Raw genomic sequence first — 72089 nt, 5'->3', positions numbered from 1 at the left:
TCTCGGTGGGGGATCTCGGCACCTCCCAACTCATAACGGCCTCAATCTTGGCCAGATCGACCAGTATTCCAGTCTGATAAACGAGGTGTCCCAAGAACTGGACCTCCCGTAACCAGAAATCACACTTGGAGAATTTGGCATAAAGCCTCTTCGATCTCAACACTCCAAGGATCTCTCTCAGATGCTCCTCATGTTGCTCTCTAGATCTCGAATACACGAGAATGTCATTGATGAACACAATCACCGAACGATCCAACATTGGCCTGCACACCCGGTTCATGAGATCCATGAACGATGCGGGTGCAGAGGTGAGCCCAAAATGCATCACCACGAACTCGTAATACCCATAACAAGTCCTAAATGTAGTCTTCGGGATATCCTCATCCCACACCCTCATTTGATGATAACTCGACCTCAAGTCAGTCTTGGAGAACCAAGATGCACCCTGCAAATGATCGAAATGATCGTCGATCCTCGGTAGTGGATAACGGTTCTTGACCGTCAACTTGTTCAACTCCTGTAATCAATACACATCTGGTGTGTACCATCCTTTTTCTTGACAAAAAGGATCGACGCTCCCCACGGTGAGCTACTCGGTCTAATGAATCTCTTCCCTAGCAACTCCTGAAGCTGCGAGGATAACTCCTGCATCTCTGGTGGCGCAAGGCGATAGGGTGCCTTGGCAATAGGCGCTGCTCCCGAAACCAAATCAATATGAAACTCCACCTGCCTCTCCGGAGGCAAACCCAGCAACTCCTCGAGGAAAACATCCGGAAACTCTCGCACTATCGGTACCTCACCGACAGAACTCGGCCTCTCTGTGGCAACTTGCGTATCCATCACCTAGGCTAGAAACCCTCTACAACCCTGTTGTAGACTCTGTCTAGCTCTAGCAGCCGAACAAAGTGCTGACCCATATCGGGTACCCTCGCCATCCACCGTAAGCATTCTCCACTAGGGTCTCGTATGGTCACTAACTGACGCTCGCAGTCGATAACAGCTCCGGATCGTCTCAACCAGTCCATGCCCACGATGACACAGACATCCCCCATCGCAATCGGTACCAGGTCTATCGAGAAATCAACACCGAAAATTTCGAGTACACATCCTCGAATTACATCAGTAGCATAAACCGCACGCTCGTCAGCTATAGAAACTCGTAGAGGTCGACTCAACGCCTCTCGTCGGATACTAATGTCTTGGCTAAATGCTAATGACACGAAGGATCGACTTGCATGTCGCACCCGAGTCAAACAACACCAAAGCAGATACATAACTCATAAGAAATGTACCTATGCATACCACAACATCGGGCGCTGCACGGACCTCCTCCGCTGTCAACTGGAAGGCTCTCCCACAAGCCTTAGGTGCCTCAGCCTTCGCTGACCGGACCTCGGTAGCTTAAGCAGCAGGTGCGGCTCCCTATGCTGAACCCTTAAGTAATTGCGGGTATTCAGACTTCCGATGACAGTTCTGGTTGCAGTGAAAGCAAACTGCAAACCCCTTGGGGCAATCCCTAGTGAAATACCCCTCCTTGCCACACTTGTAGCACACCCCTGCTCTACATACTCACTCATGGATCTTGCCGCACTTCCCACACGTGCAGAACTTTTGACCCCCAGATCTCGAATCTGCGGGCATTACCCGCTTGGCTGCCGGCTGTGACTGCAACGGTCCCCTGTCCCTCCTCTAAGACTCAGCCTCCTCCCTGGCCTAAGTCTCTGGCTCAATCTCCCTCTTCTGGGCATTCGCTTGGAGCTCGGTAAATGTCCAGTATGTCGAGTTCGCCACGAAATCACGAATGTCCCCCCTCATAATGCTCAGATATCGGCTCATGTGTGCCTACTTGGTAGACACGTGCTCAGGGAAAAACAACGCCCTTTCATGAAACATCCGTGTAATCACAGTCACAGACTCCGTCCCCTGCTTCAGGGACAAGAACTCTTGGGCTAAACGTTCCTTCTCCACAGGGGGAACATACTCATCTAAGAACATGGTGGTGAACCTTGTTGGATATAGTGTCTAAGTCCATAACTATATTTGGTATGTACATGACCCGACTCAGCATGGTCCATTTGGGTTGCACTTCACCCGAACAATTTATGGATAATCTTTTGAGAATAGTACAAGTTATGATTTATTAATATATTATAAGTTCTAATATATTAATATAAGATCATATTATTTAATTAGTATTGATCTATAATTAATCTAGGATTAATTTAGAGATCAAAAGTATTACTAATTAAATATGGGCTTCTATATTTATATATTGTGGGCTAATGCTTATTTGGAATGGGCTAGGCTTGCATGGAAAGTCCACGGATACTCCATGGAGCTTTAACGCATGGATCTCATGGAAATGAAGAGACATGGGTATTTTTGTTTACATGGATGTAACCCTAATCCACCACACTACATAAAGGAGGCTTTGGTTCTTGAAATCACACTAGTTGAGGTGAGTAAAGTAAGAGGGCCGATTTCAAGATAGTAGTGACTATTCTCTCAAAGTTCCAAGTTTGTGGTGATTTGTGATTTCCATTTGAGGCATCCACACTATTGGTGCTAGGCTCTAAAACTCCAAGCAATCAAATACAACTACAAGGTAAGTATTTCTACTAGCTTTATTTGATTCATGTTCCCCATGCCATGCTAGTTAGGATATGAACCTTGGAAAAATAATTATTTGCATGTATCTTAGAAAAACATAGATCCAAGTTTTATTAGGGTTGCATGTACACTTAGGAAGTGTTAGAATGCTCAAAACCCATCAGTGGTATCAGAGCCTAGGGTTGTTTGTTTGATACTTGGTGCAAAATATTGGAAAAAGTCGAAAAACTTGTTGTGTGCCTGATGAACTCGCCGAGTCCATGGGGGGACTTGACGAGTTCATGTGTATCTTCATCCTACTCGGCGAGTAGGTTCGTGCACTCGACGAGTAGGAGTCTCAAAATGCATATTTTCAACTTTTGCTGCTGGAAATGGACTATAAACATTATCCTAAACTGTTTTGGTGTTATAAAACTTGTTTTAGATGGTGTAATGTTTGTTCTAATCCATTTTCAATGGCTAATATGAATTTTTCATGATTATATGTGTTGATATGGTCTTGAAACTTTGATATGGATATTCATGTTCTTGATCTTATGAATTTAGATGATCATAGGAATTACTTGTAACCTACTTGGTAGTTTAATTCTTAATCATAATGTATTTTAATGGAGTCCATAACTTGTCCTCAAGTTATGGAAAACCAAAAGTCACACTTGAATTAAAACCATCAAAAAGAACACAAGAGTTAGAAAATGCAAAGGTATGTGGACCGTTTACTGAAGCTGAATGTGAACTTCCCCGAGGAGTTAGCAATAAATATCATTTTTCACTCCTTACCATCATGTTATGATCAATTCCGCATGACATATCACATGAACAAGGAAGAAGTCACCGTCAGTAAACTTCAAGGACTCTTGAAGACCGTGGAAAGTGGTCTAAAGGGTAAGTTGGTTGTTACTACTCCTACTCCTAGTCCAACTGCGGCCAATGTCTTGGCAATCGGGCATGGCAAAGGGAAGAAGAGAAAGAACCCTTCTAAGGGTACCAAGGGTAAGACCCTTGAAGGCTCCTCTTCAAGCAAAACCAAGAAAGTTTTTGTCACTCCTTCTTCTAACCCTAATGAGGCTGAATGCTTCTATTGTCATGAAAAGTCGCACTGGAAGCGAAACTGCCCAAAGTACCAGCCAAATGTGAAGGATGGGAAAGTAAAACCCAACCATGCAGGTATATACTCTACATTGTCTAATAACTCACCTCATTCTAAGTCTTGGGTCCTTGATACTGGTTGTGGTATTCACATATGTTGTGATTTGCAGGGACTAAGAAGAAGTGAGAATGTGGAGCAAGGAAAGATACAATTGATCATGGGAAAAAGGAAAGCTCCACATGTCACCAAGATAGGAGTTTATTCCTTAGTGCTAAATAGTGGGATTACATTAAATTTGAATAAGTGTTATTATTCGCCAGAAATGGCAAGAAATGTTATTTTCTTTCGTGCATTGTATAAACAAGGTTTTACCTTTTATTTTGATAATAATAATGGTAGTATTGATTCTTTCTTTAATAATGTTCATTATTTTAAAGCATTACCTTGTGATGGCGTGTATGAAACTGCATCTGGTGTAGATAATCTAGGAAATAATGTATTGTATATTGACTCTTCCACTAGCTTAGATAAAGCATCTTTATGGCATTGTCGTCTTGGACATGTAAGCAAGAAACGCATAGGCCAACTCCAAAAGGATGGATTCTTGGAGTCATTTGACCTAAAGTCAGATGATAGTTGTGAATCTTGTTTGCTTGGTAAAATGACAAAGTCACCTTTTACGTGCACTTGTGCTAGGGGTGAAGGTTTGTTGGACCTCATACACACAGATGTGTGTGGACCCTTCAAAACCGCCACAAGAGAAGCTAATCGGTTTTATGTGACTTTCACTGATGATTTTAGTAGATATGGATATGTCTACTTAATCAAGCATAAGTCAGAAACCTTTGAGAAATTCAAAGAGTTTAAGCAAGAAGTGGAGAATCAGTTGGGCAGGAACATTAAGATGCTTCGATCCGATCGTGGTGGTGAGTATCTTAGTATTGAGTTCCTTGACTATCTTAAGGAATGTGGGATTATCTCACAATTGACACCTCCTAGGACAGCACAGTTGAATGGTGTAGCTGAGAGGCGCAATCGGACCTTGTTGGACATGGTTCGTTCCATGATGAGTCGAGCTTCGCTACCAATCTCATTTTAGGGGTATGCCTTAGAGACTGTCGCCCATATCCTTAATCTAGTCTCTACAAAGAAGATTACCAAAACACCTCATGAGATGTGGACTGGAAAAGTTCCCAATCTATACCACATCCAGATTTGGGGTTGTGAGGCTTTCATGAGACGCGAGACTCATGATAAGCTCGAACCCCGAAGCGAAAGGTGTATTTTCATCGGCTATCCATAGAAATCCTTTGGCTACATCTTCTACAGACCCAGTAACAATGTGGTCTTTGTAGCAAGAAGAGGATTCTTTCGAGAGAGAGAATTCTGTTGGATTAGTGTCTAAGTCCGTAACTATTTTGGTATGTACTTTACCCGATGGTGCATGGTCCTTTTGGGTTGCCTTCACCAAAGCAACTTGATAGGATGAATAATGGAGAGAGAGGATTAATTATGATTTATTAATATATTATGAGAATAATATATTAAAGGAGAAATCATAATGTTTAATTAATATTAGTCAATAATTAATAAGAATTAAGTTTGTGGCTAAAAGACATTAATTAAACTTAAGGGACTAGAACTGTCAATTGTGTGATAGTTGAATATTGGGCTAATAGACTCCATATTAGAGGGGTGGACGAGTTCTATGAGGAAACCCATTAGAAATCGTCCTAGGCCTCTAAAGAGGAAGTCCATGGGTTGCTTATGGCCTAAACATCCAAATTAGGGTTTCCTTGTTAGATAACCCTAATAGCCTCACTATTTAAAGAACCCTTGAGACTCAAAAACGTGGTGAACTTGTTCCTTAGGGTTTCCACACGTTTTGGGCAGCCTCCTCTCTCCTTATTTTTCATCCTCTTGCTCTTGGTGTTTGTGAACCATTAGAGGAGTGACACTTGTGACTCTATGCTTTCTAAAGTCATTACAAGGAGGATTTGAGACTGTTATTATTACATAACAATCAAGGTAAGATCTAAAAACCCTTTCACATGTTAATATGATTAATTGTATGATAGAACTAGGGTTTAAAGTCTTGGATGAATTGCATGTACAATAGAGACACCTAGATCCAAGCATTAGGGTTTGCATGAGCATATAGGATGTTCTTATGGCTAAAACCGATCAGTGGTATCAGAGACTTGATTGTTTTCTATTGTATTGATGTCTAGCATATTCATTCTTGTAAAAAAATCGTTTTTTGGTTCCCTGACTGATGAACTCGGCAAGTTCCAATGTTGACTCGGCGAGTTGCTCCAACTCGACGAGTCCATAGAGGAACTCGGCGAGTTCGAGCATCAGAAGGAGGCAGTTTCGGGATTTCTTGTTGTCTTGCTTAAGGATACTTGCCTTAATTGTTTTGGGTCTTTAATAGTCGAATTTTATCCTTAATTTGAGTATATCCTTAATTAAACAAAAGATATTTACCAATTGATTAGATAATAACTTCCTTATATGATTAAAGATTGATTATTTGTATTAATTGGGTAACTTATCTTGCAAGAAATTGAAATTAGATCAAATATAGATAATGAAAAAATTGATTGTTTAATTTCTATTATTTGTTAGTTGATCCTTGTGTTGTGAAAAAGTTTCAATTGTGCCCATGTATGTTTTATGGTGTAAATTTGAACTTAAAGGTTTCATTTTGAAATTTAAATAGTTGAAACCCTAATGTTTTGAAATGTTTCAAAACTTGCCCTCAAGTTTTGGAATTTAAAAGTTGATTAAATGTTTAATTTAGAAATGTTAAATTCTAAAACCCTAGTATTGTTTTGAAAAGTTCATATCACACCCTTATGGTTTTATTAATTAATTAAAGTGTATAATTATTAAATTAGACCACCTAGTATTTTAAAAGTGTAAAATACACCATATACTATATATATATATATATATATATATATATATATATATATATATATATATATATATATCATTAAAAGTCTAATATTATATATGTATGAGTAAAGTGTCAAGTCTTACCGTTAGTAGGCCTCATTCACAAAGCTGGTGTATAAGGGGTGTTTAAGGAAATTGCCTATAAAATGGCGATTCAATGGGTATCCACTCTTACCCACCGCACTCTTGACTAATGGAGGGTCGTTAGCCGAACGGGTAGGATAGGACAGAAACCTTCCATTATAAGTATAATGAAGTACAAAACTAACTAAATGCTTTCATAAAATTCCCAATCTTAGTTACTTTAGGCAAAAGTGAATTGATGTAATTCCATGAAGTTACACTTTGTACCCTTGCGAAGACGTTAGTGGAGCGTGTGTGGTTAACCAGCACACTAAATGGTTCTAAGCAAAGGTGGCAAAGAGTAACTCAATGTTTGTCATATTTTGGTGGAGCATGTATGGTTAACCGGCACATCGAATTGGTGACTATAACATATGGGGGCACTGTAACACCCAAAGTTTTGAGGGCCAAGAAATGAAAGAAAACCCTAACTTTAAGGGGAGACTCGGCGAGTCCAAGGAGGAACTCAGCGAGTCCGAGCGGGATCCGGGTCGAGGAGTCAGTGACTGACTCGGCGAGTCGGCCAAGGAGACTCGGCGAGTCAGGTCTGTTCGAGGAAAACCCTAAATTCGGGACTTGGAGCCTATTTAAGTGCCTAATTCTCTTCCCTAGCGTTCCTTTACTACCTCTTTAACCCAGAACGCCAAACCCTAGCCGCCATATCCATTGATTGAGCCAATTGTTGTCTTGAAGAGTGCATTAAAGCTTGGAGAAGGAACAAGGATCTTGAAGGTGCAAGGAGGGGGCTATAGATCTGGGATTGGGAAGATACTTCTAAACATTTGAAGGTATTAATTCATCTCCCTTCCTTTAGATCTATTTTGGTTGTGAGTTTTGGGGCTTTTTGTCATGATTAAGTTGTCCATTTGAGTTAGAAGCCGGATCTGGAGTTGCTACTTCAGATCTAAGAATATTTTGGTCTTGGAAAGCATAAAGTATCAGCACTTGAGTGGATTTTGGAGCCTCTTCGCCTTAAACCCTAGTTTATGGTGTATTTTGCCTAGATCTCCTTCCCTACACGTAAAGTTTGCAACTTTAGGTGAGGAATAGGCTTGGGAAGGGTAGATCTACAGTTTGGAGTCCATGCATGACTCAAAAGTCCTCTACATGTATGGAGATCTGAATGGACTTGACGAGTCCTTTGAGTGGACTCGGCGAGTAGCATAAAGGTTAGGAGGAACTCGACGAGTGGGATGAACAGCTCGTTGAGTCAGATTAAGTTGGGCAGGAACTCGGCGAGTTAGATGAACAACTCGGCGAGTCTGTTGAAGGTTGTCTTGGACTCGGCGAGTCAGGTCGCGAAACCCCAAACCCTTCGTGTTGAGACTCGAATCAGTCAGTCGAATAGAGACTCGGTGAGTTGCACAGGTTAGGACTCGAAAATCGGTAGACTCGGCGAGTCACGAAATGACTCGGCGAGTCGAGTCGCGAATGGAAGGACTCTGAGCTTATGAACTCGACGAGTCGGTAGGCAGACTCGGCGAGTAGGGTTGGCCTGGGAGGTTGACTTTGACCAGAGTTGACTTGGTTGACTGTTGGGGGTCAGCTAGACTAACTGTTACATTGATATTGGTAGCTTGGGGAGCTAGTGGAGCAGGAGTTCAGAGAGTTGCCGGACAGCATCTAGTGGGATCATCAGCAAGTTCAGCCAGTGCAGGTGAGTTTCCCTTTTGTGTGAATGGGTCTACGGCCACAATACCGGCCCATGTAGTTACGAGTAGAAGACCCGGGGCTTAGCCCTAGGCACAATATGCTGATATGATATTCAGGACGAGGTCCAATGATAGCGGGCGGGTTCCCAAGGAATGGTTTATGGGACAATTTATACTTGTTGTTTGTATGATACTTGTATGTGCCTGCTAGGGAGGTAAGTGTGGGTGAGGTCCCGTACCTTACTAATAGCAGAGTGTGGATGGTGTTCCACATCTCATTAATAGCAGATCAGGGGCGAGGCCCAAGTTAGGGGAAGGGTGAGTGTGGGTTGGGCCCATATCTCACTATCAGTAGGAGCATGGACGGGGTTCCATGACTCATCAGTAGAGTTCGGTAGTTAGGACCGGAGGGTAGTCAGACACCCCATATACGTCTGACAGTATGTGATGTTATGTTTATATGCTAGCATGATCTGTTATATGAGTTAGAGGTAGTAGGAGGGGAGTAGTCCCCGAGTTCGGTTGTTAGGACCGAAGGGTAGTTCAGACACCCCATATATGTCTGATAATCTGTTACGTTATGATATGTGCTAGTAGTAGTAGTATGGGGTGAAATAGTTCCCGAGGTTCGGTCGTTAGGACCAAAGGGTAGTCAGCACCCCAGAATGGCTCGACGTGGGTAGTCAGCACCCCATAATGGCTTGACACGGGTAGGTCGACACCCCAGAATGGTCGTACTGGGTAGGTGGGGCACCCCAGAATTGTCCGGCAGTATGTTACGATATGTGATTGTATGGTATGACGTATGATGGGGGAACTCACTAAGCTTCGTGCTTACGGTTTTCAGTTTTGGTTTCAGGTACTTCCGGTAGCGGAGGGAAGAGCTCGGGGTGATCGCATGGCACACACCATAGATTTGACAGTCTGGGAATGTTTTACTCTGATAATGAACATGTGTTTTGGAAATTAAACTCTGATTGTGTTTTGAAATGATGATTTTACTTTAAGTAATGTTTATTAAAAAGAACTTTTTATTCTTGAATTTTTGGGACGTTACAAGTTGGTATCAGAGCCTTGGTTTGAGGGATTCGGACATGCTCTCGGGTGTGTCTGAACTCAAACTGAGGAATTGGTATAGAAGATTTCAAAATGAAAAGACAGTTTTGTAAAAAGAGAGTTTTGGGAAAGAAAACTGTTTTAGAAAAGCAAAAATAATTCAGAAAAAAAAGAGCTTTGAAAAGAGAAAAAGGGTGTGGTGCATGCAATCAACCGAGCTCAAGTAAGTACCCCAAAATACCCATACAAGTTTATGTTATGATTATCAGTTGATAGAACAGCATGCTAGATTAGGACGAAGGATCTAGGAATGATGCCTTATGTGCCTGTTATATGTGCTTTGAGTTGCATGATAGTGTTGAATAGACAATAGTAGGATAGCCTGTTTAGGTTATGCCTGAGTTTATGAGTTTGTGTTGCATGCTAGTTCAGATTCTTGCTACGTAGATATGATTTCTTGAGTATGTTGTGGTTAGATTTTCCCCTGGTCTGAATGCTGCTTGCTTGGTCCAATATGGGATTCCGAGTGATGGGAGTTAGTCATTAGGTGGATACGTCACGTCACATGTGATCAGGGTTGAATAATCTCAGAGTGCCAGATTTGGCCCTATTTCGCAGCTCTTGTCTGAGTCCAACCGTTGTAGGGACGAGTCTTTTACTCGAAGGATTATTTGAGCCTCGTCACATGTGATGGTATCCAGGTGATGGCTAAATGACATCACAAGGAGGCCTTCAGCAGCTGAGGACTGGTTTGAGTTGAGTCAGAGGTATCTCTAGGGTGAGCCTAGGATGAGATAGTGCTGGGAGCAGTAGTAGTGGATAAGGGACCTAGTGGAGTCGAAACAATTCCTGAGGAAAGTACGGATAGATGTGGAAGGTAGTATGGGCCCGTACTACTGAAAGCAGAGGATCCGTACTCAATTCGTGAAAGGCCGAGACAAGACCGAGAACCTGGTAGGGTATGTGTTTGGTCTCGCAGCAGTGATAAGTATTCTGATAGAGGATGTATTATATTTTCAGTATGGTGACATTGCGAGAGAGGCCAGCGAGCGGATCAAGCGCCGGAGAGGGATCAGGCTCGGGTTCAGGAGCCGAGCAGCTCGAGGAGCGGATGAGGGAGTTGATATCAGTTGAGGTTACGCGTAGTATTCTAGATCAGACTCCTGTGATCTTTGGCACGGTCAAGGAGGGTATACTGGACAATTTGGATGAGAGGCTGGGAGCCTTCCGTACTGAGATGATGGCATTGATGGGAGCGCGTACCTTGACATTTAGAGAGTTCAGGGCTTGCAGGACACCAGATTATCATAGGGCTATGGACCCATCGCTAGCAGCAGATGGTTGGCTGATGTTGCCAACGCATTCCGTACGAGCCGGTGTCCTGAGTGGGGGACAAGGTCAGACTCGCTTCCTGTCTTTTGAAGGAACGAGCGAGGGATTGGTGGGTGGAGATTGGTCATGCTTTGGGGGATGATGCCATGTTGGACGCGATGACTTGGAGCGATTTCTCGGCCAGGTTCAGGGCAGAGTTTTCGCCGATTATTGAGGTGCAGCAGTTGGCACGGAAGTTTCAGGATTTGACGCAGACCACTAAGACTGTGGCGGAGATCACCGCCAAGTTCAGGGAAAGGGCTCTTCTTGTACCGCAGTATGTCACAGATGAGGAGATGAAGAAGGCCCGATACCATGAGATGTTGAGGGATGACATCAGGGAGTTCGTGAGCAGATCCAGCTGTAAGACGCTGGAAGATATGATTTCTCGGGCTATAGAGAGGGAAATTGATTTGCAGCAGATCCGGAAGAGGAAGCCGGATGAGGTCCAGGTAGCTACAGGTTCGGGCAAAGGCCCAAGGGATCGGATTCGAGGTCGAGGGATTATTAGGACCGCAGTTGGTGCGGGAAGTGTGGTAGGGCGAACGGGGGCGCGTGCAGGAATGGTAGCGGTGGTGAATCTGGCTGTTTCAAGTGCAGTCGGACTGGTCATTTCAGCAGGGATTGCATTGTTACCACCTCACAGGGGTCAGACTTGTTATGTTTTCACTGCAATCAGCGGGGCCACAAGAAGGCCCAGTGCCCCAGTTTGTTTTCAGCAGGACAGGTTATGGCACTTGCCCCTGCTACTTTGAGGATCACAGACGACTGTCAGGGCCGTGCAGAGGCGCCTGCGATAGGAGGCAGAGCTCTTCAGATGACTACCTTAGAGGCGCGATCAGCACCGGACGTTGCATGTGTGCGATTTCTGTTTTCAGTCCTTTTATTTGTGCATGATTATATTGTTATGGTTCTGCATCATTATCGGTATGAGTATTTTATTTTGAGCGGTTGATTGTGATCGAGTGATATGCCATCTGCATATCTTGGATATTCGAATGGTAGTGAGGAGATGTGCCCTATTGGAAAAGGTTACATAGGATGCAGTAACTGTAGCATGCTTGGGAGGGACTTGGTATGTATCGCTAGATCGGAGTTGTATAGTGTTGGAGATGGATTGGTTAGATCCCTAGCTATGGTAAGCTTGGGTTCCTCAGTAGATTGATTATGGAATGGTAGCAAGGATTAGGATTTCTTTCTGAGTTTTGAGCAACAAGGGGTAAGCAGGATCGAAGTGGGGGAGAATCCTCCGAGTGTGCAAGGTAGGAGCATGCAGACCCAGAATGAGTGTGCGACCTCCGAGAAGGAAAAGAAGTGGTTCGGCGTTTGATGGATTGAGGATTTCAGGGTTGGGAGTTTGAGAAAGTCCCCATCAGCTAGTGCGTTTGATGGTAAGGGTTAGTGCGTGGTTGGGAATTCGGGTTGTGTATCGCCTGTAAGACTTGAGGTAGTCGGAACGAGGATCTTGAGAGCTAATGGCACATGGGTGCCTTCGTTTTAGCAGTCAGTGGTAGGAAGTGATGTAAGACTACGGGGCAGTCGTAGCATTCATTAGCAGTCAGTGGTAGAAAGTGATGTAAGACTACGGGGCAGCCGTAGCATTCACTAGCAGTTACTGATGGAAGTGTTGTAAGACTACGGGGCAGCCGTAGCATTCACTAGCAGTCAGCAAGGGATGGTGATGCAAGACTACGGGTAAGCCGTAGCATTCCTTAGTAGCTTCGTTAGCGGAGTTGGGGCGAGGCCCGTATGAGATTAGCAGTGTAGATGAGACCTGAGAGCAGGGTTGCTCAGTAGTATGGTTGGGTTAGACCCGTGGGCGAGGCCCGAACGAGAGTGATTAGACTAGTCGGACTAGAAGGATAGAGGCGGGTGGGACCCGTGGGCGAGGCCCGTGAGTTTTAGCAGTGCAGGTGGGGCCTGGTAGGGACCTTAGTGTCAAGTTAGGGGATCGGGGATCCCAGGTTTGTGGTGCCTGAATGGCAGAATAGATTGAGCAGTTATAGGTGGTCGAAGTTTCTTCGGAAGTTGCTGGGAGCAACTAGTGGTGGTGTTGGGACTAGCTACCGGTGGTAGTCGGTAATCCAGACATTGAAAGGTTGGTAGGGACCAGGGTGGTCTCAGTTCATTCGAAAGGCAGATAAGGAATAGTAGAATTAGTCAGTAGTACTGCGGGTAAACAGCATATGGTGGAATTCAGTTAGTTGAATCGAGGGGTGCTCGGCACCAAGTTTTGACAGAGAGGAGTGTCAGTGGTTACTGGCGGTGATGACCCGTACTGGAAATAGCGGGGGTGATGGAGTTGGTGAAGGATAGGACCTTCATAGTGACAGAGGAAATAGTTGGTTATGGAGCCTTGCCTTGGGAAGGCAAGGAATTTGCGCAAGGAAAGAAGGCGTGGACCACTATAGGTTCAGTGCAGTACTTGGTGAGTACCAGAAGGATTGTCGGTGGGTAAGTTGTGTTTCCAGGATGTTCAGGGTCAGGGTGACCCGAGTCTATAATCTGCAAGGATTAGTGTTAGTCAGAATGACCGAGCGGAAGGCCAGCGAAGGTAGGCAGCTGGTGTTGGAATAATTGGTGGGATATTGGAGGCAGATCGCAGGCGGTGGGCCATAGCAAACTTCGAGGATGAAGTTTAGTTTAAGTGGGGGAGAGTTGTAACACCCAAAGTTTTGAAGGCCAAGAAAGGAAAGAAAACCCTAACTTTAAGGGGAGACTCGGCGAGTCCGAGCGGGATCCGGGTCGAGGAGTAAGTGTAAGCATATTTTGGTCTTGGAAAGCATAAAGTACCAGCCCTTGAGTGGATTTTGGAGCCTCTTTGCCTTAAACCCTAGTTTATGGTGTATTTTGCTAGATCTCCTTCCCTACACGTAGAGTTTGCAACTTTACGTGAGGAATAGGCTTGGGAAGGGTAGATCTACAGTTTGGAGTCCATGCATGACTCAAAAGTCCTCTGCATGTATGGAGATCTGAATGGACTCGGCGAGTCCTTTGAGTGGACTCGGCGAGTAGCATGAAGGTTAGGAGGAACTCGACGAGTGGGATGAACAGCTCGTTGAGTCAAATGAAGTTGGGCAGGAACTCAGCGAGTTGGATGAACAACTCGGCGAGTCTGTTGAAGGTTGTCTTGGACTCAGCGAGTCTGTTCTTGGACTCGGCGAGTCAGGTCGCGAAACCCCAAACCCTTCAAGTTGAGACTCGAATCAGTGAGTCGAATAGAGACTCGGTGAGTTGGACAGGTCAGGACTCGGAAATCGGTAGACTCGGCGAGTCATGGACTGACTCGGCGAGTCGAGTCGCGAATGGAAGGACTCTGGGCTTATGAACTCGACGAGTCGGTAGGCAGACTCGGCGAGTAGGGTTGGCCTGGGAGGTTGACTTTGACCAGGACTTTGACTTTGATCAGAGTTGACTTGGTTGACTGTCGGGGGTCAGCTAGACTAAGTGTTACATTGATATTGGTAGCTCGGGGAGCTAGTGGAGCAGGAGTTTAGAGAGTTGCTGGACAGCAGCTAGTTGGATCATCAGCAACTTCAGCCAGTGCAGGTGAGTTTCCCGTTTCTGTGAATGGGTCTACGGCCACAATGTCGGCTCATGTAGTTACGAGTGGAAGACTCGGGGTTAGCCCTAGGCACAGTATGCTGGTATGATATTCAGGACGAGGTCCAATGATAGCAGGCGGGTGCCCAAGGAATGGTTTATGGGACAGTTTATACTTGTTGTCTGTGTGATACTTGTATGTGCCTGGTAGGGAGGTGAGTGTGGGCGAGGTCCCGTACCTCACCAATAGCAGAGTGTGGATGGTGTTCCACATCTCATTAGCAGCAGATCAGGGGCGAGGCCCAAGTTAGGGGAAGGGTGAGTGTGGGCTAGGCCCGTATCTCACTATCAGTAGGAGCATGGACGGGGTTCGATGACTCATCAATAGAGTTCGGTTGTTAGGACCGGAGGGTAGTCAGACACCCCAGATACGCCTGACAGTATGTGATGTGATCTTTATATGCTAGCATGATCTGTTATATGAGTTAGAGGTAGTAGGAGGGGAGTAGTCCTCGAGTTCGGTTGTTAGGACCGAAGGGTAGTTCAGACACCCTAGATATGTCTGATAATATGTTACGTTATGATATGTGCTACTAGTATTAGTATGGGGTGAAATAGTCCCCGAGGTTCAGTCGTTAGGACCGAAGGGTATTCAGCACCCCAGAATGGCTTGACATGGGTAGTCAGCACCCCAGAATGGCTTGACACGGGTAGGTCGGCACCCCAGAATGGCCGTACCGGGTAGGTCGGGCACCCCAGAATTGCCCGACAGTATGTTACGATATGTGATTGTATGGTATGAGGTATGATGGGGGGACTCACTAAGCTTCGTGCTTACGTTTTTCAGTTTTGGTTTCAGGTACTTCCGGTAGCGGAGGGAAGTGCTCGGGGTGATCGCATGGCACACACCATAGATTTGACAGTCTGGGAATGTTTTATTCTGATAATGAACATGTGTTTTGGAAATTAAACTCTGATTATGTTTTGAAATTATGATTTTACTTTAAGTAATGTTTATTAAAAAGAAATTTTTAGTCTTGAAGTTTTGGGACGTTACAGGCACCATGTAAGTTTGCATGGTTATTCACACCCGCTTTGTGATCCTCGGTATCCCAGTCACAAACTAGAGGGGCATATCGAGATTTAAACATGCCATTGAAAAGTTCAATGAATCTCAAAGGATATAGGAGTTTTCAAAGCATTTAAAACTTAATCGGTTTTTCGTTTTTCATGGTGGAGAATTAGTGAATCGTCATTCACTTACCATCAAATATTTTGCAACTAGATTACGACATCCCTTTTCTAGGTTGTAGCGTATTGTGTTGGGTCCTAGCCTTAATATCTCATTTGGGTGATTTATTAAGGACTCACTCAATCAACTAACTTGAATTTGTTTTCTCCCGTTTTGTAGATGTCAAAGTATGACAACTATGGTATTCCCAAATCCCGTGGAACAAGCTTTCCACATGAAGATGATATTCCACGATTCGATCAAGGAACAAGAGATCATTCTTCACCTCCTCCAGTTATTCTCCCTAACCCACAAGTTCAAAGGCTTGAAAAGTTCAAGCTCACTCAAGCCCTTTTGGCAAGTAAACATGAAGAAGGAAAGTCGGTGTGTGCACACGTCCTAGAGATAAAGTCACACATTGATAGGTTAAGAATGTTGGGATCTGTTGTCTGTGAGGAGTTGGCTGTTGATTGGGTTCTTCAGTCACTTCCTAACTCATATAGTGAGTTCGTAAGAGAGTACTATATGATGAACCACGACGTAACCCTCATTGATCTCACCGATATGCTTATTGCTGCTGAATCAGCAATGATTTGGCGCACAGGAAAAGAAAAGTTAATTGGTGGATCTGCCTTCCAGACCTCTATGGATATAGGCAATGGCAACGAAAGGCATGCCATGTGATGGGTTTTGAGCATTCTAACACTTCCTAAGTGTACATGCAACCCTAATAACCTTGGATCTATGTTTGTCTAATTATCATGCAAAGTTGAATTCCAAGGTTATATTCCTATCTAGCATACACGGGGAACAATTTTAACTTGAATCATAGATAGAATAACTTACCTTGTTGTTGCTTCTGTTCCTTGAAACCTTGTGAGCCTAGCACCCCAAGTGTGATGCCTCAAATGCTTCACACAACACCAAATGCTCTTGGAAAGACTCTTGAGATAACACACACTTGTCAAAATCGGCCAAGCCCTCTAGTTTCTTTTGTCTAGCCGATTTTGGTGGAGAATATGATCCTTATATAGTGTTGACACATCTAGGGTTACACCATGTAAACCCTAATGTGTCATGACTCTTCATTTCCATGACCCATGGGTTTGTAACTCCCATGGAGCATCCATGGAGCATCCTATGGGTAGAACCCAACTTGATAATCCATGGAGCCTCTTAGCCCACTATACAAGATATGGATGATTTACATAATCAACCCATATATTTAATTAGTTATCCTTTGATCACTTAATTAATTCCAAATTAATTCTTGATCAAACTAATCAAATAATATTATTAATATATTAGAACTTATAATATATTAATAATCTCCAAGTGTTATTTCTCTCATTTAGTCTAACCAATTGCATGGTGCCATGCAACCCAAATGGACCATGCCGGGTCGGGTCAAGTACAAGCCCGAAATAGTTATGGACTTAGACACCTTATCCAACACCATGATCAAAAAGTTTGGTCATAAGAGAAAGGCAAAGTCAGAACTAGTTCCATGTGCTATTCCAAAGAAGTCAGTCTACTTTTATTTCCAAGAGAAGGGGCATTTGAGACGAAGCTGCCCTATTTACCTAAGAGATCTAAGAGATGGGAGAGTCAAAACGTATGGCTATGCTTTAGGTAAAATCCATTAACTAACTATTTTAAGTTCCTATTCTAGATTCTTAATACATGATGTGATAAGATTACATTTCGATGTCTTGTAGGATCGAAGAAAAGAGAGGAAGCTTAAGGGAAGAAGTGAGCGGAATCTAATCGTGAAGAAATGGATTTCGATCGCATTACTTGAAGATTAGAATGTTGAGCTACTACTTAGAGTTAGAATAGATTGCTAAGAAAGATATGTATTAGGATAGTTTTTCAATGAGTTGCATAATAAGGACAAATTTTTCCGCAATAAGATAAAATTTGATGTTGTTTATTTATTTATTCTTGTAATGGCGTGTATGAAAAATTGATGTTTGAATGTTTTCTATTATTAGCAATAATGGATTTTATTCTTAATTATGTTGTTTGTGGAAATGTCGAGAATTACCAAATAGGGAGAGTTTCTCATCACCCAAGGTTCAATTGGATAGAAACTTGGAATCATACAACAAGTATTGCATGATGAATCAGAAATTTCATATTTGGAAATTAGACTAATTCGTTGACAAAGTGTCAAGCGAAGGACTAGGACATCAAGTACATAAGGTTGTATGTTAATCAAGTCCACCACAATAGTGACAAAGATATTCGTCATGATTTACTAAAGGTTTAGTGGATATGATTATACTTATAAGATTGAGTGTAATTCTGAATTGATTGAAAGAGTTTCAATTACTAGCAGAACGAATAAGAAGAATCAAGTAGGCTGAAAGATAAAAGTTTCTCTATTCTAAGAAGAAGGGAGAGTACCTTTTATTATGTTAGGTCTTAATGATTAAAAACCATATCTCAATTGATCCTCTAGGTGAGTCTTAGTACAATTGTATGTCTGAGAAGAGGAATCAAAAATTGAAGAAATGGTTAAATCAAAAGGCCAATCATACTTCGTTCCAAAACAAGTCTTAAAGTTAATATTGTGACATTGAGTGACAAGTATTAGGAAGGTTTATAACATTCATCAAATGTGGAAAGTTGTGATGTCTTGGATAAGACAAAGACCAACTAGAACCAATTTTATGAAGTGTTTTGTTTTGATAAAAGCTACACTAACTCTTGAATATTTGTTTGTCAAGAAATGTCTATTGACAAGAGAATCTTATATGTCAAGGAGTCAGTGGGAGTCTTAATGGTCTTGAAAGGTTTCAAGAACAAATAAAAAAAACCTTATCAATCATCACTAGCACACGAATTGAGGTTTACGACCTATCGTGTTGACACTATCATGTTTATGTGTTGTTCCAATTGAGTTAATTATGCATGTGAGTTCTATGAGTTCTCATTTGAACGCATAAAAGGCAAGCACCTTGATCAATGAAAAGTACATTGATAAGAAAGGGTGAGCTGCTTAGCTACTTGGAAGACATGGTGGACAGTTGTGTTACCATAGGGCAAGAGATCAAGATTGAGAAGGTTCGGTCCATATAAGTTTGGATTTGTCGCAAACATTATTTTGAAAAATTCGCATGGATAGGAACACATACACCATTAAAATCTAAGTGGCATAAGATTCCCTCCTTCATGAAAATGAATCTGAGGAAATGCTTTCACTAAGAGAGATTTTAAGAAGATAGTAATTATGAAAATTGTATTCTCAAATCCGATTATGGTTACGGTATCCCTTTCCATGATTCGAATTGTGAGATTTGGCAATTAGTCTGAATTGTTTAGACACCCATATGAACTATCTAAGGCAAAGGTGTATAATTTTGAGAAGCTTAGATAAAGGATTATCAAAGCATTAGAAATATGAACTTAAGAAATTCAATAGGAATTGTTTTCTGGAAGTTAAACTATTTCTAAATACATGTCAAAGCTAGTGGGAGCATAAGAGTTATGCTTATGTGATAATAATCATCATATTAGGAGCATCAATGTTGTGCTTGTATGATTTTTATGGCAAGTATTGCAAGTTAGCAATATTAAATATAGAAAACAACAGTTACACTTTGAAAAGTTGTAATGGTTGAATAGTTGTTTTGCTATAATTAAGGGAGAGAATATTATGCTTCATTTCAAATCTAAAGGCTTAGGTTGTGGAATGTTAATAAATTTAGTAAAGGATACATAGTGCGTTCTCAAATTTTGATTATGATTATGGCATCCCTCTTCATAGTTCAAATTGTGAGAATGTGACGCATAAAATATTATGGCAGAAGATTGATAAAGTATCAGATCTTTATGAAAGACATTATGCATCGGGTCCTATACGCTTCAGGTAAAGGATCGATTGCAAATGATATAATACTTGACCATTCTAAAATTTTCCAAATGTCTAGCGCATTTAGAGGGAAAAAGGACAAGAATCGGTTTTGACTAAGATAATTAAACAACTATCAAAGGATGATCCAAAGCTTGCTGAGGATTGGTTGCTTGTGAGTAGTTGGAAGTATAGTATTGGATGGACCATATCGACATTATTATGAATAGAAAAGATTCTATTAAGAATGAGTTGTCATATGTAAAATATGGAAATGTTTCCATATTGGGAGTTGGATATTGAGAGTCTATGTCTAGATTAGAAATTTTATGCAAAAGGATGTTCAAAGGAATGTACTTTGAGTGAGAGACATCATGTCTATGGAATTGTATTGTAACAATCTCAAATAGAGGACTGTGTAATTTCATTGGCAATAGTCATTGTGACTTTTGTGCTATGACATTACGAAAGGATCATTGCATAAAATCTTAGAATCTAGCATATTCTATAAGTGGCAATAATTTGATATTCTTTCACTTGTGAAAAGGATTGGGAGTTGTGAAATGAGTATAATTGGAAATGTGTTCATTTGATCCATTTCACAAAGTAAGAACCATAGGTAAACATTGTGTGCATGCTAAGAGCATGGGACAAGTGTTGTAATAATTCAAGTAAGAAGTTGATTACCCGAAACAACAAATAATGAGTAATCGATATGGTGATAAATAAAAGGTGTTTTATTTATACTCAAAGGTTTAAGGCCATATGGGATTATTATTATTCTTGTGTTTCACTTTGCATGATTTGACTTCCTGAATAATTTAATTGGTTCAGAACAGTCAAATTATTCGAACGGGCCACAGCCGTTCATATGTTGGAAGTAGATATGAGTGAAGACTGTCGTGAATTGGTGTGTGGATTGTCTAAAGAGTATTAGACATAAGCAAATGTTTGCTGCAACGTTCATGAGTGCTTATGAATATGATTTGAGCATTGTATTAAACCCACGCTCACTTGGATCACTTCATGGATTTTATCACAAGTGATTAGTGAGATGATAATATCTTATATTCTTGAAACCGAGATGTGTGAGTTGTATCTTGTGAGTCAGTTGCACATTGATAATATGTAAACGCACCAGTAACTTGGTGTTATAAAACATATTGTTGTGTGTGATTCGATAAGTGAGTGCAAGCGAGCATTGAGTCAAATTTTATCCGTTCCTTTTATCCAAAGTAGGATAAAAGTGATATCTTTGGGCCCCTCGATGATTTAGTGATGGCACCTAAGCGCTTGGCCAAGCCGGGACTAATTTGATGTGATCAATTGTAGTCTGTTGATAGTCGCATAAATCGGAAGTCGGGAAATAGTATAGAGAGAATGATTAGGTTCATGTCTCATATCTATACGATATCTAGAATGGAGGAATATATGATCCCTTATCTAAAGGACACACGTATCTGATAAGATTAGAGTTGGCAATGGCTTTTGAAAGCTACGATTGCAGATCAGGATCTGAAGTCATCCGTGGAATAGTTATTAGACTTATCCAAGTGGGAGACTGTTGGATTAGTGTCTAAGTCCATAACTATTTTGGTATGTACTTGACCTGATGGTGCATGGTCCTTTTGGGTTGCCTTCACCAAAGCAACTTGATAGGATGAATTATGGAGAGAGAGGATTAATTATGATTTATTAATATATTATGAGAATAATATATTAAAGGAGAAATCATAATGTTTAATTGATATTAGTCAAGAATTAATAAGAATTAAGTTTGTGGCTAAAAGACATTAACTAAACTTAAGGGACTGGAACTGTCAATTGTGTGATAGTTGAATATTGGGCTAATAAACTCCATATTAGAGGGGTCGACGAATTCTATGGGGAAACCCATTAGAAATCGTCCTAGGCCTCCAAGGAGGAAGTCCATGGGTTGCTTAGGGCCTAAGCATCCAAATTAGGGTTTCCTTGTTAGATAACGCTAATAGCCTCACTATTTAAAGAACCCTTGAGACTCAAAAACGTGGTGAACTTGTTCCTTAGGGTTTCCACATGTTTTGGGCAGCCTCCTCTCTCCTTATTCTTCATCCTCTTGCTCTTGGTGTTTGTGAACCATTAGAGGAGTGACACTTGTGACTCTATGCTTTCTAAAGTCATTACAAGGAGGATTTGAGATTGTTATTACTACATAATGTAATATTCGGAATTTCAGGTATTATATTTATTCATTTTTATTTCGAGTTTTATGAGAGGACTCGGCGAGTTGGTGCGTAGACTCGCCGAGTAGAGAATCGATTTCTCACCCGGATTAATGAGTGGACTCGACGAGTCGCATTGGTGGACTCAGCGAGTCCGCGCTGTTTAATGAAACCCTAATTTCTCGGGTTTGGGGCCTATTTAAAGGGCCTTATGGCCGTCATTTGTGCTTACCAGCCCCCCAGAGCGAAACCCTAGTGAGCTTGAGCGTTTGGAGTGAGAGAAGGAGCCATTGTTGACCTTGGTGGTGTTGTCTAGCAAGGGAAAGGAAGCTATCGCCAAGAGGAAGAAAGAGGGTTAACCTCCTAAAGAGCAGAGGTCCAGAACATCACGCTTGAGGTACTGTTTTCGAACCATTTTCTGTTGAGGTCATGTTCATGCTGATTTAGGGCTTATTGAGCCCTTTTGTGACTAGATCTAGTGCTCCCCTGGTCCCTTTGTCCAGGCTTTATATGAGTCTATGGAGGTTTTGGTTTGGGATCATTATGTTTGAGGTTAAAACACCATTTATGAGTCAATAGGTGTGATATGAGCCCCAAGACACAGACTTTACGTGGTAAATAAGCTTGGAAAGACTAGATCTATGAGTTAGTGGAACAGATCTGACCTCAGAAGGTCGTTTGGGGTTGTGCATGGAATGCACTCATCGAGTCCATTGGCAGACTCGACGAGTTGGAGCGAGTGGTTCCGTGTTTTCGAACCAGGGGTTGAGGAACCGAGTTAAGTGAGTGACTCGGTGAGTCGGAAGGGGATTCAGAGGAATCGGGTCCCCGAAGGGACTTAGCGAGTCCACGCCAGACTCGGCGAGTCCACGCCAGACTCAGCGAGTTGGATTGACCGTTGACCGTTGACCAGAGTTGACCGATGTTGACATGATAGAGTTAGTCAACCCTAGTTTGGAAAGTGTTAATTAGGGATGTATTTATGTTATAGGAGGACTATAGCTCGGGTGATCGAGCACTAGTGATTTCAGGGATTTACGAGTTACTGAGATACGCGAGGTGAGTCTTCTCACTATACTTTACCTTGAGTAGGTAATTAGAGTTATGTGATACAGTGTTGTATGCTATATATGTGTTATGTGTTGCACTGCATTATTCTATGTAATTTATCTTGTGCATGCTACAGAGTTAGAACCGGAAGGTTCACAGAGACAGAGCCTGAGGGTTCATAGAGTTGGGTGCACGGACCCAAAGAGTTATAGCCTCGAGTGGCTAACATGTGTTATATATATGGTATTTTGGGGAACTCACTAAGCTTTGTGCTTATAGTGTTTGGTGTTATTTGTTTCAGGTACTAGTGAGGATCGCGGGAAGGTGCCGGCCTGATCAGTACACACACGGGAATTTTATGTTGTGAGATCTTGGGATTTTTAGATGCTATGGATTGAGTTTCAAACAATGATATTTTTATGAATACTAAATTAATTCTGTTCTTAAAAAATGTGAAAAAATTGTTTTTATTTTTTTGGTGTTACAAGTTGGTATCAGAGCCTTGGTTTGAGGGATTCGAGTACCCCTTCGGGCGTATTTGAACTCAAACTGAGGATTTGAGAAATATTTTCAAAAAGAGTAAGAGATTTTTGGAAAACACAGAGTAGAGTCGTGTGTACGATCAGTCAACGCCCGAACGGTGATTTCCCAAGATACCTTTATGTTATATGCTTATGATATTGATATGATGTATTCTCGTGCTAGAGTGGGCTAGGTACTCCTATTAGGACTAGAGTGGCCTAATTTGTGATGCCTTAGCCTAGGGAGAGGTGAGCTGCTATGAGATGCTTGAGAGTGAGTAGGTAGCAGCGAGGAACTTGTGAGAGATCTGTTAGAGAAAGGATTTTGCATAATAGAGTACTTGGGACTTAGGATCCTAGGAGGAGGATTTGGGTTGTATACTGACTCGGTGTGGAAGGTAGTATTGGGCCCGTACTACTGGAAACACCAGGACGGTATACCGTTCAAGTAAGAATCTTCGGGATGCCAGGAAACAAGGAGGGACGAGTTATTGAGTGTGAGTATGCTCGAGTGAGTTTCTAATATATCGTATGTTGTTTTTTAGAGGTAGATCATGGTGAGGACACGCCATGCGCCAGAGAGCAGCGAGACCAGTGATGAGGAGATCCGCCAGATCATCCATGAGGAGGTGGCTGCGGCCATCAGGGTAGAGATACCGGAGATGTTCGGGTCTATCAAGACCACGCTGATTGAGACTTTTGACGAGCGTTATGCCGCTCTTTCTGTGGCTGCTGTTGCGGCGGCCACCACAGCCATTGCTGCTGCTAGGCCGTAAGGGGGTGACTCGTTGTTGTTCAGGGAGTTCAACAACACGAAGCCACCGGAGTTTGACGGGACACAGGACCCGATTGCAGCAATGAGATGGGTATCTGACATTGAGGGGTGTTTCTACACATGCTCGTGCCCGGAGCACTTGAGGGTTCGGTTTGCGCTGAACCAGCTTCACCTGGGGGCAAAGGATTGGTGGAAGTTCACGACAGCACTCTATTCTCCAGCAAAGCTTGCTGCGGTGACCTGGGAGAGGTTCACCATCATGTTTCGTGATGAGTACGTTCCCCCGGTGGAACGATATCGGTTAGCACAGGAGTTTTTGACCCTCAAGCAGGGTACAGAGTCCGTTACGGTTATCACCATGATGTTTCATGAGAGGGCGATGTTCTGCCCTGAGCACGTGTCTACTGAGCAGGCATGTATGAGCCGTTATTTGAGTATTTTGCGGAGAGATATTTGGGAGTTCGTGGTGAACTCCTCGTACCGGACATTTGCCGAGCTTCAGGCAAATGCCCGGAAGAGGGAGATTGAGCTAGAGACTCAGGCTAGGGAGGAGGCGGAGTCTCAAGGAGGGATCGGCGACCGACACAGTCCCAGCCGACAGCCAAGCGAGCCAAGCCCGCTGATCCCAAAGCAGGGAGCCAGAAGGGCTGCATTTGTGGAAAGTGCGGCAAGGGTCATGATGGAGTTTGTAGAGCTGGATCTTGCTACAAATGTGGTAAGGAGGGGCATATGGCTAAGGACTGCCCCAAGGGGTTTGTAGTATGTTTCCACTGCAACCAGACCGGACACCGGAAGGCGGAGTGTCCGCAGTTGCGGGGATCAGCACAGGGAGCACTTCAGGGGTCTGCCCCTGCCGCATAAATCGCATAAATCGGAAGTCGGGAAATAGTATAGAGAGAATGATTAGGTTCATGTCTCATATCTATACGATATCTAGAATGGAGGAATATATGATCCCTTATCTAAAGGACACACGTATCTGATAAGATTAGAGTTGGCAATGGCTTTTGAAAGCTACGATTGCAGATCAGGATCTGAAGTCATCCGTGGAATAGTTATTAGACTTATCCAAGTGGGAGACTGTTGGATTAGTGTCTAAGTCCATAACTATTTTGGTATGTACTTGACCTGATGGTGCATGGTCCTTTTGGGTTGCCTTCACCAAAGCAACTTGATAGGATGAATTATGGAGAGAGAGGATTAATTATGATTTATTAATATATTATGAGAATAATATATTAAAGGAGAAATCATAATGTTTAATTGATATTAGTCAAGAATTAATAAGAATTAAGTTTGTGGCTAAAAGACATTAATTAAACTTAAGGGACTGGAACTGTCAATTGTGTGATAGTTGAATATTGGGCTAATAAACTCCATATTAGAGGGGTCGACGAATTCTATGGGGAAACCCATTAGAAATCGTCCTAGGCCTCCAAGGAGGAAGTCCATGGGTTGCTTAGGGCCTAAGCATCCAAATTAGGGTTTCCTTGTTAGATAACGCTAATAGCCTCACTATTTAAAGAACCCTTGAGACTCAAAAACGTGGTGAACTTGTTCCTTAGGGTTTCCACATGTTTTGGGCAGCCTCCTCTCTCCTTATTCTTCATCCTCTTGCTCTTGGTGTTTGTGAACCATTAGAGGAGTGACACTTGTGACTCTATGCTTTCTAAAGTCATTACAAGGACGATTTGAGAATTTTATTACTACATAATGTAATATTCGGAATTTCAGGTATTATATTTATTCATTTTTATTTCGAGTTTTATGAGAGGACTCGGCGAGTTGGTGCGTAGACTCGCCGAGTAGAGAATCGATCTCTCACCCGGATTAATGAGTGGACTCGACGAGTCGTATTGGTGGACTCAGCGAGTCCGCGCTGTTTAATGAAACCCTAATTTCTCGGGTTTGGGGCCTATTTAAAGGGCCTTATGGCCGTCATTTGTGCTTACCAGCCCCCCAGAGCGAAACCCTAGTGAGCTTGAGCGTTTGGAGTGAGAGAAGGAGCCATTGTTGACCTTGGTGGTGTTGTCTAGCAAGGGAAAGGAAGCTATCGCCAAGAGGAAGCAAGAGGGTTAACTTCCTAAAGAGAAGAGGTCCAGAACATCACGTTTGAGGTACTGTTTTCGAACCATTTTCTGTTGAGGTCATGTTCATGCTGATTTAGGGCTTATTGAGCCCTTTTGTGACTAGATCTAGTGCTCCCCTGGTCCCTTTGTCCAGGCTTTATATGAGTCTATGGAGGTTTTGGTTTGGGATCATTATGTTTGAGGTTAAAACACCATTTATGAGTCAATAGGTGTGATATGAGCCCCAAGACACAGACTTTACGTGGTAAATAAGCTTGGAAAGACTAGATCTATGAGTTAGTGGAACAGATCTGACCTCAGAAGGTCGTTTGGGGTTGTGCATGGAATGCACTCATCGAGTCCATTGGCAGACTCGACGAGTTGGAGCGAGTGGTTCCGTGTTTTCGAACCAGGGGTTGAGGAACCGAGTTAAGTGAGTGACTCGGTGAGTCGGAAGGGGATTCAGAGGAATCGGGTCCCCGAAGGGACTTAGCGAGTCCACGCCAGACTCGGCGAGTCCACGCCAGACTCAGCGAGTTGGATTGACCGTTGACCGTTGACCAGAGTTGACCGATGTTGACATGATAGAGTTAGTCAACCCTAGTTTGGAATGTGTTAATTAGGGATGTATTTATGTTATAGGAGGACTATAGCTCGGGTGATCGAGCACTAGTGATTTCAGGGATTTACGAGTTACTGAGATACGCGAGGTGAGTCTTCTCACTATACTTTACCTTGAGTAGGTAATTAGAGTTATGTGATACAGTGTTGTATGCTATATATGTGTTATGTGTTGCACTGCATTATTCTATGTAATTTATCTTGTGCATGCTACAGAGTTAGAACCGGAAGGTTCACAGAGACAGAGCCTGAGGGTTCATAGAGTTGGGTGCACGGAACCAAAGAGTTATAGCCTCGAGTGGCTAACATGTGTTATATATATGTTATTTTGGGGAACTCACTAAGCTTTGTGCTTATAGTGTTTGGTGTTATTTGTTTCAGGTACTAGTGAGGATCGCGGGAAGGTGCCGGCCTGATCAGTACACACACGGGAATTTTATGTTGTGAGATCTTGGGATTTTTAGATGCTATGGATTGAGTTTCAAACAATGATATTTTTATGAATACTAAATTAATTCTATTCTTAAAAAATGTGAAAAAATTGTTTTTATTTTTTTGGTGTTACAAGTTGGTATCAGAGCCTTGGTTTGAGGGATTCGAGTACCCCTTCGGGCGTATTTGAACTCAAACTGAGGATTTGAGAAATATTTTCAAAAAGAGTAAGAGATTTTTGGAAAACACAGAGTAGAGTCGTGTGTACGATCAGTCAACGCCCGAACGGTGATTTCCCAAGATACCTTTATGTTATATGCTTATGATATTGATATGATGTATTCTCGTGCTAGAGTGGGCTAGGTACTCCTATTAGGACTAGAGTGGCCTAATTTGTGATGCCTTAGCCTAGGGAGAGGTGAGCTGCTATGAGATGCTTGAGAGTGAGTAGGTAGCAGCGAGGAACTTGTGAGAGATCTGTTAGAGAAAGGATTTTGCATAATAGAGTACTTGGGACTTAGGATCCTAGGAGGAGGATTTGGGTTGTATACTGACTCGGTGTGGAAGGTAGTATTGGGCCCGTACTACTGGAAACACCAGGACGGTATACCGTTCAAGTAAGAATCTTCGGGATGCCAGGAAACAAGGAGGGACGAGTTATTGAGTGTGAGTATGCTCGAGTGAGTTTCTAATATATCGTATGTTGTTTTTCAGAGGTAGATCATGGTGAGGACACGCCATGCGCCAGAGAGCAGCGAGACCAGTGATGAGGAGATCCGCCAGATCATCCATGAGGAGGTGGCTGCGGCCATCAGGGTAGAGATACCGGAGATGTTCGGGTCTATCAAGACCACGCTGATTGAGACTTTTGACGAGCGTTATGCCGCTCTTTCTGTGGCTGCTGTTGCGGCGGCCACCGCAGCCATTGCTGCTGCTAGGCCGTAAGGGGGTGACTCGTTGTTGTTCAGGGAGTTCAACAACACGAAGCCACCGGAGTTTGACGGGACACAGGACCCGATTGCAGCAATGAGATGGGTATCTGACATTGAGGGGTGTTTCTACACATGCTCGTGCCCGGAGCACTTGAGGGTTCGGTTTGCGCTGAACCAGCTTCACCTGGGGGCAAAGGATTGGTGGAAGTTCACGACAGCACTCTATTCTCCAGCAAAGCTTGCTGCGGTGACCTGGGAGAGGTTCACCACCATGTTTCGTGATGAGTACGTTCCCCCGGTGGAACGATATCGGTTAGCACAGGAGTTTTTGACCCTCAAGCAGGGTACAGAGTCCGTTACGGTTATCACCATGATGTTTCATGAGAGGGCGATGTTCTGCCCTGAGCACGTGTCTACTGAGCAGGCATGTATGAGCCGTTATTTGAGTATTTTGCGGAGAGATATTTGGGAGTTCGTGGTGAACTCCTCGTACCGGACATTTGCCGAGCTTCAGGAAAATGCCCGGAAGAGGGAGATTGAGCTAGAGACTCAGGCTAGGGAGGAGGCGGAGTCTCAAGGAGGGATCGGCGACCAACACAGTCCCAGCCGACAGCCAAGCGAGCCAAGCCCGCTGATCCCAAAGCAGGGAGCCAGAAGGGCTGCATTTGTGGAAAGTGCGGCAAGGGTCATGATGGAGTTTGTAGAGCTGGATCTTGCTACAAATGTGGGAAGGAGGGGCATATGGCTAAGGACTGCCCCAAGGGGTTTGTAGTATGTTTCCACTGCAACCAGACCGGACACCGGAAGGCGGAGTGTCCGCAGTTGCGGGGATCAGCACAGGGAGCACTTCAGGGGTCTGCCCCTGCCGCATAAATCGCATAAATCGGAAGTCGGGAAATAGTATAGAGAGAATGATTAGGTTCATGTCTCATATCTATACGATATCTAGAATGGAGGAATATATGATCCCTTATCTAAAGGACACACGTATCTGATAAGATTAGAGTTGGCAATGGCTTTTGAAAGCTACGATTGCAGATCAGGATCTGAAGTCATCCGTGGAATAGTTATTAGACTTATCCAAGTGGGAGACTGTTGGATTAGTGTCTAAGTCCATAACTATTTTGGTATGTACTTGACCTGATGGTGCATGGTCCTTTTGGGTTGCCTTCACCAAAGCAACTTGATAGGATGAATTATGGAGAGAGAGGATTAATTATGATTTATTAATATATTATGAGAATAATATATTAAAGGAGAAATCATAATGTTTAATTGATATTAGTCAAGAATTAATAAGAATTAAGTTTGTGGCTAAAAGACATTAATTAAACTTAAGGGACTGGAACTGTCAATTGTGTGATAGTTGAATATTGGGCTAATAAACTCCATATTAGAGGGGTCAACGAATTCTATGGGGAAACCCATTAGAAATCGTCCTAGGCCTCCAAGGAGGAAGTCCATGGGTTGCTTAGGGCCTAAGCATCCAAATTAGGGTTTCCTTGTTAGATAACGCTAATAGCCTCACTATTTAAAGAACCCTTGAGACTCAAAAACGTGGTGAACTTGTTCCTTAGGGTTTCCACATGTTTTGGGCAGCCTCCTCTCTCCTTATTCTTCATCCTCTTGCTCTTGGTGTTTGTGAACCATTAGAGGAGTGACACTTGTGACTCTATGCTTTCTAAAGTCATTACAAGGAGGATTTGAGATTGTTATTACTACATAATGTAATATTCGGAATTTCAGGTATTATATTTATTCATTTTTATTTCGAGTTTTATGAGAGGACTCGGCGAGTTGGTGCGTAGACTCGCCGAGTAGAGAATCGATTTCTCACCCGGATTAATGAGTGGACTCGACGAGTCGCATTGGTGGACTCAGCGAGTCCGCGCTGTTTAATGAAACCCTAATTTCTCGGGTTTGGGGCCTATTTAAAGGGCCTTATGGCCGTCATTTGTGCTTACCAGCCCCCCAGAGCGAAACCCTAGTGAGCTTGAGCGTTTGGAGTGAGAGAAGGAGCCATTGTTGACCTTGGTGGTGTTGTCTAGCAAGGGAAAGGAAGCTATCGCCAAGAGGAAGCAAGAGGGTTAACTTCCTAAAGAGCAGAGGTCCAGAACATCACGTTTGAGGTACTGTTTTCGAACCATTTTCTGTTGAGGTCATGTTCATGCTGATTTAGGGCTTATTGAGCCCTTTTGTGACTAGATCTAGTGCTCCCCTGGTCCCTTTGTCCAGGCTTTATATGAGTCTATGGAGGTTTTGGTTTGGGATCATTATGTTTGAGGTTAAAACACCATTTATGAGTCAATAGGTGTGATATGAGCCCCAAGACACAGACTTTACGTGGTAAATAAGCTTGGAAAGACTAGATCTATGAGTTAGTGGAACAGATCTGACCTCAGAAGGTCGTTTGGGGTTGTGCATGGAATGCACTCATCGAGTCCATTGGCAGACTCGACAAGTTGGAGCGAGTGGTTCCGTGTTTTCGAACCAGGGGTTGAGGAACCGAGTTAAGTGAGTGACTCGGTGAGTCGGAAGGGGATTCAGAGGAATCGGGTCCCCGAAGGGACTTAGCGAGTCCACGCCAGACTCGGCGAGTCCACGCCAGACTCAGCGAGTTGGATTGACCGTTGACCGTTGACCAGAGTTGACCGATGTTGACATGATAGAGTTAGTCAACCCTAGTTTGGAAAGTGTTAATTAGGGATGTATTTATGTTATAGGAGGACTATAGCTCAGGTGATCGAGCACTAGTGATTTCAGGGATTTACGAGTTACTGAGATACGCGAGGTGAGTCTTCTCACTATACTTTACCTTGAGTAGGTAATTAGAGTTATGTGATACAGTGTTGTATGCTATATATGTGTTATGTGTTGCACTGCATTATTCTATGTAATTTATCTTGTGCATGCTACAGAGTTAGAACCGGAAGGTTCACAGAGACAGAGCCTGAGGGTTCATAGAGTTGGGTGCACGGAGCCAAAGAGTTATAGCCTCGAGTGGCTAACATGTGTTATATATATGGTATTTTGGGGAACTCACTAAGCTTTGTGCTTATAGTGTTTGGTGTTATTTGTTTCAGGTACTAGTGAGGATCGCGGGAAGGTGCCGGCCTGATCAGTACACACACGGGAATTTTATGTTGTGAGATCTTGGGATTTTTAGATGCTATGGATTGAGTTTCAAACAATGATATTTTTATGAATACTAAATTAATTCTGTTCTTAAAAAATGTGAAAAAATTGTTTTTATTTTTTTGGTGTTACAAGTTGGTATCAGAGCCTTGGTTTGAGGGATTCGAGTACCCCTTCGGGCGTATTTGAACTCAAACTGAGGATTTGAGAAATATTTTCAAAAAGAGTAAGAGATTTTTGGAAAACACAGAGTAGAGTCGTGTGTACGATCAGTCAACGCCCGAACGGTGATTTCCCAAGATACCTTTATGTTATATGCTTATGATATTGATATGATGTATTCTCGTGCTAGAGTGGGCTAGGTACTCCTATTAGGACTAGAGTGGCCTAATTTTTGATGCCTTAGCCTAGGGAGAGGTGAGCTGCTATGAGATGCTTGAGAGTGAGTAGGTAGCAGCGAGGAACTTGTGAGAGATCTGTTAGAGAAAGGATTTTGCATAATAGAGTACTTGGGACTTAGGATCCTAGGAGGAGGATTTGGGTTGTATACTGACTCGGTGTGGAAGGTAGTATTGGGCCCGTACTACTGGAAACACCAGGACGGTATACCGTTCAAGTAAGAATCTTCGGGATGCCAGGAAACAAGGAGGGACGAGTTATTGAGTGTGAGTATGCTCGAGTGAGTTTCTAATATATCGTATGTTGTTTTTCAGAGGTAGATCATGGTGAGGACACGCCATGCGCCAGAGAGCAGCGAGACCAGTGATGAGGAGATCCGCCAGATCATCCATGAGGAGGTGGCTGCGGCCATCAGGGTAGAGATACCGGAGATGTTCGGGTCTATCAAGACCACGCTGATTGAGACTTTTGACGAGCGTTATGCCGCTCTTTCTGTGGCTGCTGTTGCGGCGGCCACCGCAGCCATTGCTGCTGCTAGGCCGTAAGGGGGTGACTCGTTGTTGTTCAGGGAGTTCAACAACACGAAGCCACCGGAGTTTGACGGGACACAGGACCCGATTGCAGCAATGAGATGGGTATCTGACATTGAGGGGTGTTTCTACACATGCTCGTGCCCGGAGCACTTGAGGGTTCGGTTTGCACTGAACCAGCTTCACCTGGGGGCAAAGGATTGGTGGAAGTTCACGACAGCACTCTATTCTCCAGCAAAGCTTGCTGCGGTGACCTGGGAGAGGTTCACCACCATGTTTCGTGATGAGTACATTCCCCCGGTGGAACGATATCGGTTAGCACAGGAGTTTTTGACCCTCAAGCAGGGTACAGAGTCCGTTACGGTTATCACCATGATGTTTCATGAGAGGGCGATGTTCTGCCCTGAGCACGTGTCTACTGAGCAGGCATGTATGAGCCGTTATTTGAGTATTTTGCGGAGAGATATTTGGGAGTTCGTGGTGAACTCCTCGTACCGGACATTTGCCGAGCTTCAGGCAAATGCCCGGAAGAGGGAGATTGAGCTAGAGACTCAGGCTAGGGAGGAGACGGAGTCTCAAGGAGGGATCGGCGACCGACACAGTCCCAGCCGACAGCCAAGCGAGCCAAGCCCGCTGATCCCAAAGCAGGGAGCCAGAAGGGCTGCATTTGTGGAAAGTGCGGCAAGGGTCATGATGGAGTTTGTAGAGCTGGATCTTGCTACAAATGTGGTAAGGAGGGGCATATGGCTAAGGACTGCCCCAAGGGGTTTGTAGTATGTTTCCACTGCAACCAGACCAGACACCGGAAGGCGGAGTGTCCGCAGTTGCGGGGATCAGCACAGGGAGCACTTCAGGGGTCTGCCCCTGCCGCATAAATCGCATAAATCGGAAGTCGGGAAATAGTATAGAGAGAATGATTAGGTTCATGTCTCATATCTATACGATATCTAGAATGGAGGAATATATGATCCCTTATCTAAAGGACACACGTATCTGATAAGATTAGAGTTGGCAATGGCTTTTGAAAGCTACGATTGCAGATCAGGATCTGAAGTCATCCGTGGAATAGTTATTAGACTTATCCAAGTGGGAGACTGTTGGATTAGTGTCTAAGTCCATAACTATTTTGGTATGTACTTGACCTGATGGTGCATGGTCCTTTTGGGTTGCCTTCACCAAAGCAACTTGATAGGATGAATTATGGAGAGAGAGGATTAATTATGATTTATTAATATATTATGAGAATAATATATTAAAGGAGAAATCATAATGTTTAATTGATATTAGTCAAGAATTAATAAGAATTAAGTTTGTGGCTAAAAGACATTAATTAAACTTAAGGGACTGGAACTGTCAATTGTGTGATAGTTGAATATTGGGCTAATAAACTCCATATTAGAGGGGTCGACGAATTCTATGGGGAAACCCATTAGAAATCGTCCTAGGCCTCCAAGGAGGAAGTCCATGGGTTGCTTAGGGCCTAAGCATCCAAATTAGGGTTTCCTTGTTAGATAACGCTAATAGCCTCACTATTTAAAGAACCCTTGAGACTCAAAAACGTGGTGAACTTGTTCCTTAGGGTTTCCACATGTTTTGGGCAGCCTCCTCTCTCCTTATTCTTCATCCTCTTGCTCTTGGTGTTTGTGAACCATTAGAGGAGTGACACTTGTGACTCTATGCTTTCTAAAGTCATTACAAGGAGGATTTGAGATTGTTATTACTACATAATGTAATATTCGGAATTTCAGGTATTATATTTATTCATTTTTATTTCGAGTTTTATGAGAGGACTCGGCGAGTTGGTGCGTAGACTCGCCGAGTAGAGAATCGATCTCTCACCCGGATTAATGAGTGGACTCGACGAGTCGCATTGGTGGACTCAGCGAGTCCGCGCTGTTTAATGAAACCCTAATTTCTCGGGTTTGGGGCCTATTTAAAGGGCCTTATGGCCGTCACTTGTGCTTACCAGCCCCCCAGAGCGAAACCCTAGTGAGCTTGAGCGTTTGGAGTGAGAGAAGGAGCCATTGTTGACCTTGGTGGTGTTGTCTAGCAAGGGAAAGGAAGCTATCGCCAAGAGGAAGCAAGAGGGTTAACTTCCTAAAGAGCAGAGGTCCAGAACATCACGTTTGAGGTACTGTTTTCGAACCATTTTCTGTTGAGGTCATGTTCATGCTGATTTAGGGCTTATTGAGCCCTTTTGTGACTAGATCTAGTGCTCCCCTGGTCCCTTTGTCCAGGCTTTATATGAGTCTATGGAGGTTTTGGTTTGGGATCATTATGTTTGAGGTTAAAACACCATTTATGAGTCAATAGGTGTGATATGAGCCCCAAGACACAGACTTTACGTGGTAAATAAGCTTGGAAAGACTAGATCTATGAGTTAGTGGAACAGATCTGACCTCAGAAGGTCGTTTGGGGTTGTGCATGGAATGCACTCATCGAGTCCATTGGCAGACTCGACGAGTTGGAGCGAGTGGTTCCGTGTTTTCGAACCAGGGGTTGAGGAACCGAGTTAAGTGAGTGACTCGGTGAGTCGGAAGGGGATTCAGGGGAATCGGGTCCCCGAAGGGACTTAGCGAGTCCACGCCAGACTCGGCGAGTCCACGCCAGACTCAGCAAGTTGGATTGACCGTTGACCGTTGACCAGAGTTGACCGATGTTGACATGATAGAGTTAGTCAACCCTAGTTTGGAAAGTGTTAATTAGGGATGTATTTATGTTATAGGAGGACTATAGCTCGGGTGATCGAGCACTAGTGATTTCAGGGATTTACGAGTTACTGAGATACGCGAGGTGAGTCTTCTCACTATACTTTACCTTGAGTAGGTAATTAGAGTTATGTGATACAGTGTTGTATGTTATATATGTGTTATGTGTTGCACTGCATTATTCTATGTAATTTATCTTGTGCATGCTACAGAGTTAGAACCGGAAGGTTCACAGAGACAGAGCCTGAGGGTTCATAGAGTTGGCTGCACGGACCCAAAGAGTTATAGCCTCGAGTGGCTAACATGTGTTATATATATGGTATTTTGGGGAACTCACTAAGCTTTGTGCTTATAGTGTTTGGTGTTATTTGTTTCAGGTACTAGTGAGGATCGCGGGAAGGTGCCGGCCTGATCAGTACACACACGGGAATTTTATGTTGTGAGATCTTGGGATTTTTAGATGCTATGGATTGAGTTTCAAACAATGATATTTTTATGAATACTAAATTAATTCTGTTCTTAAAAAATGTGAAAAAATTGTTTTTATTTTTTTGGTGTTACAAGTTGGTATCAGAGCCTTGGTTTGAGGGATTCGAGTACCCCTTCGGGCGTATTTGAACTCAAACTGAGGATTTGAGAAATATTTTCAAAAAGAGTAAGAGATTTTTGGAAAACACAGAGTAGAGTCGTGTGTACGATCAGTCAACGCCCGAACGGTGATTTCCCAAGATACCTTTATGTTATATGCTTATGATATTGATATGATGTATTCTCGTGCTAGAGTGGGCTAGGTACTCCTATTAGGACTAGAGTGGCCTAATTTGTGATGCCTTAGCCTAGGGAGAGGTGAGCTGCTATGAGATGCTTGAGAGTGAGTAGGTAGCAGCGAGGAACTTGTGAGAGATCTGTTAGAGAAAGGATTTTGCATAATAGAGTACTTGGGACTTAGGATCCTAGGAGGAGGATTTGGGTTGTATACTGACTCGGTGTGGAAGGTAGTATTGGGCCCGTACTACTGGAAACACCAGGACGGTATACCGTTCAAGTAAGAATCTTCGGGATGCCAGGAAACAAGGAGGGACGAGTTATTGAGTGTGAGTATGCTCGAGTGAGTTTCTAATATATCGTATGTTGTTTTTTAGAGGTAGATCATGGTGAGGACACGCCATGCGCCAGAGAGCAGCGAGACCAGTGATGAGGAGATCCGCCAGATCATCCATGAGGAGGTGGCTGCGGCCATCAGGGTAGAGATACCGGAGATGTTCGGGTCTATCAAGACCACGCTGATTGAGACTTTTGACGAGCGTTATGCCGCTCTTTCTGTGGCTGCTGTTGCGGCGGCCACCGCAGCCATTGCTGCTGCTAGGCCGTAAGGGGGTGACTCGTTGTTGTTCAGGGAGTTCAACAACACGAAGCCACCGGAGTTTGACGGGACACAGGACCCGATTGCAGCAATGAGATGGGTATCTGACATTGAGGGGTGTTTCTACACATGCTCGTGCCCGGAGCACTTGAGGGTTCGGTTTGCGCTGAACCAGCTTCACCTGGGGGCAAAGGATTGGTGGAAGTTCACGACAGCACTCTATTCTCCAGCAAAGCTTGCTGCGGTGACCTGGGAGAGGTTCACCACCATGTTTCGTGATGAGTACGTTCCCCCGGTGGAACGATATCGGTTAGCACAGGAGTTTTTGACCCTCAAGCAGGGTACAGAATCCGTTACGGTTATCACCATGATGTTTCATGAGAGGGCGATGTTCTGCCCTGAGCACGTGTCTACTGAGCAGGCATGTATGAGCCGTTATTTGAGTATTTTGCGGAGAGATATTTGGGAGTTCGTGGTGAAGTCCTCGTACCAGACATTTGCCGAGCTTCAAGCAAATGCCCGGAAGAGGGAGATTGAGCTAGAGACTCAGGCTAGGGAGGAGGCGGAGTCTCAAGGAGGGATCGGCGACCGACACAGTCCCAGCCGACAGCCAAGCGAGCCAAGCCCGCTGATCCCAAAGCAGGGAGCCAGAAGGGCTGCATTTGTGGAAAGTGCGGCAAGGGTCATGATGGAGTTTGTAGAGTTGGATCTTGCTACAAATGTGGGAAGGAGGGGCATATGGCTAAGGACTGCCCCAAGGGGTTTGTAGTATGTTTCCACTGCAACCAGACCGGACACCGGAAGGCGGAGTGTCCGCAGTTGCGGGGATCAGCACAGGGAGCACTTCAGGGGTCTGCCCCTGCCGCATAAATCGCATAAATCGGAAGTCGGGAAATAGTATAGAGAGAATGATTAGGTTCATGTCTCATATCTATACGATATCTAGAATGGAGGAATATATGATCCCTTATCTAAAGGACACACGTATCTGATAAGATTAGAGTTGGCAATGGCTTTTGAAAGCTACGATTGCAGATCAGGATCTGAAGTCATCCGTGGAATAGTTATTAGACTTATCCAAGTGGGAGACTGTTGGATTAGTGTCTAAGTCCATAACTATTTTGGTATGTACTTGACCTGATGGTGCATGGTCCTTTTGGGTTGCCTTCACCAAAGCAACTTGATAGGATGAATTATGGAGAGAGAGGATTAATTATGATTTATTAATATATTATGAGAATAATATATTAAAGGAGAAATCATAATGTTTAATTGATATTAGTCAAGAATTAATAAGAATTAAGTTTGTGGCTAAAAGACATTAATTAAACTTAAGGGACTGGAACTGTCAATTGTGTGATAGTTGAATATTGGGCTAATAAACTCCATATTAGAGGGGTCGACGAATTCTATGGGGAAACCCATTAGAAATCGTCCTAGGCCTCCAAGGAGGAAGTCCATGGGTTGCTTAGGGCCTAAGCATCCAAATTAGGGTTTCCTTGTTAGATAACGCTAATAGCCTCACTATTTAAAGAACCCTTGAGACTCAAAAACGTGGTGAACTTGTTCCTTAGGGTTTCCACATGTTTTGGGCAGCCTCCTCTCTCCTTATTCTTCATCCTCTTGCTCTTGGTGTTTGTGAACCATTAGAGGAGTGACACTTGTGACTCTATGCTTTCTAAAGTCATTACAAGGAGGATTTGAGATTGTTATTACTACATAATGTAATATTCGGAATTTCAGGTATTATATTTATTCATTTTTATTTCGAGTTTTATGAGAGGACTCGGCGAGTTGGTGCGTAGACTCGCCGAGTAGAGAATCGATCTCTCACCCGGATTAATGAGTGGACTCGACGAGTCGCATTGGTGGACTCAGCGAGTCCGCGCTGTTTAATGAAACCCTAATTTCTCGGGTTTGGGGCCTATTTAAAGGGCCTTATGGCCGTCACTTGTGCTTACCAGCCCCCCAGAGCGAAACCCTAGTGAGCTTGAGCGTTTGGAGTGAGAGAAGGAGCCATTGTTGACCTTGGTGGTGTTGTCTAGCAAGGGAAAGGAAGCTATCGCCAAGAGGAAGCAAGAGGGTTAACTTCCTAAAGAGCAGAGGTCCAGAACATCACGTTTGAGGTACTGTTTTCGAACCATTTTCTGTTGAGGTCATGTTCATGCTGATTTAGGGCTTATTGAGCCCTTTTGTGACTAGATCTAGTGCTCCCCTGGTCCCTTTGTCCAGGCTTTATATGAGTCTATGGAGGTTTTGGTTTGGGATCATTATGTTTGAGGTTAAAACACCATTTATGAGTCAATAGGTGTGATATGAGCCCCAAGACACAGACTTTACGTGGTAAATAAGCTTGGAAAGACTAGATCTATGAGTTAGTGGAACAGATCTGACCTCAGAAGGTCGTTTGGGGTTGTGCATGGAATGCACTCATCGAGTCCATTGGCAGACTCGACGAGTTGGAGCGAGTGGTTCCGTGTTTTCGAACCAGGGGTTGAGGAACCGAGTTAAGTGAGTGACTCGGTGAGTCGGAAGGGGATTCAGGGGAATCGGGTCCCCGAAGGGACTTAGCGAGTCCACGCCAGACTCGGCGAGTCCACGCCAGACTCAGCAAGTTGGATTGACCGTTGACCGTTGACCAGAGTTGACCGATGTTGACATGATAGAGTTAGTCAACCCTAGTTTGGAAAGTGTTAATTAGGGATGTATTTATGTTATAGGAGGACTATAGCTCGGGTGATCGAGCACTAGTGATTTCAGGGATTTACGAGTTACTGAGATACGCGAGGTGAGTCTTCTCACTATACTTTACCTTGAGTAGGTAATTAGAGTTATGTGATACAGTGTTGTATGTTATATATGTGTTATGTGTTGCACTGCATTATTCTATGTAATTTATCTTGTGCATGCTACAGAGTTAGAACCGGAAGGTTCACAGAGACAGAGCCTGAGGGTTCATAGAGTTGGCTGCACGGACCCAAAGAGTTATAGCCTCGAGTGGCTAACATGTGTTATATATATGGTATTTTGGGGAACTCACTAAGCTTTGTGCTTATAGTGTTTGGTGTTATTTGTTTCAGGTACTAGTGAGGATCGCGGGAAGGTGCCGGCCTGATCAGTACACACACGGGAATTTTATGTTGTGAGATCTTGGGATTTTTAGATGCTATGGATTGAGTTTCAAACAATGATATTTTTATGAATACTAAATTAATTCTGTTCTTAAAAAATGTGAAAAAATTGTTTTTATTTTTTTGGTGTTACAAGTTGGTATCAGAGCCTTGGTTTGAGGGATTCGAGTACCCCTTCGGGCGTATTTGAACTCAAACTGAGGATTTGAGAAATATTTTCAAAAAGAGTAAGAGATTTTTGGAAAACACAGAGTAGAGTCGTGTGTACGATCAGTCAACGCCCGAACGGTGATTTCCCAAGATACCTTTATGTTATATGCTTATGATATTGATATGATGTATTCTCGTGCTAGAGTGGGCTAGGTACTCCTATTAGGACTAGAGTGGCCTAATTTGTGATGCCTTAGCCTAGGGAGAGGTGAGCTGCTATGAGATGCTTGAGAGTGAGTAGGTAGCAGCGAGGAACTTGTGAGAGATCTGTTAGAGAAAGGATTTTGCATAATAGAGTACTTGGGACTTAGGATCCTAGGAGGAGGATTTGGGTTGTATACTGACTCGGTGTGGAAGGTAGTATTGGGCCCGTACTACTGGAAACACCAGGACGGTATACCGTTCAAGTAAGAATCTTCGGGATGCCAGGAAACAAGGAGGGACGAGTTATTGAGTGTGAGTATGCTCGAGTGAGTTTCTAATATATCGTATGTTGTTTTTTAGAGGTAGATCATGGTGAGGACACGCCATGCGCCAGAGAGCAGCGAGACCAGTGATGAGGAGATCCGCCAGATCATCCATGAGGAGGTGGCTGCGGCCATCAGGGTAGAGATACCGGAGATGTTCGGGTCTATCAAGACCACGCTGATTGAGACTTTTGACGAGCGTTATGCCGCTCTTTCTGTGGCTGCTGTTGCGGCGGCCACCGCAGCCATTGCTGCTGCTAGGCCGTAAGGGGGTGACTCGTTGTTGTTCAGGGAGTTCAACAACACGAAGCCACCGGAGTTTGACGGGACACAGGACCCGATTGCAGCAATGAGATGGGTATCTGACATTGAGGGGTGTTTCTACACATGCTCGTGCCCGGAGCACTTGAGGGTTCGGTTTGCGCTGAACCAGCTTCACCTGGGGGCAAAGGATTGGTGGAAGTTCACGACAGCACTCTATTCTCCAGCAAAGCTTGCTGCGGTGACCTGGGAGAGGTTCACCACCATGTTTCGTGATGAGTACGTTCCCCCGGTGGAACGATATCGGTTAGCACAGGAGTTTTTGACCCTCAAGCAGGGTACAGAATCCGTTACGGTTATCACCATGATGTTTCATGAGAGGGCGATGTTCTGCCCTGAGCACGTGTCTACTGAGCAGGCATGTATGAGCCGTTATTTGAGTATTTTGCGGAGAGATATTTGGGAGTTCGTGGTGAAGTCCTCGTACCAGACATTTGCCGAGCTTCAAGCAAATGCCCGGAAGAGGGAGATTGAGCTAGAGACTCAGGCTAGGGAGGAGGCGGAGTCTCAAGGAGGGATCGGCGACCGACACAGTCCCAGCCGACAGCCAAGCGAGCCAAGCCCGCTGATCCCAAAGCAGGGAGCCAGAAGGGCTGCATTTGTGGAAAGTGCGGCAAGGGTCATGATGGAGTTTGTAGAGTTGGATCTTGCTACAAATGTGGGAAGGAGGGGCATATGGCTAAGGACTGCCCCAAGGGGTTTGTAGTATGTTTCCACTGCAACCAGACCGGACACCGGAAGGCGGAGTGTCCGCAGTTGCGGGGATCAGCACAGGGAGCACTTCAGGGGTCTGCCCCTGCCGCATAAATCGCATAAATCGGAAGTCGGGAAATAGTATAGAGAGAATGATTAGGTTCATGTCTCATATCTATACGATATCTAGAATGGAGGAATATATGATCCCTTATCTAAAGGACACACGTATCTGATAAGATTAGAGTTGGCAATGGCTTTTGAAAGCTACGATTGCAGATCAGGATCTGAAGTCATCCGTGGAATAGTTATTAGACTTATCCAAGTGGGAGACTGTTGGATTAGTGTCTAAGTCCATAACTATTTTGGTATGTACTTGACCTGATGGTGCATGGTCCTTTTGGGTTGCCTTCACCAAAGCAACTTGATAGGATGAATTATGGAGAGAGAGGATTAATTATGATTTATTAATATATTATGAGAATAATATATTAAAGGAGAAATCATAATGTTTAATTGATATTAGTCAAGAATTAATAAGAATTAAGTTTGTGGCTAAAAGACATTAATTAAACTTAAGGGACTGGAACTGTCAATTGTGTGATAGTTGAATATTGGGCTAATAAACTCCATATTAGAGGGGTCGACGAATTCTATGGGGAAACCCATTAGAAATCGTCCTAGGCCTCCAAGGAGGAAGTCCATGGGTTGCTTAGGGCCTAAGCATCCAAATTAGGGTTTCCTTGTTAGATAACGCTAATAGCCTCACTATTTAAAGAACCCTTGAGACTCAAAAACGTGGTGAACTTGTTCCTTAGGGTTTCCACATGTTTTGGGCAGCCTCCTCTCTCCTTATTCTTCATCCTCTTGCTCTTGGTGTTTGTGAACCATTAGAGGAGTGACACTTGTGACTCTATGCTTTCTAAAGTCATTACAAGGAGGATTTGAGATTGTTATTACTACATAATGTAATATTCGGAATTTCAGGTATTATATTTATTCATTTTTATTTCGAGTTTTATGAGAGGACTCGGCGAGTTGGTGCGTAGACTCGCCGAGTAGAGAATCGATTTCTCACCCGGATTAATGAGTGGACTCGACGAGTCGCATTGGTGGACTCAGCGAGTCCGCGCTGTTTAATGAAACCCTAATTTCTCGGGTTTGGGGCCTATTTAAAGGGCCTTATGGCCGTCATTTGTGCTTACCAGCCCCCCAGAGCGAAACCCTAGTGAGCTTGAGCGTTTGGAGTGAGAGAAGGAGCCATTGTTGACCTTGGTGGTGTTGTCTAGCAAGGGAAAGGAAGCTATCGCCAAGAGGAAGCAAGAGGGTTAACTTCCTAAAGAGCAGAGGTCCAGAACATCACGTTTGAGGTACTGTTTTCGAACCATTTTCTGTTGAGGTCATGTTCATGCTGATTTAGGGCTTATTGAGCCCTTTTGTGACTAGATCTAGTGCTCCCCTGGTCCCTTTGTCCAGGCTTTATATGAGTCTATGGAGGTTTTGGTTTGGGATCATTATGTTTGAGGTTAAAACACCATTTATGAGTCAATAGGTGTGATATGAGCCCCAAGACACAGACTTTACGTGGTAAATAAGCTTGGAAAGACTAGATCTATGAGTTAGTGGAACAAATCTGACCTCAGAAGGTCGTTTGGGGTTGTGCATGGAATGCACTCATCGAGTCCATTGGCAGACTCGACGAGTTGGAGCGAGTGGTTCCGTGTTTTCGAACCAGGGGTTGAGGAACCGAGTTAAGTGAGTGACTCGGTGAGTCGGAAGGGGATTCAGAGGAATCGGGTCCCCGAAGGGACTTAGCGAGTCCACGCCAGACTCAGCGAGTCCACGCCAGACTCAGCGAGTTGGATTGACCGTTGACCGTTGACCAGAGTTGACCGATGTTGACATGATAGAGTTAGTCAACCCTAGTTTGGAAAGTGTTAATTAGGGATGTATTTATGTTATAGGAGGACTATAGCTCGGGTGATCGAGCACTAGTGATTTCAGGGATTTACGAGTTACTGAGATACGCGAGGTGAGTCTTCTCACTATACTTTACCTTGAGTAGGTAATTAGAGTTATGTGATACAGTGTTGTATGCTATATATGTGTTATGTGTTGCACTGCATTATTCTATGTAATTTATCTTGTGCATGCTACAGAGTTAGAACCGGAAGGTTCACAGAGACAGAGCCTGAGGGTTCATAGAGTTGGGTGCACGGACCCAAAGAGTTATAGCCTCGAGTGGCTAACATGTGTTATATATATGGTATTTTGGGGAACTCACTAAGCTTTGTGCTTATAGTGTTTGGTGTTATTTGTTTCAGGTACTAGTGAGGATCGCGGGAAGGTGCCGGCCTGATCAGTACACACACGGGAATTTTATGTTGTGAGATCTTGTGATTTTTAGATGCTATGGATTGAGTTTCAAACAATGATATTTTTATGAATACTAAATTAATTCTGTTCTTAAAAAATGTGAAAAAATTGTTTTTATTTTTTTGGTGTTACAAGTTGGTATCAGAGCCTTGGTTTGAGGGATTCGAGTACCCCTTCGGGCGTATTTGAACTCAAACTGAGGATTTGAGAAATATTTTCAAAAAGAGTAAGAGATTTTTGGAAAACACAGAGTAGAGTCGTGTGTACGATCAGTCAACGCCCGAACGGTGATTTCCCAAGATACCTTTATGTTATATGCTTATGATATTGATATGATGTATTCTCGTGCTAGAGTGGGCTAGGTACTCCTATTAGGACTAGAGTGGCCTAATTTGTGATGCCTTAGCCTAGGGGGAGGTGAGCTGCTATGAGATGCTTGAGAGTGAGTAGGTAGCAGCGAGGAACTTGTGAGAGATCTGTTAGAGAAAGGATTTTGCATAATTGAGTACTTGGGACTTAGGATCCTAGGAGGAGGATTTGGGTTGTATACTGACTCGGTGTGGAAGGTAGTATTGGGCCCGTACTACTGGAAACACCAGGACGGTATACCGTTCAAGTAAGAATCTTCGGGATGCCAGGAAACAAGGAGGGACGAGTTATTGAGTGTGAGTATGCTCGAGTGAGTTTCTATTATATCGTATGTTGTTTTTCAGAGGTAGATCATGGTGAGGACACGCCATGCGCCAGAGAGCAGCGAGACCAGTGATGAGGAGATCCGCCAGATCATCCATGAGGAGGTGGCTGCGGCCATCAGGGTAGAGATACCGGAGATGTTCGGGTCTATCAAGACCACGCTGATTGAGACTTTTGACGAGCGTTATGCCGCTCTTTCTGTGGCTGCTGTTGCGGCGGCCACCGCAGCCATTGCTGCTGCTAGGCCGTAAGGGGGTGACTCGTTGTTGTTCAGGGAGTTCAACAACACGAAGCCACCGGAGTTTGACGGGACACAGGACCCGATTGCAGCAATGAGATGGGTATCTGACATTGAGGGGTGTTTCTACACATGCTCGTGCCCGGAGCACTTGAGGGTTCGGTTTGCGCTGAACCAGCTTCACCTGGGGGCAAAGGATTGGTGGAAGTTCACGACAGCACTCTATTCTCCAGCAAAGCTTGATGCGGTGACCTGGGAGAGGTTCACCACCATGTTTCGTGATGAGTACGTTCCCCCGGTGGAACGATATCGGTTAGCACAGGAGTTTTTGACCCTCAAGCAGGGTACAGAGTCCGTTACGGTTATCACCATGATGTTTCATGAGAGGGCGATGTTCTGCCCTGAGCACGTGTCTACTGAGCAGGCATGTATGAGCCGTTATTTGAGTATTTTGCGGAGAGATATTTGGGAGTTCGTGGTGAACTCCTCATACCGGACATTTGCTGAGCTTCAGGCAAATGCCCGGAAGAGGGAGATTGAGCTAGAGACTCAGGCTAGGGAGGAGGCGGAGTCTCAAGGAGGGATCGGCGACCGACACAGTCCCAGCCGACAGCCAAGCGAGCCAAGCCCGCTGATCCCAAAGCAGGGAGCCAGAAGGGCTGCATTTGTGGAAAGTGCGGCAAGGGTCATGATGGAGTTTGTAGAGCTGGATCTTGCTACAAATGTGGCAAAGAGGGGCATATGGCCAAGGACTGCCCCAAGGGGTTTGTAGTATGTTTCCACTGCAACCAGACCGGACACCGGAAGGCGGAGTGTCCGCAGTTGCGGGGATCAGCACAGGGAGCACTTCAGGGGTCTGCCCCTGCCGCCATCAGAGCTACCGAGAGTCGGCAAGTGAAGGCCGAGGCGCCAAGGGCACGAGGAAGAGCCTTTCAGTTGACCGCGGAGGAGGTCCGCGCAGCGCCCGATGTCGTGGCTGGTATGTATTCTTTTGTGTATTTATTTTGATGTTGAGATATTATGCTTATATTATGTTATGCATAGGTACTTTTCAAGTGGAGGAGAATTGTAACATCCGGAATTTCAGGTATTATATTTATTCATTTTTATTTCGAGTTTTGTGAGAGGATTCGGCGAGTTGGTGCATAGACTCGCTGAGTAGAGACGCGATTTCTCACCCGGATTAATGACTAGACTCGACGAGTCGCATTGGTGGACGCGGCGAGTCCGTGCTGTTTAATGAAACCCTAATTTCTCGGGCTTGGGGCCTATTTAAAGGGCCTTATGGCCGTCATTTGTGCTCACCAGCCCCCCAGAGCGAAACCCTAGTGAGCTTGAGCATTTGGAATGAGAGAATGAGCCATTGTTGACCTTGGTGGTCTTGTCTAGCAAGGGAAAGGAAGCTATCGCCAAGAGGAAGCAAGAGGGTTAACTTCCTAAAGAGAAGAGGTCCAGAACATCACGTTTGAGGTATTGTTTTCGAACCATTTTCTGTTGAGGTGATGTTCATGTTGATTTAGGGGTTATTAAGCCCTTTTGTGACTAGATCAAGTGCTCCTATGGTCCCTTAGGCGAGTGAGGTTCTGGATCTGGACCCATGGAGGTCCAGAGTGCCTCTTTGTCCAAGCTTTATATGAGTCTATGGAGGTTTTGGTTTGGGATCATTATGTTTGAGGTTAAAACACCATTTATGAGTCAATAGGTGTGATATGAGCCCCAAGACATAGACCTTACGTGGTAAATAAGCTTGGAAAGACTAGATCTATGAGTTAGTGGAATAGATCTGACCTCAGAAGGTCGTTTAGGGTTGTGCATGGAATGCACTCGTCGAGTCCATTGGCAGACTCGACGAGTTGGAGCGATTGGTTCCGTGTTTTCGAACCAGGGGTTGAGGAACCGAGTTGGATGAGTGACTCGGTGAGTCGGAAGGGGATTCAGAGGAATCGGGTCCCCGAAGGGACTCGGCGAGTTGGGTTGACCGTTGACCGTTGACTAGAGTTGACTGATGTTGACTTGATAGAGTTAGTCAACCCTAGTTTGGAAAGTGTTAATTAGGGATGTATTTGTGTTATAGGAGGACTATAGCTCGGGTGATCGAGCACTAGTGATTTCAGGGATTTACGAGTTACCGAGATACGCAAGGTGATACTTCTCACTATAATTTACCTTGAGTAGGTAATTAGAGTTATGTGATAGAGTGTTGTATGCTATATATGTGTTATGTGTTGCACTGCATTATTCTATTTTATTTATGTTGTGCATGCTACAGAGTTAGAACCGGAAGGTTCACAGAGATAGAGCCTGAGGGTTCATAGAGTTGGGTGCACGGGCCCAAAGAGTTATAGCCTCGAGTGGCTAATATGTGTTATATATATGGTATTTTGGGGAACTCACTAAGCTTTGTGCTTACAGTTTTTGGTGTTATTTGTTTCAGGTACTAGTGAGGATCGCAGGAAGGCGCCGGCCTGATCAGTACACACACGGGATTTTTATGTTATGAGATCTTGGCATTTTTATATGCTATGGATTGAGTTTCAAACAATGATCTTTTTATGATTACTAAATGAATTTTGTTCTTATAAAATGCGAAAAAATTGTTTTAATTTTTTTTGGTGTTACACATAACAATCAAGGTAAGATCTAAAAACCCTTTCACATGTTAATATGATTAATTGTATGCTGGAACTAGGGTTTAAAGTCTTGGATGAATTGCATGTACAATAAAGAAACCTAGATCCAAGCATTAGGGTTTGCATGAGCACATAGGATGTTCTTATGGCTAAAACCCATCAAATTCATGAGTCAAGGAGACAGTGGGAGGCAAATTGACCTTGAAGAACTTCAAGAGTCAAGAGATGAAGGAACCTCAAACCCTAGCCCTCAACCTGAGGAGGAAACTCCTGTTGAGCCAACTGACGAATCTATACCTCTGAGGCGTTCCACCAGAGTTAGGAATTCACCTGAGCATTATTATGGTTTCCATATTACTGCAGAAGGTAAGACACTTATCAGTGATAACACACTGGTAAATCTGGATGAGCCTAACAGCTACACGAAAGCCATGGCAGGCCTTGAGGCTGCTAAATGGAAAGAGGCTATGGATAGCAAGATACAGTCCATGTATGACAATAAAGTTTGGAACTTGGTTGACAATGTACCTGATCGTAAGGTAGTTGGGTGCAAATGGATCTTCAAGAAGAATACCGACATGGATGGTAATGTACACACTTATAAGGTACGACTGGTTGCAAAGGGTTATTCTCAAACTCTGGGAGTTGATCATGATGAGACCTTTTCACCAGTGGCGAAGATTAAGTCTATTATGGTTTTGTTAGCCATTGTTGCATTTCATGACTATGAAATATGGCAAATGGATGTCAAAACCGCTTTCATTAATGGAAAGTTGGCTGAAGATGTTTACATGGTTTAGCCAGAGGGTTTTGTCAGTATAGAGTACCCCAATAAAGTGTGTAAACTCGAGAAATCCATTTATGGATTGAAACAGGCACCTCGCAGATGGAATCTTTGCTTTGATGAGAAATTCAAGGAATTTAGCTTTTCAAGGAGTGAAGATGAATCTTGTGTCTATTTCCTAGGGATAAGGATTTTGAGAAACAGGAGTAAAAGACTAATTGGACTTAGTCAAAGCACCTATGTGGACAAAGTGTTGAAAAGATTCAATATGCATAACTCCAAGAAAGGTGAATTACCCATTCAGAGTAACACCAGATTGAGTAAGACACAAAGCCCTAGTACAAAGGCTAAAATAGCAGAAATGAGTCGACTACCTTATGCTTCAGCTGTAGGATCGATCATGTATGCTATGACGTGTACTCGACCTGATGTAGCCTTTGCTTTGAGGATGGTTAGCAGGTATCAGGGGAACCCTGGCAAGGCACACTAGACTGCGGTAAAGAATATCCTCAAGTACCTGCGAAGGACTAAGGACTAGGTCCTTACCCTTGGTGGGAGTGATGACTTGAGAGTTGTAGGGTACAGTGATGCTAGCTTTCAGACTGACAGGGATAATTTCCACTCTCAGTCGGGCTTGGTCTTTACCCTAAACGGAGGGGCAATTACTTGGAAAAATTCCAAGCAGGAGACAGTGGCTGATTCCACTTGTGAATCAGAGTATATAGCAGCAAGCGAGGCTGAAAAGGAGGCTATATGGCTAAAGAACTTCATCGGAGACCTTGGAGTTGTACCAGCTATAAAGGAGCCAATGGAAATTTTTTGTGACAACAATAGTGCGGTTGCCTTAGCCAAGAAACCAAGAGATCATGGAAGATCTAGACACATTGAGAGAAAATATCACTTCATCAGACATCCAATAGAAGAAGGAATCCTCGTAGCAAAGAGGGTATCATCGGATGAGAACCCAGCATATCCCCTCACGAAGGGACTGACTCGGGCTAAGCATCTCCAGCATGCTCGGAGCATAGGGCTGAAGGATGATATTAGTTTTAGTAGCTAGATAATCCCAAAATTTGTAAAGTGTAATTGACATTAGATGATGAATAAAAGGTGTTTTATTTATGAGCAAAGTCTTGATATCTCTTGTCGATCGTTTAGTATATTTCTTTTGCATGTTTTGACTTACAGAGTAATTATATTTGGTATATCATATTATTCAAACCTCCACAGTCGGTCATATGCCGGAAGTAGGTATGAATCAAGACTGTCATGATTGGTTGCAGAGGTCTAAGGTGTTGGACATGGCTACAACAATCATGAGTGCTCATAAGTTCTGAGCATTGGAATCAACCCACGCTCACTGGAATCACTTTTTGGAATTTATCTCGAGTGATCGTGAGATAGTAATATCATATAAGTCTTCAAACCTATAGATATGATTTGTTACTTACGAGTTGGTTATGCATTGATTGTACGAAAACGCAATGGTAACTCGATGTTATAAAACGTGCCTTTGTGTATAATTCAATGAGTGGTAGAACAAACATATGAGTCGAAGTTTATCTGTTCCTTCTAGGATTAGAAGCGATATCTGGGCCCCTCGATGATTTTGTTTTGACCTATGTACCGGGCCCGGTCAGAAGTAAATTGATGTGTTCAGTTAAGTTCTATGTCAAACAAATCGGAAATCGGGAAACAAATGCTGGACAATAAGTAAGACCATGTTCCATGTATTTGTCCGGCTGATATCTAGAAGAGAGGATTATATGATCACTTATCTAAAATGGCGCATTCTAGTTCAACAGAGTTTAAAGAGCTACGATTGCTGATCGGTTCCTGAAGTCATACTTGCAACTATAGTTATTAGACTTATCCAAGTGGGAGACTATTGGATATAGTGTCTAAGTCCATAACTATATTTGGTATGTACTTGACCCGACTCGGCATGGTCCATTTGGGTTGCACTTCACCCAAACAATTTATGGATAATCTGTTGAGAATAGTACAACTTATGATTTATTATTATATTATAAGTTCTAATATATTAATATAATATCATATTATTTAATTAGTATTGATCTATAATTAATCTAGTATTAGTTTAGAGATCAAAAGTATTACTAATTAAATATGGGCTTCTATATTTATATAGTGTGGGCTAATGCTTATTTGTAATGGGCTAGGCTTGCATGGAAAGTCCATGGATACTCCATGGAGCTTTAACCCATGGATCTCATGGAAATGAAGAGACATGGGTATTAGGGTTTACATGGATGTAACCCTAATTCACCACACTATATAAAGGAGGCTTTGGTTCTTGAAATCACACTAGTTGAGGTGAGTAAAGTAAGAGGGCCGATTTCAAGATAGTAGTGACTATTCTCTCAAAGTTCCAAGTTTGTGGTGATTTGTGATTTCCATTCGAGGCATCCACACTATTGGTGCTAGGCTCTAAAACTCCAAGCAATCAACTACAACTACAAGGTAAGTATTTCTACTAGCTTTATTTGATTCATGTTCCCCATGCCATGCTAGTTAGGATATGAACCTTGGAAAAATAATTATTTGCATGTATCTTAGAAAAACATAGATCCAAGTTTTATTAGGGTTGCATGTACACTTAGGAAGTGTTAGAATGCTCAAAACCCATCAAACCTCTCCCAGGTCACCGTTGTAATCTCAGCAGTAGTGAAGTCAGCCGTCACAAACTTCCACCAATCCTTCGCTCCCAAGCGAAGCTGGTTCAGCGCGAACCGTACCCTTAGATGCTCCAGACAATAACAGGTGTAGAAGCATCCCTCAATGTCAGAGATCCACCACATCGCGGCTATCGGATCCTGAGTCCCATCAAACTCTAGTGGATTCATGTTGCTGAACTCCCGGTACAGCAACGAGTCACCCCCTTGTGGCCTAGTAGTGGCGACAACTACGATAGCCGCAGCAATAGCAGCATCAAAAAGAGCAGCGTACCACTCGTCAAAGGTCTCAATCAATGTGGTCTTGATACCGCTACTCTCGGGAGTGTGGCACATACCACCATGATGTCTCTGAAACACAACATAAAAGAAATCAGAGACTCGCTCGAGTATTCTCGCACTCGATCACTCAACCCTACTTGTTCCTTAGTACCCTAAGGATTCTTACTTGGACTGCTCACTAATCTGTTTTTTCCAGTAGTAAGGGCCCTATACTACTTTCCCCAACGCATCAGCATTCACCCCAAGTCCTCCTCCTAGGGTCCCAAATCACAAGTACTCTATATCTCGCTACGCACAGGCTACCCTCCAGTAGACCTCTTATAAGCTCCTCACTGTTACCTACTCACACTAGAAGTAACTCATAGTAGCAAAAGTCTCCTAGGCTAAGGCATCACAAATCAAGCCACCCTAGTCCTATATATGAATACTTAGCCTACTCTAGCATGCATAGCATATCACATAATATCTCATAACACATAAGGTAAGGGTATTCTGGGAAATCACCGTCCGGGCGCTGGCTGATTGTACACATTGCTCTGTTATGCTTTTCTCAAAAATCTTTTACTCTTTTTAGAAAAAATGTTTCTCTTATGAAAAACTTTCTCAAATCCTCAGTTTGAGTTCAGATACGCCCGAAGGTGCATCCAAATCCCTCAAACCAACGCTCTGATACCAACTTGTAACAACGTAAAATTTTCAAACAATTTTTTATTTGTCAACACAATAAAACTCATATAATATTCTCAAATCTCATGCTATTAAGTATCATCACAAATAAACATATCCCAGAATCTCAAAACATAATTTTCTGCTAGTGTGTACAAATCATGTCAGTGCCTACCCGCGATCCTCGCTAGTACCTGAACACATAACACATAACTGTTGGATAAGGTGTCTAAGTCCATAACTATTTCGGGCTTGTACTTGACCCGACCCGGCATGGTCCATTTGGGTTGCATGACACCATGCAATTGGTTAGACTAAATGAGAGAAATAACACTTGGAGATTATTAATATATTATAAGTTCTAATATATTAATAATATTATTTGATTAGTTTGATCAAGAATTAATTTGGAATTAATTAAGTGATCAAAGGATAACTAATTAAATATATGGGTTGATTATGTAAATCATCCATATCTTGTATAGTGGGCTAAGAGGCTCCATGGATTATCAAGTTGGGTTCTACCCATAGGATGCTCCATGGATGCTCCATGGGAGTTACAAACCCATGGGTCATGGAAATGAAGAGTCATGACACATTAGGGTTTACATGGTGTAACCCTAGATGTGTCAACACTATATAAGGATCATATTCTCCACCAAAATCGGCTAGACATAAGAAACTAGAGGGCTTGGCCGATTTTGACAAGTGTGTGTTATCTCAAGAGTCTTTCTAAGAGCATTTGGTGTTGTGTGAAGCATTTGAGGCATCACACTTGGGGTGCTAGGCTCACAAGGTTTCAAGGAACACAAGCAACAACAAGGTAAGTTATTCTATCTATGATTCAAGTTAAAATTGTTCCCCATGTATGCTAGATAGGAATATAACCTTGGAATTCAACTTTGCATGATAATTAGACAAGGAGCTTAAGGAGATTAATGAGTCCACTGCAACTCCTCAGGAGATCGCTGAATTTCGGGCACATGAAAGGGATGCTACAAAAGTGGCTTGCATCATGACGGCCATGATGACAGCGGAACTCCAAAAGTCTTATGAAGATTTCTACCCTTATGACATGCACCAAGATTTGATGGAAAGATACCATCAAAGTGCAAGACAAGAGAGGTATGAGATCATCCGCTCCATGATAACAACCATGATGAAGGACGGGGAATCCGTCACGAGCCACATGCAGAAAATGCAAAGGTATGTGGATCGTTTGCTGAAGCTTAATGTGAACTTCCCGGAGGATCTTGCAATAGATATTATTTTGCATTCCTTACCATCGTGCTATGATCAATTCCGCATGACATATCACATGAACAAGGAAGAAGTCACCCTCAGCAAACTTCAGGGACTTCTCAAGACCGCAGAATCAGGTCTTAAGGGGAAGTCGGTTGCTATCACTCCTACTCAAAACTCTACTCCGGTTTTGGCAATTGGGAAGAATCGATGGAGGAAGAGAAAAAGATCTTCGAAGGGTACCAAGGCTCGGACCCTTGATGGCTCTTCTTCAAGTGGAACCAAGAAAGGTTTCATTACTCCTTCTTCTGACCCAAAAGAGGCTGAATGATTCTATTGCCATGAAAAAGCTCATTGGAAGCGGAACTGCCCAAAATACCAGCAAGATGTGAAGGATGGGAAAGTTAAACCCAACCATGCAGGTATTTACACTATCATTTCTAATAACTCACCCCATTCTAATTCTTGGGTCCTTGATACCGGTTGTGGTATTCACATTTGTTGTGACTTGCAGGGACTAAGAAGAAGTGAGGATGTGGAGCAAGGAAGGATAAACTTGATCATGGGGAATAGGAAAGCTATACCTGTTACCAAGATTGGAGTTTATACTTTATCGCTAAGTAGTGGGTTTAGTTTAGATCTGAATAAGTGTTGTTATTCGCCAGGAATGGCAAGAAATATTATTTCCTTCCATGCTTTGTACAAACAAGGGTTTACCTTTTCATTTAATAATGAAGTTGGTTCTATTGATGCTTTCTTTAATAATATTCTTTATTTTAAAGCATTACCTTGTGATGGTGTGTATGAAGCTGTATCTGTTGTTGATAACTTAGGAAATAATGTTTTGTGTATTGATTCTACTAATAATAACTTGGATAAAGCATCATTATGGCATTGTCGTCTTGGACATATAAGCAAGAAGCGCATAGGCCAACTCCAAAAAGATGGAGTCTTGGAGTCGTTTGACCTAAAGTCAGATGATAGTTGCGAATCATGCTTACTTGGAAAAATGACAAAGTCACCCTTCACAGGTTCGTGTGAGAGGGGTGAAGGTTTGTTGGACCTTATACACACGGATGTGTGTGGACCATTCAAACATGCCACAAGGGATGCTAATCGTTATTATTTGACTTTTACTGACGATTATAGTACATATGGAGATGTCTACTTGATCAAGCATAAGTCAGAGACTTTCGAGAGGTTTAAGGAATTTAAACAGGAAGTCGAGAATCAATTGGGCAGGAACATTAAGATGCTTCGATCCGATCGTGGTGGTGAGTATCTTAGTTCAGAGTTCCTCGACTATCTAAGGGAATGTGGGATAGTCTCACAATTGACACCTCCCAGGACACCACAGTTGAATGGTGTGGCTGAGAGGCGTAATCGAACCTTGTTAGATATGGTTTGTTCCATGATGAGTCGAGCTACGCTACCAATCTCATTCTGGGGGTATGCCTTAGAGACTGCCACCCATATTCTTAATCTAGTCCCTACAAAGAAAGTTGCCAAAACTCCTCACGAGGTGTGGACTTGTAAAGTACCTAAACTAGACCACATCAAGATTTGGGGTTGCGAGGCTTTCGTGAGACGCGAGACTCATGATAAGCTCGAACCTCGAAGCGAGAGGTGTATTTTCATCGGTTACCCACAGCGATCCTTTGGTTACCTCTTCTACAGACCTAGTGACAATGTGGTCTTTGTAGCAAGAAGAGGAGTCTTTCGAGAGAGAGAATTTATATGCCAAGGAGACAGTGGGAGGCAAATTGATCTTGAAGAAATTCAAGAATCAAGCGGTGAAGGAACTTCAAACTCTAGCCCTCAACTTGAGAAGGAAACTCCTGTTGAGCCAATTGACAAATCTGTACCTCTGAGACGTTCCACGAGAGTTAGGAGTGCACCTGAGCATTACTATGGATTCCATATTACTGCAGAAGGTGAGACACTTATTAGTTATGAAACACTAGTAAGTCAAGATGACCCTAACAGCTACGAGGAAGCCATGGCAGGCCCCGAGTCTGCCAAATGGAAAGAGGCTATGGATAGCGAGATACAATCCATGTATGACAATCAAGTTTGGAACCTGGTTGAAAATGTACCAGGTCGTAAGACAGTAGGGTGCAAATGGGTCTTCAAGAAGAAAACCGACATGGATGGTAAAGTACACACTCATAAGGCTAGACTGGTTGCAAAGGGCTTCTCTCAAATTCCTGGAGTGGATTATGATGAGACCTTTTCTCCGGTAGCCAAGATTAAGTCAATCCGGGTTCTGTTAGCCATAGCTGCATTTCATGACTATGAAATATGGCAGATGGATGTCAAAACCGCTTTCCTTAATGGAAAGTTGGCTGAAGATGTTTACGTGAGTCAGCCAGAGGGTTTTGTCAGTAACGAGTACCCTAATAGAGTGTGTAAGCTTGAGAAATCCATTTATGGATTGAAGCAAGCACCTCGCAGATGGAATCTTTGCTTTGATGAAAAGGTAAAGGAATTTGGCTTTTCTAGGAGTGAAGATGAATCTTGTGTGTATGTCAAGGCTAGTGGGAGTATAGTTAGCTTTTTGGTACTGTATGTGGATGACATACTACTCATAGGAAACGACATTTCAACCCTGCAGGAAGTTAAGTCCTGGCTTGGGAAGTGTTTCGCTATGAAGGACCTTGGTGAAGCTGCCTATATTCTAGGGATAAGAATCTTGAGAGATCGGAGTAAAAGACTAATTGGATAAGGTGCTGAAGAGATTCAGCATGCAGGATTCCAAGAAAGGAGAGTTACCCATCCAGAGTAACACCAGATTGAGTAAGACACAAAGCCCTAGCACTGAGGCTGAGATAGCAGAAATGAGTCGAACACCTTACGCTTCGGCTGTAGGATCGATCATGTATGCTATGACGTGTACTCGACCCGATGTAGCTTTTGCCTTGAGCATGGTTAGCAGGTATCAGGCAAACCCTGGCAAGGCACACTGGACTGCGGTAAAGAATATCCTCAAGTACCTACGGAGGACTAAGGACTGGGTCCTTACCCTCGGTGGGAGTGATGACTTGAGAGTTGTTGGGTATAGTGATGCTAGCTTCCAGACTGATAGGGATAATTTCCGCTCTCAGTCGGGCTGGGTCTTTACCCTAAACGGAGGAGCAATTTCTTGGAAGAGTTCCAAGCAAGAGACAGTGGCAGATTCTACTTGTGAATCAGAGTATATTTCAGCTAGTGAAGCAGCAAAGGAGGCGATATGGCTGAAGAATTTCATTGGAGACCTTGGAGTTGTACCAGCTATTAAAGAGCCAATGGAAATTTTCTGTGATAGTGAAAGTGCTGTTGCCTTAGCCAAGGAACCAAGGGATCACGGGAGATCCAGACACATCGACAGAAAATACCATTTCATCAGACATCGAATCGAAGAAGGACTCCTCGTGGCAAAGAGGGTATCATCGGATGAGAACCCAGCAGATCCCCTCACGAAGGGACTGAGTAGGGTTAAGCATCTCCAGCATGCTCGAAGCATAGGTCTGAAGGATGATATAAGTTTTAGTAGTTAGATAACCCGGAAATTTGTAAAGTGCAATTGACATTTGATGATGAATAAAAGGTGTTTTATTTATGAGTAAAGTGTTGCTATCTCTTGTCAATCGTTTACTATATTTCTTTTGCATGTTTTGACTTCCAGAATAATTTTGTTTGGTATAACATATTATTCAAATCTCCACAGTCGGTCATATGTTGGAAGTAGATATGAATCAAGACTGTCATGTTTGGTTGTAGAGGTCTTAGACAAGGCTACAACAATCATGAGTGCTCATAAGTTCTGAGCATTGGTCACAACCCACGCTCACTGGAATCACTTCATGGAATTTTATCTCGAGTGATCGTGAGACGGTAATATCATATAAGTCTTCAAACCTAGAGATATGATTTGTTACTTACAAGTTGGTTATGCATTGACTGTACGAAACCGCATTGGTAACTCGATGTTATAAAACGTACTTTTGTGTGTAATTCAATAAGTGGTAGAACAAACATATGAGTCGAAGTTTATCTGTTCCTTCTTGGATTAGAAGCTGGTATCTGGGCCCCTCGATGATTTTGTTTTGACCCATCTACCGGGCCCGGTCAGAACTAAGTTGATGTGTTCAATTAAGTTCTATGTCAAACAAATCGGAAATCGGGAAACAAATGCTGGACAATAAGCAAGACAATGTTCCATGTATTTGTCTGGCTGATATCTAGAACAGAGGATTATATGATCACTTATCTTAAATGGCGTATCATCATCTTCTCAGTTCCGAGAGACCTTGAAAGAGCTACGATTGTCGGTCGGTTCCTGAAGTACTAGAGATATAGTTATTAGACTTATCCAAGTGGGAGACTGTTGGATAAGGTGTCTAAGTCCATAACTATTTCGGGCTTGTACTTGACCCGACCCGGCATGGTCCATTTGGGTTGCATGGCACCATGCAATTGGTTAGACTAAATGAGAGAAATAACACTTGGAGATTATTAATATATTATAAGTTCTAATATATTAATAATATTATTTGATTAGTTTGATCAAGAATTAATTTGGAATTAATTAAGTGATCAAAGGATAACTAATTAAATATATGGGTTGATTATGTAAATCATCCATATCTTGTATAGTGGGCTAAGAGGCTCCATGGATTATCAAGTTGGGTTCTACCCATAGGATGCTCCATGGATGCTCCATGGGAGTTACAAACCCATGGGTCATGGAAATGAAGAGTCATGACACATTAGGGTTTACATGGTGTAACCCTAGATGTGTCAACACTATATAAGGATCATATTCTCCACCAAAATCGGCTAGACATAAGAAACTAGAGGGCTTGGCCGATTTTGACAAGTGTGTGTTATCTCAAGAGTCTTTCTAAGAGCATTTGGTGTTGTGTGAAGCATTTGAGGCATCACACTTGGGGTGCTAGGCTCACAAGGTTTCAAGGAACACAAGCAACAACAAGGTAAGTTATTCTATCTATGATTCAAGTTAAAATTGTTCCCCATGTATGCTAGATAGGAATATAACCTTGGAATTCAACTTTTCATGATAATTAGACAAACATAGATCCAAGGTTATTAGGGTTGCATGTACACTTAGGAAGTGTTAGAATGCTCAAAACCCATCAATAACACGGTAAGCATAAATGCTTAGTGAGTTCCCCAAAATACCACGTAAAACACATAAGCCACTCGAGGCTATAACTCGGTATGACCCTCCGATCAATGTGTCTCAGCGGGACACTCCAGTCCCGTAGCTTGTTGGACCCGCTGGTCCGGTCTAAATCGTTGAACCCTTTGGTCCGGTCCATACAACACATAGCATACATATATCTCAACGCACATAATTCAAACATACACATAACACATAGGACCCTCCGGTCTGCACATAGATACCACTCTAGGTAATGTATAGCGAGAAGACTCACCTCGGGTAATCTCAGAAAGTCTCAAACTTAAAATACTGATCTAGCCTCCGTCTAATCACATCAAATAATTCACCTCTAATCAACAACGATTCTCAAAGGCTAGTCTGATCCCTTCCTATAGTCTCTTAGAAGGAGAAAAGACCATTTTACCCCTTCAATGGTCCGAATATCCAATTGTTGACCAAATCCTAAAAGTCAACAAAAGTCAAATCCACTCAACGGTCTTGCATTGACCAGACTCATTGAGTGCACTCATGTGACACGGCGAGTCCATTCATGTCTCCTGAATCCTTTATAAGGCCTTACTCGGCTCGTCGAGTTAACCTTTCACTCGACGGGTTACCTCTGATCATGAATCGCGGGGTAACCCGATCCGACTCGTCGAGTCCCCCTATGGGCTCGGTGACTTTCCTCCATGGCAACACTCATTTGACCTTCTAAGGTTAGATCTGATTCTCTAACCTATAGATTTGACCTTCTAACACCGAAAAGTCATGTAAATGTTTAATCTTTATGTCCATGCACCACACATCAAGCTCCATTTGAAGAAATAACTCTTAAAATGACAACCTAGGTTCAGAGCTCCAATGGGACTGCATAAAGCTGGATGCTTGGGACTCTCTGGGCCTAGAAGGGTCCAGATCTGAAACACAAGTTGCAAGAGGGGTTCGAGGCATCCAAAACCCCAAAAAGAAATGATTCAAGCCTTAACCCCGAAGAATGAAATCTATACAATAGAGAGAAAGAGGGTTCCGCTTTCGTACCTCAAATGGAAGCTCCTTGATTGACCAACTCATAGCAACAATCTCCTTGGATCCTTCTTGCTGGAGCTCCTCTCCTCCTTTTCAAAATCACGCCAAGTGGCTCATGACGACTATTTCTCACTCTACAAGCTCAAGCTCGTTAGGGTTTTCTCTTATGGAATGGTAGCCACAAATGAAGGCCATGAGTGCCTTTAAATAAGGCTCAGGCCCAAAGATTTAGGGTTTCTGTCCATAGGACTCGCCGAGTCGACTCACCGACTCGTCGATTCCATTCATTAATCTGAGTCATCAATCGCGATCCTGGAAATCCGGATGTTACATAGGATGTTACACTAGAAATCCGAGTCATCATCGTCGAGTCCCTTCATAACTCAAAATAAATACATCAATGATGATACCTGGAAATCCGGATGTTACACAAGGGGTGTTTGGTAAGTATGGGACTTAATATGGATAGATTTATAGAATCAGGGGCTAAAGAGTAAATCCTGGACCTACGTTGAAAAGGTTTTGGTAGAGAATGGGCCATTTGGTAACATAAGGAATTCAATTGAAAACAATTTCTAGAGGGAGGATCTGCTTGGTAAAATTCTGGACTTCATTTGTAAGGGATTTCAGAAGGTGGGGTTAAATGGTATATTATGGACTTCTTTTGGAACGATTCTTATGCGGGAGGGACAATTACTGTCATTATGGGGTAAAGTTTCTTGATACCGGGTATATAAGCACCACCCTCCTGAAACCCTATAGCTGGGGAAGAACCACCGTGACCGGTGGAATAAGCACTGGTTGGGGAAGCTGTCGTCATTGTTGGAACCATAGAACCAACAGAAGCGTCGTCACATGTGACCCTCGAACAGTCACCTGAAACCACACCATCGGACTCCACCCAACAGCGCCTGCTACCAATGATGTTGTGTGCAACTGAAGGTGCCGCTGAAGACCAAATATTGGAGCTAGGGACGTCGTCGTGCGGGCCATGAGTGACCAAAAGACTCTCGGAATGCCAAAAACATCTCATTCTTCGTTCTTCATTATGGGTTTGACGTCAAGCTTGTCGTTGCCGCCAGCAATGGGTTTGGTCGCCACCTTAGCTCGTTCTAGTGCCGCAAGCCACCATGTCCATGCTTGAGGACTGTTGTTTCACGTTGTTTCTCACATGTGTTGACGTGTTGCTGGGCCGAAGATCAAGAGAAACCACCGCCACCATCGTGAGGTTGTGGCTGTCATCGCAAACCGCGTTGTGCCGCCATTGTCGCCGCTAGTTGTGTTGTTGTCGTCGCCAAATGCCACCGGGTGGGTGGCTGGGGTGCATTTTGCAAATCAGAAACATATGTGTGTGTGTGTGTTTTATGTGGTTTCTTTTGGCCAGAAAACCGTCAAAAGGCCACCACCACCATCGTGAGGTGGTGACTGCCACCATGTACCACCGTCGGCCACCACAAGGGTGGCTGTGTGTGTGTGTTCGTTTATCTTAGTGTGTGTGTGTTATTTGGGATATTGCATTGTAAAATTGTAATCGGTGTAGGAATAATCAAAAGAAAACTCATAACCACCACCGTGAGGTGGTGGCTTCCACCTTCTACTACCACCTGCCGCCGTGTTGGGTGGTAGTGTGCTTTTGATTGTGTTTATACTGTTTTTGGGATGCTTGCACATAAATGGACTAGAAGCATAACCACCACTGTGAGGTGGGGGCCACCATCGTGAGTCGTCGTTGATCAACACTACTCGAGGTGGTAGTGGGTGATGCCTGACTTATGAAACCCTAGTGGGCCTAATGAAACCCTAATTGATCTAAATACTTAGTGTTTGGGCCTAATTGGGTTGTGATTGGGTTGGAAACCTGAATTAGGGTTTAGAAAACCCTAATTTTGGATATATGGTTTTTGGAGTGTCGGGACCCACATTTTGGATAGTCGGATTAGGATTATGTATTAAGCTCAACCACATTACATGATTAACCTAGTAGATTGATGGACTTAATGAGTTAACTAAAACACAATTAACCCTAATCGTCATTTATGTGAAAACCCTAATTTCACTTGGGCTTTGAGTTGGGCCTTTCTATTGGGTTTTTAGTCATTAGGCTATTGATGGGCCATCCAAGAACAATCATATGGACTAAGAATATATGGATGGGCTTTAGGGTACGGCCCGTGTGAGGGTTTGGGCCCAATTTGGAAAATTGGGCCATCGATGGGCCATAACTAGGCCTTGAGGATTATGAGAGTTTGGACCATTGGAATGTAACGCCAGGAAGTCATCAGGTATTATGATTATTATTAGTCAAGTCAATTGTATTTGTGTTTCTTTAAAATGGAGGAATTAAGGCGTACGCTAGGCGTACAAGGTGTATGTGCGGCGTACATAAGAGACACGCGCATCGGGGTGGCTCCATACGTACGCTGGGCGTAGGGTGTTTAGATATAAACCCTAAATTTTAGGGTTTTCACCCTATTTAAACAACATATAGCCTCCAACACCATTATCCTCACAACATCCCTTTCCCTCTTAGTGTCCATCTCGAACCCTAACACTCTCATTTTAATCTTGAGCTCATTTTCGAGTTTATTGGTGTGTTTTGGTGGTTTTGAAGAGATAGAAGTTTGAAGAAGGATCAAGAAGTTAGAGAAAGCTTGTAGATCCAGGGGATTAGCATCATTTCTGACTCATTTGAGGTATCAAGCTCCAAACTTGATTATTGCTTGCTTAGATTTGATTTTGGGGATGTTTTGTGTCACTTTTGGACTCCATTGTTGAGGCTTCTTGTATCTTGATGGTTTCAAACCTTAAGAATTGTACTTTTGAGCCCTTAGAACCATTTAGGGTCATAAAAATCATATGTGTTGATTGAGACCCCACCATGCAAGTGTTTAATGGTCACAAAGTTTGTTATAGAACCAAAATCATGTTTTGACCCCCACCCATGCATGCAATCACATAAAGTTTGTAACTTTATGGACTAAGATATCTTTAAGGACCTGGATCTACATTTTGGATGTGAGGGTTAATGGATTAAGTCACAAATAGAGCCCCAAGGAAACTAGCCAATACGATGGGTGTAATCCTTGTACGCTGCGCGTACTGCGTTAATTTCCCGCTTTTGTTCAAGGCCATCGTATGTTGGGCGTACGTGCCAAGTACGACCTGTGTATGCATGCAGAGTGGAAAATTGGGCTTTTGGGCCTCAGAAGTGGGGCCTGAACATTTGGGCCCCATATTCCACTGTGGAGAGGAGTTTGGGCCTAGGACTGAGAATTATAGTATTTTGGGCCATAATGGTCCACTCGAAATTAGTTATTTTAGGGCTAAGGATTTACTGGGATTAGCACAAGGCCCATTTGGGGAATTGGGCCCAATTTGGAAAATTGGGCCATTAGTGGGTGTTTAATGGGTCATTGGTAGGCTACGAAGGATAAGATGGTTTCGGGCCGTGGGTATGATCCAATTTTAGACCAAGGGGTAAATGGTGATTTTACCCTAGGAAGTATTATGGATTTTGATTAAGTGTTGTTATGATATTGACAGCCAGGAGTCACCGGAGTAGCTGTTAGAGGTTTCTTCCCGCGATATTCGACATTCAACATTACGAGGTGAGTTTTTCTCCAGTAGGAACGCGTCTACGGCCACCATGCCGACCCGTATAGATATTAGTAGTTTCGTACCTCGGTCCGATGTCGGGGCAAGACCGAGGAATGTTTGTATGCTTGATGTCTTCGTGATTCTTGCATGTTTTTCTTATGTGTTTCCGAACTTCGATTCGATGTCGGGGCAAGCCCGACATATGTCATGTGCTATGTTATGATTTTATGTTATATGTGTTGACATATTTTGTATACCGCACTTCGGTCCGATGTCAGGGGGCCGATGTCGGGCGGGGCCTAATGTAGTGGTCTAGGCCCAGTATGCTTTATGTGATTATGTGTATGGTATGTGGTAGATTGGGGAGCTCACTAAGCTTCGTGCTTATAGTTTTCGGTTTTGGTTTCAGGTACTTCCACTAGCAAGGGGAAGGCCATTGAGAACTGGTCACCACCAAAGACGCCTATAGAAATTCGTTGGCTACTATTATAGCTTCATTTAGAACATCTCTAGGATCGTGAAACCGCTTACTACATTGACCCAGAAAGGCTTGGCCTTTGCCTGGGAAGAGAAACAAGAAAAGGCGTTCCAAACACTAAAGAGATCCTTATGCAGCGCACCGAGACTATCCATCCTAGAAGGGATAGAAGGCTTCGTGGTTTATTGCGGTGCATCCAACCAAGGGCTTGGTTGTGTTCATATGCAACGAGGTAAGTGTTGGGTTTTGGTATAATACAACATCCTATGGTACACATGTTGGATAAGGTGTCTAAGTCCATAACTATTTCTGGTTAGTACTTGACCCGACCCGGCATGGTCCATTTGGGTTGCATGGCACCATGCAATTGGATAGACTAAATGAGAGGAATAACACTTGGAGATTATTAATATATTATAAGTTCTAATATATTAATAATATTATTTGATTAGTTTGATCAAAGAATTAATTTGGAATTAATTAAGTGATCAAAAGATAACTAAATAAATATATGGGTTGATTATGTAAATCATTCATATCTTGTATAGTGGGCTAAGAGGCTCCATGGATTATCAAGTTGGGTTCTACCCATAGGATGCTCCATGGATGCTCCATGGGAGTTACAAACCCATGGGTCATCGAAATGAAGAGTCATGACATATTAGGGTTTACATGGTGTAACCCTAGATGGGTCAACACTATATAAGGATCCCATTCTCCACCAAAATTGGCTACACATAAGAAACAAGAGGGCTAGGCCGATTTCAAGAAGTGTGTGTTCTCTCAAAAGTCTTTCCAAGAGCATTTGGTGTTGTGTGAAGCATTTGAGGCATCACACTTGGGGTGCTAGGCTCACAAGGTTTCAAGGAACATAAGCAACAATAAGGTAAGTTATTCTATCTTTCATTCAAGTTAGAAATTGTTCCCCATGTATGCTAGATAGGAATATAACCTTGGAATTCAACTTTGCATGATAATTAGACAAACATAGATCCAAGGTTATTAGGTTTGCATGTACACTTAGGAAGTGTTAGAATGCTCATAATCCATCAGTGGTATCAGAGCCAAGGCTTGTTTGTTTGTTATTTGTGCTTAAAAGTTGAAAAAAGTCGAAAAACTTGTTGTCTGCCTCATGAACTCGCCGAGTCCATGGGGAGACTCACCGAGTTCACTGTTTGTTATTTGGTACTTGAAAACTTGTTTTAGATGGTGTAATGTTTTATGCTAATCCATTTACAACAACTAGTTATCAAAATTACAAAGTTTTAAGTGTAATTTTGATTCATGAAAGTGTTCATATTCATGTTCTTGATGTTATGATGTTTAGATGATCATAGGAATTATTTGTAACCTATGTGGTAGTTTAATTCTTGATGATACTGTGTTTTAATGGAGTCCATAACTTGTCCTCAAGTTATGGAAAAGCCAAAAGTCACTTGAGTTAAAACCATTAAAAGAACACAAGAGTTAGAAAAATGAAGAGTCTTCATTTTATTACTCTAATAAACTCATAAGTTACAAGAAATGAAAAGTTTTGAAAGTTTACAAAACATGCCCTCAAGTTTTGGAACAAGTAAAGTCATGTTAAAAACTTTAGTTCCAACCCTTAGAATTTTAAAAGTTAAAATTCAACCCTTATACTTATATTATTTTGATTTAATAATTATATATATATATATATATATATATATATATATATATATATGTATAACAACAAAGTCGTCTTACCGCTAGTACGCCTCATTCACGAAGCCGGTCTATAAGGTGGGTATAAGGTTGTTTCCTATAAAATGGCAACTTAATGGGTGTCCACTCTCACCCACCGTTGGCTTGACTGGTGGAGGGTCGTTAGCCGAACGGGTAAGACAAGGACTTATAAATTCTCATTAAAAGTATGATGAATATTATAAAGTAACTAAATGTTTTATTAAATTCCCAATCTTATTTACTTTAGGAAAAATGTGAATAAGGTGATAATCCATGAAATTACACTTTACACTTTGTTTAAGTCGTTGGTGGAGCGTGTGTGGTTAACCGGCACACTAACTTGGACTTAACAAGGTAGGTAAAGGGTGACTTAAGGTTTATTATAGTATCGGTGGAGCGTGTGTGGTTTACCAGCACATCGATTGAGTGATAAAATTTAAGGGTACCAAGTGATTTGCATGGTTACTTCACACCTCGTTTTGTGATCCTCGGTATCCCAGTCACAAAACTTGGAGGGCACACTCGAGATTGAAACATGCCTTTGAAAAGTTCATTGAATCTCAAAGAATCTAGGAATTTCTAAGAACCAATAAAAAAAACCTAATATTTAATATTTCGGTTTTTATGGTGGAAATTGGTGAATCGTCATTCACCTACCTTTCAAATATGTTATAGCTTGGATTATGGCATACCACTTCTAAGTTATAATATATTGTGATTGGATCCTAGCCTTAATATTACATTTGGGTGTTTTTTTAAGGACTCTCTTAATATCTAAACTAATCTTGTCCTCTTCCTTCAGATGTCTTCAAACAATGCTGCTTCTGGCTCCTTTGCCCTAACGAACTTGTGTGGGAAAGTCACTTTTGATGGATCCAACTTCAATAAGTGCATCAGAAACATCAGGATGATTACCCGCTACGAGGACAAAGAATTGACAAGGAGCTTATGGAGATTGATGAGACCACTGCAACTCCTCAGGAGATCGCTGACTTTCAGGCACATGAAAGGGATGCTACAAAAGTGGCATGCATCATGATGGCCACGATGACAGCGGAACTCCAAAAGTCTTATGAGGATTTCTACCCTTATGAAATGCACCAAGATCTGATGGAAAGATACCATCAAAGTGCACGACAAGAGAGGTATGAAATCATCTGCTCCATGATTACAACCATGATGAAGGACGGGGAATCCGTCATGAGCCACATGTAGAAAATGCAAAGGTATGTGGATCGATTGTTGAAGCTTAATGTGAACTTCCCTGAGGAGCTTGCAATAGATATCATTTTGCACTCCTTACCATCGTGCTATGATCAATTCCGCATGACATATCACATGAATAAGGAAGAGGTCACACTCAGCAAACTTCAGGGACTTCTCAAGACCGTAGAAACAGGTCTTAAGGGGAAGTTGGTTGTTAACAATCCTACTCCAAACTCTACTCCGGTTTTGGAAATCGGGAAAAGTCGAGGGAAGAAGAGAAAGAGCTCTTCTAAGGTTACGAAGGCTCGGACCCTTGATGGCTCTTCTTCAAGTGGAACCAAGAAAGGTTTCGTCACTCCTTCCTCTAACCCAAAAGAGGTTGAATGCTTCTATTGCCATGAAAAATCACATTGGAAGCGAAACTGCCCAAAATACCAGCACGATGTGAAGGATGGGAAAGTTAAACCTGACCATGCAGGTATTTACACTATCCTATCTAATAATTCACCCCATTCTAACTCTTGGGTCCTTGATATCGGTTGTGGTATTCATATTTGTTGTGACTTGCAGGGACTAAGAAGAAGTGAGAATGTGGAGCAAGGAAGAATAAACTTAATCATGGGGAATAGGAAAGCTTTACCTGTCACCAAGATTGGAGTTTATACTTTATCGCTAAGTAGTGGGTTTAGTTTAGATTTGAATAAGTGTTGTTATTCACCAGAAATGGCAAGAAATATTATTTCCTTTCATGCATTGTATAAACAAGGTTTCACCTTTTCATTTTATAATGAAGTTGGTTCGATTAATGCTTTCTTTAATAATATTGTTTATTTCAAAGCATTACCTTGTGATGGCGTGTATGAAACAGTATCTGTGGTTGATAACTTAGGAAATAATCTATTGTGTATTGATTCTGTTAATAATAATAACTTGGATAGAGCATCATTATGGCATTGTTGTCTTGGACATATAAGCAAGAAACGCATAGGCCAACTCCAAAAGGATGGAGTCTTGGAGTCATTTGACCTAAAGTCAGATGATAGTTGCGAATCATGCTTACTTGGAAAAATGACAAAGTCACCCTTCACAGGCTCGTGTGAGAGGGGTGAAGGTTTGTTGGACCTTGTACACACGGATGTGTGTGGACCATTCAAACATGCCACAAGGGATGCTAATCGTTATTATTTGACTTTTACTGATGATTACAGTAGATATGGATATGTCTACTTGATCAAGCATAAGTCAGAGACTTTCGAAAGGTTTAAGGAATTTAAACAGGAAGTCGAGAATCAATTGGGCAGGAACATTAAGATGCTCCGATCTGATCGTGGTGGTGAGTATCTTAGTTCAGAGTTCCCTGACTATCTAAGGGATTGTGGGATAGTCTCACAATTGACACCTCCCAGGACACCACAGTTGAATGGTGTGGCTGAGAGGCGTAATCGAACCTTGTTGGATATGGTTCGTTCCATGATGAGTTGAGCTTCGCTACCAATCTCATTTTAGGGGTATGCCTTAGTTGCCAAAACTCCTCACGAGATGTGGACTGGTAAAGTACCCAAACTAGACCACATCAAGATTTGGGGTTGCGAGGCTTTCGTGAGACGCGAGACTCATGATAAGCTCGAACCCCGAAGCGAGAGTTGTATTTTCATCGGCTACCCACAACAATCCTTTGGTTACCTCTTCTACAAACCTAGTGAAAATGTGGTCTTTTTAGCTAGGAGGGCTTTCTTTAGAGAGAGAGAGTTCATACGCCAAGGAAACAGTGGGAGGCAAGTTGATCTTGAAGAAATTCAAGACTCAAGCGGTGAAGGAACTTCAAACTCTAGCACTCAACTTGAGGAGGAAACTCCTGTTGAGCCAATTTCCAAGTCTGTACCTCTGAGGCGGTCCACAAGGGTTAGGAATGCTCCTGAGCATTACTATGGATTCCATATTACTGCAGAAGGGGATACACTTATCAGTGATGAGACTGTTCGATTAATGTCTAAGTCCATAACTATATTTGGTATGTAGTTGACCCGACCCGGCATGGTCCATTTGGGTTGCACTTCACCGGCACAATTTATATGGATAGTATTTTGAGAATAGTATATTTATGATTTATATTAATATATTATAAGTTCTAATATATTAATATAATCATATTATTTAATTAGTATTGATCAAGAATTAATTTATAATTAATTAAGTGATCAAAATGAACTAATTAAATATGGACTCTTAGATATATATGTGTAGTGGGCCAAGTTCATTTAGGTTGGGCTAAGTCTTCATGGATAGTCCATGGAGCTTTAACCCATGGATCCTAGGAAATGAAAGGTCATGGGTATTAGGGTTTAAACCTAATCCTCCACACTATATAAAGATGTCCTTGGTTGGTGAAATGGGCACTAGTGTGGGTACACTAAGAGGGCTAGCCAATTTTACTAGAGAGAACCAAGTATCCATATTCTCTAAAGTCTTCCAATGTATTTTGGTGATTTGTGATTCCATTTGAGGCTTCCACACTATTGGGGCTAAGCTCTTAAAGCTTGAAGACATCAAGCTACACCAAAAGGTATGTCATCTAACTAGTCTTTGTAGTATAGTTACCTCATAGTATGCTAGTTAGGATTAAAGCCTTGGAAAGTTCTTATTTGCATGTATAATAGAGAAAACATAGATCCAACGTTTATAGGGTTGCATGTACACCATAGGAGTGTTAGAATGATCAAAACCCAACAGTGGTATCAGAGACATGGCTTGTTTTCTGTTATATTGATGCAAATGTTTTATTTTCAAAGTTGAAAAAAAAGGAAAAAAACATGACGTTTGTCAAATTTTAAGATAATTACTTTTTTTTGTGAAAAACTAATTATTTGTAAAATTTGAATCATTTGCTATATGTGTTGAATTAGGTCAAATTTAGTAAAGGATAAAATGATATCATTATTTTATTAGTTTTAAAAGTTTGATCTAAAGAGTTTTTTGAAACCTCCATAAGTTATGGATATGAAAAGGTTTAAAAAAATGATTCAAAGTTTTTATGGAGTTACAAAATTTGGTGTTAATGTTTTAAAGAATTCCATAACTTATTCTTAAGTTATGGAACATGAAAAGTTTCATCATAAAACAAACATTTAACTCCATAAGTTATGGATTACCAAAAGTTTTATGTTTCCTTGTTTTATGAGTTATTTTTTAGATTAATGAAAAATATGTGTTAGATGTTTTCAATCCAAATTAATCTAAAAGTTGTTCATAAAATGTGTTTTTGTAACTTGTCCTCAAGTTATATGAAAAGTCACATTTATGAATCTTAAAAACTCATAAAAATGCCTTAGGTTATAAAAAAATGAAGAGTCTTTTCTTATAAATAGTTTTTATGGCTCCATAACTTGTCATCAAGTTATGGATGTCCAAGAGTCTCTTCATTAAAAGTTTTAATACTTTAATTAAAACTCATAAGTTATAAAAATCCAAGAGTTTTGAATAGTTTCAAAACTTGCCCTCAAGTTTTGGAATTTGAAAAGTTTTCTTTTATGAATACTTTAATACCAAGTTAAGCCCTTAGAATTTTAAAGAGTTAAAATTCAACCCTTATACTTTATAATATTATAAGTTAATAATATTTATATATATGTATAAGAGTAAAGTCAGTCTTACCGTCAGTAGGCCTCATTCACGAAGCCGGTCTATAAGGGGGGGGTATAAGGTTACTGCATATAAAATGACAGTTTAATGGGTGTCCGCTCTCACCCACCGCTTCCTTGACTGGTGGAGGGTCGTTAGCCGAACGGATTTGACAGGACTAGAATTCTCCCTTCATTAAAAGTATTAATGATAAATACTAAGTAACTAAACTCTTAATAATACCCAATCTTAGTTACATAGGAAAATGTGAATAAGGTGCTAATCCATGAAATTACACTTTGCACTTTGTTTAAGTCGGTTAGTGGAGCGTGTGTGGTTAACCGACACCATAACTCGTATTTAACAAGGTATGCAAAGGGTAACTTAATGCTTATCATAGAATCGATGGAGCGTGTGTGGTTAACCGGCACATCGATTGAGGGGTAAACACTTAAGGGTACCAAGTAATTTGCATGGTTACTTCACACCTTGTTTTGTGATCCTCGGCATCCCAGTCACAAAACCTGAAGGGCACACTCGAGATTGAAACTAGCCATTGAAAGTTCAATGAATCTCAAAGATCTAGGAATTTCAAATCCAATTAAAACCTAATTAATTATTTCGTTTTTCATGGTGGAAATTGGTGAATCGTAATTCACCTACCTTCAAATATTATATAGCTTGGATTACGGCATCCCTCTTCCAAGTTATAAAATATTTTGTTGGTTCCTTGCCTTAATATTTCATATTGGGTGTTATATTAAGGACTTTAAATCAACTATCTTGAATATCTCCAAAAAGATGTCTAGTTCAGACATCTATGATCTTCCCAAATATCTTGGAACTTCACTTCCTCCACCTCCTCCAATTATTCTCCCTAACCCACAAGTTCAAGGTCACTCAAGTCCTATTGGCAAGGCAAGGTCTAGGTGTGACCACATCTTGGAGAAGAAGTCACATATTGACAAGCCGGGAGAGTTGGGTGTCAAAGTCATGAGAAAGTTAGTGGTTCAATCACTTTCTAAGACACATAGTGAGTTCCTTTGGGACTCCTATGAGATAGACTATAACAAGACCCTTAATGATCTTATCTATTTGCTTGGTTCTGCTAAATCAGAAATGATTTAGTGTACTAGTAAAGCAAATTTGATTAGGAGATCAACTTCCCAAAACTTTATGGACAGGGACAATAGTGACACAGGAAATCTAGAAATGCATTCTCTTCCCAATGGAAAGGGATTGGCCATAGTCAACTTGGTTGACCAAATGGTAAAGAGAAAGGCTAAATCTGAGATAGTCCCATGTACTATTACCTAAGGATCCATATATTTCTATTGCCAAAGGAAGGGGCTTTGGTTATGAAGCTACCAAACTTACTTAAGAATGATAAACTCAATAAGTTTGACTTTATTTCAGGTAAAGTCCATGGTCTAACTCTATTAAGTTCCTACTTGGAGATTCTTATTACATGATGTGGCTGGGTCACATGTTGATGTTTTAAGAATCAAAGAAAAGTAAAGAAACTTAAAGGAAGTATATGTTGATTCTGATCGCGAAGATGGATTTCGATCGCATGGTTCGGTGTTCAGAATTTTGAGCACGTGCTTAAGAGTTATGATAGATTGCTTAGGAATAGATGACAACAAGTTTTCATATACATATGCATTGTAAGGATTAGCTTTTCCGCAAAGTTTTAAAAGAAAAGAAAAGTTTTTAATTTTATTTATTTTAAAAAAATATCCTTACAATGGCAATTGGGAAAAAAGTTGTTGTTTATATGATTCCATTGATAGCAATATTGGAAATATGAATTTGAGTCTTTCATTTGTGGTAGTGTCTAAATTTACCAAACAAGGAAAGATTCTCATCACCCAAGTTACAGTTGGATAGAAACTTGGAATCATGCAAGTTGTATAGTATGATGAATGAGAACTTTCGAGCATTGGAAAATTAAGACTAACTGCTTGTTCACATGGATGTGTGAGTCAAGAGAAGGACTAAGGGATCAAGTACACTTTATTGTGCACTTGTCAAAGTCCACCATAAAAGATGGATAAGACTATTCGTCATGATTTACTAAGGTTTAGTAAATATGATTATACTTACAAGCTTAAGTATAATTCTGAAGCATTGAAAATTTTTTCAATGTATGATAGAACGAATAAGAAGAATCAAATTAGGCAGAAGGATAAAAGTTTCTCAAATCTAAAAAGATGGGAGAGTCCTTTAGTATCGTGTTTTAAGATCATCTTAATGATTTTGAGACCTTATCACAATTCATCCTCCAAGTACATTCTGAGAGTTAAGAAGAGGAGTTATGAATTGTTGGAGTGGTTAAATCAAGAGGATGATTCATACTTCATTCGAAAATAGTTCATAGAGTTATACTCTAAGATTGTAACTTGAGTGACATGTCTTAAACAAGGTTTAAAACACTTGTCAAATGTAAGAGTAAAAGTTTTCTACTCTTGTACATTTGAAATTGGTAAGTTGTGATGTTTTGGATAAAACAAAGATCAACTAAGGCTAATTGTGTTAAATGTCTGTCTTGATTAGAATCCATACACTATCTCTTGAATATTTGGCAAGAAAGTCTTATAGGTCAAGGAGACAGTGGGAGTCTAAAAGATCTTGA

The sequence above is a fragment of the Lactuca serriola genome, chromosome 3 (genome assembly GCF_051521515.1).
Source record: "Lactuca serriola cultivar US96UC23 chromosome 3, Lser_US96UC23_V15, whole genome shotgun sequence".
Taxonomy (NCBI): domain Eukaryota; kingdom Viridiplantae; phylum Streptophyta; class Magnoliopsida; order Asterales; family Asteraceae; genus Lactuca; species Lactuca serriola.
Note: the sequence above shows the minus strand (reverse complement) of the source record.